Source organism: Lycium ferocissimum, chromosome 10, assembly GCF_029784015.1.
Source record: "Lycium ferocissimum isolate CSIRO_LF1 chromosome 10, AGI_CSIRO_Lferr_CH_V1, whole genome shotgun sequence".
Taxonomy (NCBI): Eukaryota; Viridiplantae; Streptophyta; class Magnoliopsida; order Solanales; family Solanaceae; genus Lycium; species Lycium ferocissimum.
This window is the reverse complement of record NC_081351.1, coordinates 54,715,734-54,787,822: the sequence shown is the minus strand read 5'-3', so window position 1 is coordinate 54,787,822 and position 72,089 is coordinate 54,715,734. Positions and strand designations below refer to the sequence as shown.

At 37.2% G+C, this 72,089-nt stretch overlaps 1 protein-coding gene across 1 annotated transcript; it reads right to left on the bottom strand.

Moving 5' to 3' along the window:
• Positions 1–50,660: 50,660 nt before the first annotated feature.
• On the bottom strand, positions 50,661–71,106 carry LOC132034331 (protein ALWAYS EARLY 3). Its single transcript, XM_059424646.1, has 21 exons — positions 70,949–71,106; positions 69,823–69,952; positions 68,502–68,600; positions 68,313–68,375; positions 65,373–65,450; positions 64,202–64,376; positions 63,450–63,709; positions 63,002–63,359; positions 61,360–61,443; positions 58,793–59,046; positions 58,654–58,710; positions 58,203–58,511; positions 57,945–58,123; positions 57,542–57,824; positions 56,270–56,497; positions 54,753–54,914; positions 53,783–53,926; positions 53,490–53,705; positions 52,766–52,870; positions 52,581–52,679; positions 50,661–51,139 (listed from the first exon to the last, which is right to left on the bottom strand). The coding sequence occupies exons 2-21, from the start codon at positions 69,931–69,933 to the stop codon at positions 50,975–50,977; spliced, it is 3,429 nt and encodes a 1,142-aa protein (XP_059280629.1). The 5' UTR covers positions 69,934–69,952; positions 70,949–71,106; the 3' UTR covers positions 50,661–50,974.
• Positions 71,107–72,089: the final 983 nt, after the last annotated feature.

Here is a 72,089-nt window from a genome sequence, read left to right as displayed (position 1 = left end):
CTGTACTTACCTGCAGGAAAAAGGATCAGAAATGATCTTTCCTAGACTCTGGCTCTATCGCACGATCTAAGATAGAAGGAAAGGTCAATGATTCCTAAATGCCCTGTGCCCCCTCCCGTTTATAAGTGTGGTCGGCTTCACACCCATAAACAAGACTCTACGGACACGGTCCGTAGACAATCCCTAGGACGAATCGCTCGATACCACTTTTGTCACGACCCAAACCGATGGGCCGTAACAAGTGCCCGACCACTACTGGCCAAGCACTCCTATGCTTGCATTTACTGCTCACTGACTATCCTGGGCCCATCAGTTTGGGTCGTGACACTTACGATCAATGTCAAAGACATGGAGGCATCTCAAGAAGGCATAAGTTACCTATGACACCAATTCTTGAAGTGGAATTATTTGATGTTTGGAGTATTGACTTCATGGGTCTGTTTTTGAGTTCCTACAACAACAATTACATCCGTGTTATGATTGAATATGTATTCAAGTTGGATGATGCACTATTGGCCTACCGTACAGCTTACACGACACCAATTGGCATGTCTCTTTACCGATCGGTGTTTGGTAAAGCTTGTCATCTCCTGGTGAAACTTGAGCACATGGCAATGTGGGCCTTGAAAAAGTTGAATCTAGATTGAAGTGATGCCTCGAACGTGAGGATGGAACAATTAAATAAGCAGGATGAATTTTGACTTAAAGCGTATGAGAACTCTTCACTCGACAAGGCCCGCATGAAGCACTTCCACGATAGGAAGATCTTGAAGAGAGAGTTTACCCCGGGGATTGGGTTTTGCTGTTCAATTCAAGACTCCGGTTGTTTCCCATAAAGCTAAAATCCAAGTGGTCCGAGCCATTTGAAGTCACACAAGTGTTCCCTCATGGAGCAACTCAAATCGTGTGCCAAAGTGGAAATCGAATTAAAGTGAATGGGCGAAGAGTTAAGCATTACTTGGGTTTGCCCAATTAATTGAAGATAATCGAGGTGATCTACCTCAATGAACCATGAAAAGGATAAAAACTGTTGTGCCGCAATGTTAAATCAAGCGCTTCTTGGGAGGCAACCCAATTTTTACCTTTATGTTGTGTGATTTTTATTTTCGTGTTGTTTTGATGTTTGTTTGTGTGCTAGGACTCAAAACGTTGAAAAACATGGAACAAGATGGAGTAAGGTGTAACACTATGTGAATCCAGGTTAGGTGTCAATGTATTAAATAAGAATTAATGTGACATTTTAGGCATATGAATCCTATCAAGATGAGCTTGGATGGAAATAGTTGATTTAAGATCAAGACCAAGTAGTCTAGTTGGTAAGAATTCTTAAAATCGTCTAAGTTTCTGTGGGTCTGACTTCTAGGCCAATCACGTGAAAATCCATTGCAAATTTGGGAAAACTTCTTTGAAAAAATTGTATATCCTTGAAATACCTTTGCAACGATATAAAGTGGAGCTCAAATGGAGTTGTGAGTAAAAAGTTATAACCGTTTTACTGAAAGGTCACAGAGCAATCCGCTAGGACGATATGCGACGCAGATCGCATTATACGGTCACATTTCCCACTATGCGATGCATTTCTTGGTCGCATTTCCACCCAAAATTGTCAAGTTTTCTGTCTTGAATGTGCGCTTGGAAGTGCATCCGCACTTGGCCATCTGCGACACATAACCAACCGCAGAATGACCCTGACTATATAAAAACCCCAGGACGTGATTTTTTATTAACTCTTTCATCCCACTTTGTTTTGGACGACTTTTTGAGAGGAAAAACCCTAAATCTTCCCCAAAACATCTAAGGTAAGTTCTGATAAATTCTCATCATTGATACATCAATCTAATATCAAAATCACTACTCTTTGACACTAATTCACCCTTCCAAACCCTAGATTCCTAAAAACTAAAGGAAAGAAGAAGGGAGGGGCGAGTAGGATTTTATCAAAAGGTAAGACTTCTAATTTTTAATGAGATTATTATTGAAGTTTGAATTAGTATAGAGTAAACTAAGAGGTTAGAATCCACTAATTATTCCCATAAGATTCAAAACAAGATTTAAGGCTTAGAAAAGCCCTAGTTTTGGAAATTTCAAAAAACTTGGGAATTATGTTTTAGCTGGATTTGAGGTGTGGTCTATGATTTGAAAATCTTCTTTGAAGCATGACAACTTTATTGAAACGTATTAAAGTATGTTCTTCTTGTTCTATGTGTGTAGATGAATACATGTGTCTGGAAATCCTTCTTTGGAATATAACATGACTGAAAACTATCGTTTTGGTGGATGCTTCTTTCGGATTTATTTTTAGAATGTAAGATGATTTTGAATAAGGTCATGCACGTGTAGAGTCAAGCCCGCATCGAACCTTAAACAAATTAAAATATCATAATGAACATGTTTTTCCCATTATGTTATGATAGAATTTATTTCTAAAAGACTGAAGTCTTAAATGTGTTGAGCCTTTAATGGATGTTGTTGAACCTGAAATTGAATAGATGATTTGAACATGATTTCTAGATGGAATGTGACATGAAATACCTCTATCGTGAGATGATGGTCTTAGAAGTGAATTCGGCTATAAGCCACGATTGATGATTCGGTTATATGCCATGATTATAATTGTTTGTGTTTAGGCCTGTATGGGCAAGCTGTACTAGTCCAGAGGACGATTAGCCATTATGGATCCTAACATATCAATACGAGTATTGTTGTGACATTCCAGAGGATGATTGACCTCAAAGGCATGCAGCACAGTGCATCTATTGTTGTGCTAGTCCACAGGACGATTAGCCTCCGTGGCTTCTTTGCCCGAGTAACGAGTGGTTGATATTTTTGTTGCATGTGAGTGGCTTGTGGTGATATTAAGTTCGTAAGTGAAATACTTGACACGGTAAACGGTGTTGAGTTAACTTGATGTGTTCTTCATTGTTGGATTCTCTGATTATTTCTTTAAGGTTACTGGCTTACCGTATCTCTGAGTTTGAACTATCTTTCATTGATACTGTTTTAAGAATTTTATTTATTGTGTTTTGTTTTTGTTAACTATTTCCCCTTAGACACTCACTGAGTACCTAATACTCAGGCATACCACTGTTGTTTTTGATGGTATGTCAGGTAACATTGAGGAGAAATTTCATGATACGCGTGCGGACTAGGAGAGCTTGCTACTTTCAGACTTATTACTGAGCCCACACCCTTGTTCGTGGGACATCTCTATCTTTAGTTACTTATTTCATTTTCCGGGCTGCGTCCCAAAGTTAGACTATTTAGTTATTGTTCTTAGAAGCTCCATCGATAGACGTTATTATTGTTGGTAGTGTTGAAGTCAGCGGTTGACTCATTGAGTATTGCTGCATTCTTATAACGTTACATCTATATTAGACTTCGGATGTGTTAATTCATAAGAGTGGTCACGACTTCATCTAGCTATTTATGACTTGTTTGGATTTAAATAATGAAATATTATTAAGTAGGAACTTATTGTTGTTAATTCATAAGGTGCTTCCGATGTTGGTCATAGCATTGGATGCCTGTTACGTCCAGGGTCGGGTTTGGGGCGTGAACGTGAAAAGAAACTCATGCTACAGTTGTCCATTTTATGGACCGTCGAAGTGACCGTAAAATATTATACGATCCGTAAAATGGAGCGTAAATGGGAGAGTGAAGTTTGATTCACTGGAAATTGCACTGACAGATTTACGGACCGTAAAAGTTTCTATGGTAACTTTTACGGGCCGTACTTTTTCCTCTCTGCCACACAGGTAAGTGACCATAAAATAGGTCGTAAAACCCATTTACAGAGCATAACTCTCACTGTAGAAATCGAAAAAAGTTTATATACCAATTTCGACTTCTACTCTTCCCACTTCTAAAAATTTAAAATTCTCTCATCTTTTCTCCTCACCATAATTGTCGCATATATCCCTCTCCCATAACCCCAATACATTAATTACTCACTCCCCAAATCAATCGATCACACAGTGATATTGCATAGCAGTTCGCATCTCTCCTCAGCTCTCACGCAATTAGTCAAAGTTCCTCAAGTTCTCATATAATATCAGGTATGTTAGTGTTTCATCTTTCTTCTCTATAGTGCTACGCTTGTTCTTCGTACGATTGAAGGTCAGTATGGTTGGAAATGTGTGTGCTTGTAAATGAAGAATCCCACCTAGGGTTTGAAACTTTCAAAGTTCAACCCCTGGTGGGTGTGGTGCTTTATTTGATATTTGACAAGGTGAGGGATGGGATTTGGCATTTGTTCTGATAGAAACCATAGGGATATATAATAATTTCACTGAATCGGAGGGTATTTCAAACTTTATCTTCAGAAATGGAGTGAAGTTAGTTACGCCCGCCAACTGTTCAATGAAATGATTCTACTAAAATTGGATATGGGTGAAGTCTGAGTATCCCTAATTCATGTAACTCTCCATTGTGTGAATGTGTGTGTGCATAAATTCAAGTGATTGTGTCATCATGTTGTGGGGTGCTCAAGTTCAAAGTGTTTATACGGAGTTTCTTGTGTGAAAAATGGACTTAGGCAAACACTGAGTGTTTAAACTTCCCCTCTCAATTGGATTTACGGACTATAACTCAACTGTTAAAGGAAGTTTGACACTCAGTGGATATACGGAGGATTTCACGGACTATAAAACATTTTACGAGACGTAAAATTCCATCGTAAATGAGTAGATGAAAATTTCATTTCTGTTTAATGAATACGGTGAGTTTGACGGACCGTAAAACTTCAACATAAATTGAAGTCTGAAAATTGCATTTTTGTTACAAGATGTACGGTGGGATTAAAGTTCTATAATACATTTTCACAGACTGTTAAATGTTTAACGGCCTGATAGCTCCACCTGAGTCTGAAGAACAAATCTTTGAGTTTTAGTTTTTCCTTTCTTTTCTTTTCTTTTCTTATTTTCACTTATAAGAAAATACCAAAAATAGTTTTCTTTAATTCTAACGATTGTTCTGAACAGGTATGGCTCTAAAGAATCCGATAAACAGGGGAGCATCATAACAAGTTGGTAGGGGCAGGGGAAAGGCCAACCAAAACAAAGAGCATTGCCACTTCCTGAACCCTCCCAGCCTGAAGAGGAGGAATCATCGTCATTGGTCACCAGTGCTAGTAGTGAAAGCACTGCACCAGAGTAGGGCTGGAAGCCGAAACTCCCTGCACAACCGATTTGTGGCTAATCAGCTAGCCCAAAAACTCTGAGATGCCAAGAGGTGAGAATGAAAGAACGATCTAAAATGCCATCCGGTTCTCTGTTAAGGGGTCGAAGGAGTTGTTTGAGCATGGTTTAGAACCGGTGAAAGCATAGGGAAGGCACAGAGAAGCATATGGAAAGAAAAGCGTATAAGCTTCCATGATTTAGAGGCATTTGCCAATGTTTGAGACATCTTGCAATTCTATAATTGGGAATTCCTTGATAACCCTCTTGGAGAGTATTACCAAGCATTGGTTCGTGAGTTTTATGCTTCGTATAGGGCAGCTATGACTCAGTTTCAAAATAAATCTCAATGGAGAAAGAAACCCAAATGGTTAAAGAAGGTTGAGGTTCGAGGGGTAGAAATTAACATCTCACTAGAGGCCATCAACTCCTTTTACTTTAGAGTAGATTATGTCGCACTTGCTAACACAAATGAGCTCGACTATAAACTTGTGACTGTTATGGCTGACAAGTTAACTCAGTTGTCGTGGGTAACCTCGGTTATAGCCCGAGCAGATCCACCATGGAGCACCGACCCAAAGGCTTAAATCTTCAAAGGGGACCTCACGCTTGAGGCCAAATTTTGGTGGAGTGTCATAACCAACAGCACCTATCCCACTCAGGAAGATAATGCGCTCACTCAATAAAGAGCAGTACTCGTGGCGGCCATCATGTCAAAGTACAAGATCAACTTGGGGCTCTTAATTGCTAAAGAAATTCAAATGCATGTAACACAGCCACAGACTTCATTGATCTTCCCATGCCTCATCACTCAGCTACTCCGCAAGGCAAGGTTGCCTCGATTCCTTTTAGAGATGACACCATCAAATTCGAGCATGTGTACGACATATTGAAGAGCAAATATGAGCAACTTAAGGGTGCACACCTAACTGATGATCCCGTAGCTGAAACTGTGTCAGATCAGCCTGAGTCTCAAAGCGAGGCATTGCTTGAAGCATGTCCACCGACAAGGATACCACAGAGGCACCGCCCACCGCTGAGGCACTATCTAGTTCTGAGGCCCCTGCCTCCTCAGCCATCCCGACACCACCTCCAGCTTAGTCCACACAGATAGCCCCTCCATCAAGTCTGTTCATCACACTAGGCATTCATACTTTCAGTGAGTATGTAGCCAAAACAGAACGGACTATCAAATAGGTGGATACAGTAGTGAATCAATTGGGGTCGTTTGTGAATTCAGAGATCAAGAAAGCATTGCAACCATTGAAGGAGTCCATTGAGCTTTCTCACTAAAAACCTCACTCGAGAATTGATGGGCTCAAGCTGAGATTGGCAGAGGCAGCAAAAGTAGTTCCCGCCTCAGATGTGAAGGCATTTCGCAGAAGAGTTGAACAAGTTGAAATCTAACATTTTGGCAATTTAGGTGAGAGATATGAGTGAAGTTGTTGGGAGTATTTCTTTACCAGAGGTGGAGCTTGATGTAGGACCCCTTATGAATTTAATAGAGGAGTCTCCTCAGTTGCAAAATGATAGGGGTAAGAGAAAGAGGACCGAAGAGGACCCAGATGATGACAATGTTGATGAGGGTGGCCAGTTAAGGAGAGCCATCCAACACTCTCGGATTGATGCACAGTACACTAGGGCTTCCACTACTGCAGTGCATGTCGAGGAGACCATAGCTGCTTACTTCAGTAAACTTGGGAGTGTCACTCCTACTCCAGAGGCAGATCTGTCTATCCCTAGTTATTCAGCCCCACCTTCCGGAGACATTGGTCCAGTTGTCGACTTAGCTACAGCCTACACTCCCGAGGTGGGCACACATCCGGATGATCACAGCGCCTAGTGCGCCCGAGGAAGCTACTACCCGCTATCTTTACTTTATTATGCATTGGGGACAATGCATGACTTTTGGTTGGGGGTAGGGTAGCTCATTTTTCTTGTATCTCATGTACATATGTGTTAGTGTACTCCCCTCGACTTTTCTTTGCCATGGTACTTTTCTCGAGGGCATTTAATTTTATTGAACCTGGAATGTTTAGATAGTGTGTTGTTTAGGCAAGTGTAGCAAAGTGTTATGACTTTGATGGTGTTGGTTTACTTAGTTTATGGCATGTTTTTGTGTTGCTTATGTTTTGGAAATGAAATTGTACCCTCCAAGAAAATTTAGTTTTGCATAAATACTTGAGCGGTGAATGAATAGCATGCATGACTCATTTGGTGACATTGTGCATATTAGAATCAAAGTTGTAATGAAGTGTTGCCTTGAGTACTCGGTGGGAAAGTAATGTTGAATTAGTGAAGTTATCCATGTGTCATGTGTTGTGAGGTTTTGTATTAAGTCTTGTGCAATAGTGTAGTCTAGAACTTGTCCAGAAAGTGTTTCAAAGCAAAATCCTAAGCTACACTTGGTTTGAAAAAGGATGTTAAGCTTTCTTTGTACCCTATTTTGTGCCCTAAGCTGCCTACCCTTTCATAGTATCCCTAGTCAACCCCATTTAAGCATAGAGCCTTTTCTTTGGCACCCATGTTGCAAGCCTTACCCCTTTTGTTCGTCATGTATCCATCTTTTGATACCCTAGATCCTTAGGTGTGTTTAAGGTACAATTTAGGCTAAGCCTAAGTTGGGGGTATTAGCAAAGTAGTGATGCGGGAGGAGCTGAAAGGGTGAAAACTAAAAAAAAATGGTTCTAGGGAAGGAAGAATGAATGAAATTGAAGATTAAACCTTCCTTGACATGTCCAAAAACAACAAAAAGAAAGAAAGTGAATGAAGGATGAATAAAAATTAGTGAATAAGGGGAAGAGGAAAAGAGTGGAATGAAAAAATGAGAAAAGGGTGAAAAATTGGAACATTCATGAAGGAAGGGTGTATGAATTTGTACTTGTAGCGCTTAAGAAGGTTTTGAGTCACTATTTCCAAAAATTTAACCTATCTTAGCCAAAAGTCCTTAACATTACGTCTCGCAAGTCCTAATTGATTTCAAACTAAGTGTGTTTATATTAGTGGAGAAATACTTGAAGGGCAAGCCTTTGGTACCGCATTAGTGCACTTTTACATCCTTGTGAGTGTGAGTTGTTCTCTTATTATTTGTCATTTGTCCTTTGTGTCATTGTAAATGTGTGTGAATTGGGACTTTCTTTTCTTTTTGTGAGGGCGCATGGATTGCAACACTTAGCTCAGGAAACACTTCTCGACCTAGTACTCTTGGCCGCTTCCTTCAAGCTAATAGCATTGTGTCACTAAGTGAAGCAGCATGGCTAATCTTTTACCCTAGAGTTGATGCACCAGATTTTTCAAAGGAAAGTGAGGTGAGTTTTGCCTCGAATACATGCCCACAACCAATTGCTATCACCATTGTGGTCATAGTAACCTTCTGAGGCTTGAATGTTTGTCGTGAAATCGTAAGTGTCGTTTTAAGTTGCTTGAGGACAAGCAAAGACTTTGAGTTGGGGTGTTGATCTGTCGTGAAATTACGGCACATTTGATTCCATATTACGTAAAGTTTTACTTGTTTTCAAGTAACTTTGTGTCGCTTCTGATGTTAAGTACTTTGTTGTAGGTATTCTGGTCATTTAATGGCAAGTACATGGAAAATGGCATAAAAAGGGCCCAAGGACATGAAGTTCAGAAAGTGCAGACAAAAGGGAGGATTCACGGTGCATTATACGGTCCGTGAAATATTCTACGGACTGTATTTCCTCCCTAAACTTCAACAAAAACATGATCAAGAAATGAGAAATTACGGTCAGGAAACCGTAAACTATTATACGGGCTATGAATTCCACCATATAACTGTAACAGAAAATTCTGCATGAAAAGTTGTTCTACGGTCAAGAATTACGGACGGTGTTTCTATTTTACGGTCCATAAAGGTGAGCAAGACCTAAATTTTGAAGAACTTCAATTTCACAGTGGATAGCTGCATTTTCACGGATCGTAATTCTATTTTATGGTCCGTATTTCTTGTCGCCGGGGCAATTTAGTCACGAATATTTTTTCGTGTTGGACCATTATAAATACACTTCTAGGGCTGTGTAATGAATATTCAGCCTTTACTTTTTGTCTCCTATCGTTCAATACTAAAAACCATTGGTTGTTGGAGCTTTTAATACAAGATTCTTCACTTTTTGGCTTTATCTTTTCATAACTTTGTAAGTTTCTATGAAGTTTGATATATTTATTGTATTTACCTAAATGAATATGAGTAGCTAATCCCATTATCCAAGGTTGTGGGACAAATGTGTTAGTTAGGTGATTGGATTTTGTATTCAAACTTTATTTGTATGTTAAAGATGTTTTCTATTAACTCATAAAGCTTTAATGACTTTTAATGGTGGCCAATATTATTTGTGCCTAGATACTTTTACTTCGCTTGGAAAAGAAAGAAAAAGTTAGGAAAAGAGTTAAATAGCAAGAATTTGGGGCTTTAAACCCCATGTAATAGCTTGAGCTAGGAATAGGAAAACTAACTAGAAAATAAAATGGGTGTTCACATTTCTACATTCTAAGGCTTGGAAAAGTTTAGTAATGATATTTATTAATTTGGTTGGGAAACTTTTGGAAAACTCAAGAAACCCATTGTTTATTACATCTAGACATATAAATGAGTTGAATTGATACCCAATTTCATTACTTTTCTTTGGAACCACAACCTTAGTCCTTTTATCAATTGATTAAGTTTACAACAACAATTCTCTAGCAATTAGTTAACAATCTTCAAACCAAACAATATTTATACCCCCTTCCCTAGAAATATAGACTAATAGTCGAGCGTTACACTTAGTAAGCACATTTATTTATTGTGTTCTCTGTGGGATTTGATCCTAATCTTGTTGGGTTCTATATTTGACTAACAACCATTTTATACCTATTTAAGAGGTGTAATTTGGGCGTATCAACTTGCACCGCTTTAAAATGTATCACTGGGGTGTAAGGCTTGCTTACTTATATACCTATTATCTTTCTTGTATTTTGCCAATGTAAGACTCTTCTCCTACGCTAAGGACCCTTCTTATAGACTCAACGTCCTTGTTGAGGTTTACCCACCGCATAGGATTTTTTTAGACTCAACACTGGGGTTTATCCCCCTTCTCAGAATTTGCCAAAACTTGATTGAACTTTGACCACCATCAAAAAGGCTGACACAGGATTGGCTCTGATACCACCTATAACAGCCCAGCCTACTAGTGATATTGTCTGCTCTGAGCTTAGACCCGCATAGATTTAAAATGCGACATAGGGTGTAAGGCATGCTTACTATGTACCTAGCATCTCTCTTATGTTTTACCGAGGTGGGACTCTTCTCTTAAGCTACGGGGTCACAGGGCAGTTTTCTGCTGTTGTTGAGGAAGCTTAGGAGGATCAACCTTCTTCTAATCAGGATAAGAGTGGCCAATCTTTTGACATTCTCACAAAATGGTTGCTTCCAATCATAGTCAGACACTTGTTTAAATGTTCTTCAATTTGGATCCATAATCACAATTTCCTGAGATAAAGGTCTATGACATTTGCTTCGTCCAGCATTCTAGAAAATGAGACTCACATTTACTTAGTTGTACACTCGTCCGCATAGATAGGGATCACTTGCTATTTTGCTAAAGGATTTGCATCCCCATTAGTTCATCGGAAGTTTTGGGAATTTAACCCAAAGAGGAACCTCTACTAGAAACTCCTCAGCAAACACAAGATCTGGAGTCCATTTCTTAGAATAATTGGCATATAATTTTAAGGTATAAGGCCTTAAATATAGAATTTTATACATGTCCTCAAGCGTGTGGAACCTAAGAATGTAATACCCTTCTTAAAGGAATTGCCCAGGGCATTTGACACCAGACCAAGTCTGTTCCACAGACCTTCGCATGATGTTGATGATGTTGTATCTCCGAACCTCCCTAACCAAAGCTTTTTTCCATTTCCCTGTTTCTACGTCAACCTCTTCTTTGTCTAATTGAACCATTAAGTTACCACTAATAAGTTGAGGAGAGTCATACGAGAGATTCATGCCATTTTTAGCAGCTCGTTTTGTTGCAAATAGATTCACCCAAGGTTTTCTACCTACTTCACCTCTGTGGCCACCATTTTGCCCTTTTTTCGCTGACTTATAGTTTCTTTGATTATTTCAGGCACACTTGGTTACTGTTTCATCTAGTGTTGGCACGAAGATACTTGTTCCCTATTCCATTTCCCGGAATTAGTACTAATACATTGGTTGTTGGAACTGTTTAATTGGTTGTTTGCTTCTCAAATATACTCAAGCTCGCACTTCCAACTACCACATCCTTCAATGCATGTTGAGCTGTAGTTCATATGGTCACTAGGGTGTTTGCCTCACTCCCTATGGAGCTCGACAAAGACTTCACTGCTCTAGGGTTCATAAATGTCTGAGTCTTTCCATCAGGTCACACCTCCTTTGTTGAACTATGGTGTTGCAATCTCGAGCCTACGGAGCTCCCAAAGGTCCAAATCAGAATCTTACTTGGCCTCCCTCTTCCTCTCTTTGCCATAACCTCAGTGGGGCAGGTTAACTAACTTGCACCGAGAGCATCGAGAGAGAGGATTCTACAATTTATGATTTTAATTATGCTGATCTTTGTGACAATAGACTATGTAGCTAATTCCTTAAATATACTTTTACTCGATTTACACTCTACAATTTTAAAATTCTTATCACAGAAAAATATGTAGTATGGAATACTTTGTTTTTTATTTATCCAGTATTGCTTTTAGCCTGACTATATGACTTCAGGGTAGTCAGCGATACTTACTAAGCACCCTTTACTGGTATTTAGCCAAGGAGGGCATATTTCCTTTTTGTATGCAAACATATGTGATACAGAGCTATGTACCAGTAGTCAAACTAGTATGTAGTTCCAAAAATCTTCTGCTAGTCATTAATTCAGTGGGCGACTTATTCCTCATTAATTTATTTTTAGTTGTTTTATTATTCTGGAATATGCCCCATGACTCTATGTGTTTAGACAGTTCATTTTTTAGAGGCACATGACTTAGTTCGGCGGGTTTACAATTTACAGTTTAGCTACGTTATGATTACGTAATTCAGTTATCACATTGTTAATTTGATTCAGTTTCGAATATATCACACTTAGTATTATTGTGATATTACATTCAATGTTAAAAGTAACTCCAACATAAGATTCAGGATTAACTCGAGGGGTAGTTTGTGTGGGATGCCAACCACATCCTGCCCCGTTTTGGGGGCGTGACACGCATCAAAATCAATAAGATGTAATACTAAATCCAATTGTACAAAATTTGGTTAAAAATAGTAAATTCTATGAATCATCATGCAAATTGATAGGAGTAACCAAAAAAAAAAGTAATAGTTACAACTTGACTGCTGGTTGAATTCATGTTGCTAGTATTATTGGTAATAAATAAAACGGTAATCACATTAATTTCAGATAGAGTACTTAGTTTACCCTTAAAACAGTAACAATTAAATTTGTAAGTGGTTTATAGGATACGCGGCTAGATTAATAAGTTATGGATATTGATAATATGCAAATGATAAACGTGTATCGATGAATAAGAGAAAGTAAAGCTTAAGAAACCAAATTGTAGGCTCTGAGAATTGGTCCAGTTTGGGAAATTGCTTCTCTAACCCGAGCCAAACAATAAGAAAACTCCATTGCTTCTTTTTCAGATCACAAGTGTGATGAAATAGTAAAAGCTAGCTCTAAAATGAAAGGGACACACCCCTATTTATAGCTAAAAATAGATGGGCCTTAACACACACTAAAAAGGCCTTTTAAGAAAACCCTAAAATGGACAAGGCGGCGCCCGTACGGATGTTCTGACATTCGTGCAAATGTCAGCGCAAATGGCAGAATAGTCAGGTGACGTGTAGCCTGGCCCATAATGGATACTCCGAGCCTATGTTGAGCGTCCTCACCTCAGGCTCGGATTTTCTATGCTTATCAACATACCCTCGGTTTTTTACACTTAGTTGGAAAACTCACAACTCTTCGACCCTCGTTCCCTTCGATCTTACCAGAGACTAACAGACTCATTCTTCTCCGACCTGGCATCGGACACCTCTAATATTTACTCTGATTTTCACCGCATGCAAATTGCATCTGGTTTTTACCGTATACAGATAGTCCCCATACTTCTCGGATCGAAATTTCACCAAAGTGACGGGAAGTGGAATGATTACCCCTGCGACTTCCTTAGTAAGCTTCCCTTTGAAATCACGCAGGAAATGAAACATCCTTTCATGTCCCGTCTCCCTGACTCCGAACACGTGTCCTCTCCTGGTTGGATGACCCTTCGGTAACTGCCTCAAAGCCCAATGCTCCCTTCTACAAAAGGTCAATTGTTTTCACTTTTCACTTTTCATCTCTCGATCATTTTTCTTACCTTGCTCTGCTCCTCCTTCTTCGTAAATCTTATTTTGAAATTCAGATCTTCAAAATTTTCTGAGAAAATTCATCCGAGGTCCCATAATCTTCTCTATTTTCTGGAAAGTTTTCTTCAAGTCTTCATAACTTCATCCTTTTCATCTTCAAATCTACATATCTTTATATTTTCTCCTTCAAATCTTAAAATCTTCATATTGTCTTCTTCAAATCTTCATATATTCATATTTCCCTCTTTGCATCTTCAAAATGGCAACGAATACCGACTCTACTTCCCAAAATGTCCCTTTGGTTTCTTCCCCGAATATTGAGGTTGTAACTAACCTCGGAGGCAAAGCACAAGACAGCCCTTTCAAACCTCAAGCCAAGGACATAATCCCCTCGAGGTACAATTTTGATCACGAGTTCGCCATCAAGACAGCCATAAAAAAGTCTGATCGGGGTTATGACGTCAGGCATTACCCCTCGTCGATCAAAGAGGTGCACTTTTCCCGAGTTCGACCTGAGTGCAGTTGGGATAACCTCCCTATAAAGATCATTGTTCCCGGTGATGATGAAGCAATCACCAACTTTAAGGAGGGGTTTTTTGTATATCTACACATACCCTTTTTCTCTCAAGCTCAACCCCCCAATAGATCCTAAGTATCCTTGAGATATGTTAGACATATAAAGTGTGCCTTACTCAAATTATTCCGAACGTTTGGAGAATCGTGGCCTACCTCCGCTTTCTGGCCGACAATGCTAATGTCGACTTCACCTTGCACCATCTAATTCAGCTATACTGCCCGAGGGTCTTTCGTGGTGGAGTTATAAAGCTCTCCAAATAAGAGAGGAACTCCATTCTTTCCTGTGTCGATGAGAATAGAGATCGTAGCTGGTACGAACGTTTTGTTCAATTTAGAACCGCGGACATTATACCAGCGAAGTACATGCCCTTTCCTGAAAGGTGGAACGACAAACGTAAGTTTATAGGGCTTATCCTCTTTTTATGTGCCTTTGAAGATTTCTATTAAATATTTCTGATGATTCAGCTGCTGGGTGGCTTTCGGAGGCGATCCCCCGATTTACTAGTTGGATCGAAGCATTATTAGCCAACATCTGCATCAACAGCGGACATGTAAAGATCTATCCAGCGATAGGTGGGCAGCAAAAAAACCACGGCATTTTTCATTTCCCATCGTTTCTTATTATTTTCTTTTGTTCAACCCCCTGTTATTGATTTAACCTTTCGATATTCAAGTTTGGAAAAGGATTCTTCGACCCCTCAGCCCGCACGAGCCTAGGAACCCTCAACACTGAGTTCAGATTTTGACATCTTAGGGTTAGCAAGGCTCACCGCCTAGGCAGAAAAGAAGAAAAAGAAGCCCAAATTTTCTAAGGGCCATAAAAGAAAGAAAAGATTGAGGGACGCAGCGGGCTCATCTGAAGCTCGAGGTTTGAGGGATGATCCTGATAACGACATCTGGGTTGTGAGTATTAGCTCATATCTCCTTATTGCTGCTACCGAAACTGGGACGACTCCGATGTAGGTACCGAAGAAGAGCACCGCAGTTAATCTTCTCGGATCTGCCATAGGCGGGGAAGTTGAGACCTCTTTACCCCCCGATAACTGAATATCTCCAAGCCCAATTCCTTTAAGGGTCATCGAGATGATCAACGTTACGGGCAACACTTCCCCCGAGGCAGAGCCCTCAGCAAAAAGAGCCAGACAGGCTGAAAAAACTTCAACTCCTCTTCCTGCTCCATCCTCAGAACAGGAGAATTTTGATGACATGTTTGCTGATAATCTGTCAAGACCCAACCTGGGGGCCGTGACGGGCACCCGGAGCTAACCTACTGAGCACCTCTCATCATACTTTCAAAATCATATCTAGGTGAACCACATAGATAACTCATAATCACCATGCATCAATAATACAAATTCCATCAGACTAAGGCACCTTTACCTAAACATTATTAACATTAACTATGCCCATATATCCACAAACCGACAAGGCTAACAAAATGATATACAAAATATGAGCCGACAAGGCTAAAAGATATCTAACTATACACATCTGTCTACGAGCCTCTACGAAGAGTATGCACTGTCACAAACATAGGACAGGACCCCGCCATGCCCATATATGTACACAAAAGAATAATACCAACTATTGCAACTCCGGATCAAATGGAACTCTTCTAGGCAATCTCTAAGGAAGCAGCTTAAGGGTCGAGTCTATCTCCCTGCCTACCTGCGGGCATGAACGCAACGTCCACAAACAAAAGGACGTCAGTACGAACAATGTACTGAGTATGTAAGGCATGAATACTAACATAATAAAAACATGAGGAATAGCATAACATAAATGAATCATTTATACCTCATAATATCTCTTAAGACGTTCATCATACTTATTCAACCTTTCTCTAAAGAAAACATTCCATACCTGCACATATAATGATACCATACCCGACCATGTAGGTTTGGTGTCATCTATACCTAGCCATAACAAGGCTCAGGGGTTTTCGTACCCAACTGCAATGGTGTACGTGCAATAGATATCATACCCGGCCATATAAGGTCGGTTTCACAACATAGCTACATCCATTTATGACATACATAAGTATCCGAGAGAAATATTACAACACTATTGGGGTGACATAAAGTCGGTAAACTCCCGATTTCTATTATTGAATCACCATCATCAGCATCATCATTATCATCATCACCATTATCATCATCATCATTATCATCATCACTATTATCATCATCATTATCATCGTCACTATGAAGAGCTTTTACCAAAAGTATCTTGAGAATATTGAAAGTCATGAACTTCTAGCATTTCTAGGAATAGGACAATGGGAATATCTTAGATGGCATCTCTAGAATTGAACTCATCATCATAATCGTTGTCATTATCATCACAAAGAACATTGTCAACAATATCATGAGAATCTCGAGAATTATGAGCTAATAGCATTTATAAGAGTAGGAGTATTGTGGATATCACATTTAGGTCCATGATAAGGAAATCATGCCTTTAGAAAGAAGGGTTAGCCCTACATACCTTTACGTCTTCTTAACTACTTAACGTTCTCCTCCAAAGCGCAAAAAATCTACATTGAAGAGGATTCATACCAAGGTTAAGTCTTGAAAACACTTCTAAGTTCAAACTAATGCAATTAACGAAATAACGAAATTTGGGCAGCACTTCCCCTATTTTGTCAACTTTCACCATATCACAAAACAACACCCAAAAGACAATAATAACATTCATAATACCATATTCAAGAAGTTACATTCAATTCAATCTCAAATTTATCTAAAGTCCCTTTTTCAAGTTTATCTCATGGTCGTCTTCTTCACTTCAACATTTAAGACTTCTCCACTTTAATTCTTTTACTTCCCAAGAGTTACTAAACCTTTACATCAACTCAATCATGTAAATAATAGGAATAACATACCTTATAATAGAGGATCTTCACCTTACTCAAATCCTTCCAAGATCAAGCTCACCACCACCTTGAAGAGAAACAAGAACAACCACCTTCTATGGATTATCTTGAGGTTTTGATGTTAATCTTATCTCTTGATGATATGGAAAGGTTTGGAAGGTTATTGAACCTTCAATAACTCTCTAGAAGTGTGGAAAAATAATTTTGGGAGGTTGGTATGAAAATGGAATCTTTTGGGATTTAAAAAGGTGTCAAATTCGCTCCCCCGCATCACTTTGCGGTGGAGATGCGGCTTAGCATATTAGATATGCGGCCGCATCTCCTCTCCTTAGGGAGGAGATTGGGAAGTGAGGCCATAAATTTGGGTGAGTTTTTGGCCGATATGCTGCCCAGCAAACTCAATTTGCGGCCGCATATTGGTCTACAAACTCCGATTTTCGTGAAAACACGTTCTTTTCGATTCGTTTGACCTCCAATCCTTACGGAACCTCCTTGGCACTTTTATAAAACTTCATTAACCATATAAGGGTCCCTATATATCTCTATCTCTCTCTCTCTCTCAAGGTAATGCTAAGCAATGTATAACTCAAATGATACGAAATCTTCCCACAACATCACTCAAATCCCAATTTCGTCAACGAAATTACTTCCACCGATTTATATAACTCCAAAACCTTAAGGTACATACTTAAGAGTTACCAAATTCCCTCTATAGCCTTGTAAAGGCCTCATTTCCACTTTAGGCTTGCGTTAGTTTACTCATAATGCAAGCGACACGAAATTTTCAAAGTGTAACATTTTCCCCCCCTTAGAAACATTCGTCCTCAAATGTTAAGAGTATACTAGTATTATCTCGGGCACTTGCAGTCATTCCTACTAAGTGTAGATTTGGTGAATAGCTCTCAGTTGTCCGAGCTAATCTTCAGGTCTTAGATCAACTTTCAAGCCTGAATATGCTTATCATGGGTGTCTGAATCTTCGTTTTGTCATAATTTTTCTTGTATTTAGTCTTAATCCTTCCATGGTTCTCTATCGTTATGTTGATTATCCCTGCTTTTACTCTTGTTAACTTATTCCCTTGTTTCTTTCCTCTTCTACCATTATGCGGGATCCTTTGTACTATATTTCCTGGTAGACTTAATTGTTCTATGAAGACGCGAACCATCTCTGGATCTCGTTGTCATTTTGCTTAGGAGCTCATCAATTAGAACGACATAAGTATACTGGTTATGACAAACTTATAATGAATCAACTCGAGCGAGAACTCGTCTATCAAGTTATATCTTTCTTCGCTTAACCTAATACCATCTCTATTTGATAGCAGTTGATATGAAATCTCCCAAGAAGGTGGTCACAACTTAGCTACTTTCGTAATTAACTGTAACTTACTATATCCAACTTCGCTTAAGTCGAGCTTTGGAGTTACCTTTCCAGTAACACTATATAATAGGAGTTGTCTTCCCTTGGGTAGGTTTACCATTTGCATACTGGTTTCTTCTGTTCCCTTTTCTAATCCTTATAGGTCTACTTCCATTCTTTATTTAGATCGCCTAGTCTTTAGCATATATCTAAGTCACTATTTTTATCCTCTGACATGCACTACCTATAACATTCCCTTTGAATAGTTGAAAACGAGTTCCTTTCTTACTAATGACCCTCTGTTGCTATCTTCGCTCTATTATCTTGCTTATATCTTTTCCTGTCTTGAGTACTTCCCATTTTCCCTTGGCCTAGTTCCATTTTCACAATCCCTGATGCTTCTGAGTTACTCATTCATTGTTCACTCCATTTCCTTTTTGTTACCTGTGCAGTTATATCTCTTTACACCCTCATAGAGCTAGTTCAGTGAAGCGTTTCTTGTGAGTTGTTATTCGAAATGCATCGTCGTTCTGAATTGTTGAAGTTTACCATACATTAACTATTTTTGTCAATCACTCCCTTGGTATTCTTCCAAGAAATACAAGAGAGTCACTCTCCTGGTATGATTCTTCTTGGTACCTAAACTTATCAGTCGCTTTCCACGCTTGATTATTCTCGATACCTTTTATCCTTACCATTTACTTCTTCCCATAATATTATTCTTATAATCATCGCCTCTATACCCGTATTACTAAATCAACCATCTGAATCTTTTGTTACATATCGATATCGTTTCATCTCGTAGACTCTCGGGGGTACATAATAGTTAGGAAACTTCTTCTTATCCTCAGAATCCTCTTCGAGTGCCTATTCTCACTTATCTTATGCCTGAACAAAAGTTATAATACTCACATAATGTATCATCTTAAGGGATTTGAGATCCAATGTTAATCATGTCTCGCGGTGAACCTCTTAAGAGTACCCCTTTATGGTCAGATTGAATCAACACTTGTATAGGTAACCTTCTCTATACCACATCTATCATTATATTGAGGTTAATACCTCCCTTCTATCATATGCCCCTCCTTTAACTCTGCTCCATAATCTACCTTATTTTACAAACTACTATCTTGAACCTTTCGCCTCTCTTTTGTCCTTCGGTTCATTTGTTTTATCATTTTATCCTTACGCCTCTGCTTGTTACACTGCCCTGTAACGTCGAAGGTTGATTCTTTTATTGTCGTCAGATTTTCTGCAACCATTTAACCATAGGGTAGATGCCCTTATCATAATATTCCTTACCATTATTTCATTGGGACACATAAATCGTCTTACACATTAGTCACTTTCGTCCACATAGCTTATAACTAAGCCATGTTTCCTTTACCGCATCGTCCATAACTTGCCATCTCGTAACCTGCTTTTTCTTAATGATCTTTTCTTAGGACACTGTCGCATATCTCACCTGGGATTGATTCCATTTGTTACCGTCTTAATACGTACATAAGATTAGTCCACTGGTCCTTCAAGATCATACCTTATTCTTTTCCTTGTCTTGCTTCTCATTCTTTTGCTCGAGTGATTCCGTTAGAAGTGTAATAACCATAGGTGTAATCAAAATGCCCTTGACTTTCCTTTGATAAAACTGTGACCTAAAACTCAACGTTAAGCATTCCCTAATCTTCTCCGATCAGCTCGCACTATCATAGGTGTATTCTTTTCTGCTATTCCAATGCATTAGAAACGGGGTAATATGTAGCCTTTTTGAAATCCCTTGGGGAGATATTGCATAGTATAGACATAGTCACCTTCTTCTTGGTGCACAAAGTAGTTTACTCATCACATATCGCATATCTCTTCATCATAATCAAATTAATCACATGTTACTTATGGTACGATCCCCCCTCAATCATCCCATAACACCCAGTAAATTCTTGCTTAGTATCGGGATACCCACAAATTGTGATTCTCTCTCGTACTCTGCTCATCGGGTTACTATTACTAGTGGACGTTCTTTTTATTCGCTTCACTCCTACCTTTTTCTTCCTCTGTCTTTGACATATTCCTCTTATTCTGATCATACACATCACATATATTGGACTTCCTCTGTCCACTAGTAATAGTAACCCGATGTCACTTATGTCACTTATTCTGATCATACACATCACACATATTGGACTTTTGTCACTTACCGTTTTTTTTGTTTTCTTGATCAATCTTATCTCTTTCTTATTACCATAGTCTTGTTTTCCTCCTTGCCATACGTCGCACTTTCCTTCGTGTCAATAATAACAAACTCTTATTGTGTAACCATTCTTGGTAAATAACCTAAGCTATAACGCAGAACGTAATTGTAGTCATAAGTTCAACAAGCTGCCAAGTAAGGAGCTTTAGTATACATAATACTTTCCATCTGTTGTTTCGAGGCATCGTTAAGGGCGGTGGGGCTGGCCCATGATAACTTAAAAGCTTCCCCCCTCTTAATCATCGGGTGAAATGTAACTTGTCAATCTATATCAGTATTACATGCATATACATATATGTATACATATCAAGTTCATCCCAAAGCTCAGCCTTTCAAAGACATTCAAAGGTTAGTCAATCTTTTCCGATTTACAAACTTCTTCTAGGGTACTCATCCCTTTAATTCTCTTCATTACATAAAATTTCCTTCAACTCCAAACACATCATTTCTGTTTCACGCTCTTATATCCTATCCTCTCTCATCTACCATAGTATCTTATTAATCCCCTTTTTGATCTACTGCTTATCTATTAAACTCGTTCCATAACTAACTGTCAATTCCACCTCTAATTACTTCACACTATACCATCTCCTCTCTTTTTTTAAATTGCACCTTAAGGTTTCCACAATTCCCCCTTAAGTCCTCGAGAAATTTCGTCAGAGTTTCCTCCATAATTGTTACAATCCAGACCTGCACACAGCCCAGAAAATACATCTCATGCCTTACAAGGCCATATATATAGAAACATATAAGATATACAACTCAACCACACAGGTCTGATTACTGCAAAAGAATGCAAAATAATAAAGCTCGCCTCATAAATCACATATGAACACCCTCTCTTAAAATTGCATCCTTCCCTTCTAAATCTCTTCATCAATCGACCCCCTTCAAAGAGGTTTACGTACTCTCAAATCATATATTTCCCTTGTTTTTCTTTTCTTTGACACCTTATAAATAAATCTATATTTACTACTGTAATTAATACTTACATCACATTATTTAGAGATAAACTTTACTTCCTTATATAGTCACTCACATTCTAAGGTTCCACAACAGAAATTCTTTCCTTGACCCTACTCTTGAACTCTGATTCGGTACAAATTGGTCCAACGGTAGTTGAGGAAGTTCTCCTTTTGGTTGCTCTTCCATAGGCTGCTCCATGGCGCCCACACCTTCTACAAATGTACCAATTATACTGACTCTCCCTGATTTACCACTATTCTCATTTGACCCTCGTTCCGAGGTTACTGTCGATCTGGGTTTACACAAATGGTCATCTCCTAATACTTGCCTATGTTTTACCTGTTCGGTTAGTTCCCCTTGAATCTCAGACGAGTCTGTCTCTATAGAGGACATAACTTCCTATGGATCTGTCTCAATAGCATTCTCCGATGGATCTGTCTCAATAGCATGCTCCGATGGATCTGTATCATAAGAAGGACTTACTCTGGAATCCCCTGGACCATCTGCCTTCTTTCCCATAGAAGCCATCTCACAACTACAAAAACGATCAGAGTTAGGACTAGAAATCTCATACCTTGCAACCTGACTCTATCGCACGATCTAGAATAGAAAGAAAGATCGATCATTCCTAAATGCCCCGCAGTCTCCTGTTTATAAGTGTGGCTCGCTTCACACCCATAAACAAGACTCTACTGGACACGGCTCATAGACACACCCTAGGATGAATTGCTCTGATACCACTTTTGTGACGACCCAACCTGGGGGCCGTGACGGGCACCCGGAGCGAACCTACCGAGCACCTCTCATCATGCTTTCATAATCTTATCTGGGTGAGCCACATAGATAACTCATAATCACCATGCATCAATAATACAAATTCCATCGGACTAAGGCACCTTTACCTAAACATCATTAACATTAACTATGCCCATATATCCACAAACCGACAAGGCTATCAAAATGATATACAAAATATGAGCCAACAAGGCTAAAAGATATCTAACTATACACATCTGTCTACGAGCCTCTACGAAGAGTATGCAAACACGGGATAAGACCCCGCCATGCCTATATATGTACACAAAAGAATAATACCAACTATTGCAACTTCGGATCAAATAGAGCTCTTCTAGGCAATCTCTGAGGAAGCAGCATAAGGGTCGAGTCTGTCTCCCTGTCTACCTGCGGGCATGAATGCATCGTCCATAAATAAAAGGACGTCAGTGCGAATAATGTACTGAGTATGTAATGCATGAATACTAACATAATAAAAACATGAGGAATAGCATAACATAAATGAATAATTTATACCTCATAATACCTCTTAAGACGTTCATCATACTTACTCAACTTTTCTCTAAAGAAAACATTCCATATATGTACATATAATGATACCATGCCTAACTATATAGGTTCGGTGCCATCCATACCTGGCCATAACAAGGCTCGATGGTTTCCGTACCCAACTGCAGTGGTGTGCGAGCAATAGATATCATACACGGACATATAAGCTCGGTGTCACAACATAGCTACATACATAAGTATCCGAGAGAAACATTACAACACTATTGGGGTGACATAAAGTCGGTAAACCCCCAATTTCTATTATTGAATCACCATCATCATCATCATCATTATCATCATCACTATTATCATCATCATCATTATCATCGTTACTATAAAGAGCTTTTACCAAAAGTATCTTAAGAATATTGAAAGTCATGAACTTTTAGCATTTCTAGGAATAGGACATTGGGAATATCTTAGATGGCATCTCTCGAATTGAACTCATCATCATAATCGTTATCATTATCATCACAAAGAACATCTTCAACAATATCATGAAAATCTCAAGAATTATGAGCATATAGCATTTATAGGAGTATGAGTATTGTGGATATCACATACAGGTTCACGATAAGGAAATCATGCCTTTAGAAAGAAGGGTTAGACATGCATACCTTTACGTCTTCTTAATTACTTAACTTTCTCCTCCAAAGTCCAAAAAATCTACATTGAAGAGGATTCATACCAAAGTTAAGTCTTGAAAACACTTCTAAGTTCAAACTAATGCAATTAACGAACTAACGAAATTTGGGCAGCACTTCCCCTATTTTGTGAACTTTCATCATATCACAAAACAACTCCCAAAAGACAATAATAACATTCATAATACCATATTCAAGAAGTTACATTCAATTCAATCTCAAATTTATCTAAAGTCCCCTTTTCAAGTTCATCTCATGGTCATCTTCTTCACTTCAACATTTATGACTTCTCCACTTTAATTCTTTTCCTTCCCAAGAGTTACTAAACCTTTACATCAACTCAATCATGTAAATAATATGAATAACATACCTTATAATAGATGATCTTCACCTTACTCAACTCCTTCCAAGATCAAGCTCACCACCACCTTGAAGAGAAACAAGAACAATCACCTTCCATGGATTATCTTGAGGTTTTGATGTTAATCTTCTCTCTTGATGATATGAAAATATTTTGAAGGTTATGGAACCTTCAAGAACACTCTAAAAGTGTGGGGAAATAAGTGTGGGAGGTTGGTATGAAAATGGGATCTTTTGGGATTTAAAAAGGTATCAAAATCACTCCCCCGCATCACTTTGCGGTGGAGCTGCCGCTCAGTATATTGGATATGCGTCTGCATCTCCCCTCCTCTCCTTATATAGGAGGTTGGTCAGTGATTCCAGCAATTTGGGTGAGTTTACGGCCAATCTGCTCCACAGCAAACTCAGTTTGCGGCCGCATATTGGTCCACAAACTCTGTTTTTCGCGAAAACGCGTTCTTTTCGATTCGTTTGACCTCCAATCCTTATGGAACCTCCTTGGCACTTGTATAAAACTTCATTAACCATATAAGGTTCCCTATATCTCCCTATAAAGGTAATGCTAAGCAATGTATAACTCAAATGATATGAAATCTTCCCACAACATGACTCAAATCCCAATTTCATCAACGAACTTACTTTCGCCGCTTTATATAACTCCAAAACCTTAGGGTTAATACTTAGAGTTACCAAATGCCCTCCTTAACCTTGTAAGTGCCTCATGTCCACTTTATGCTTGCGTTAGTTTACTCATAATTCAACCGACACAAAATTTCCAAAGTGTAACATAATCCTCCTGCAACGGCGGAAGCCTCGGGGTTCGGACACCTCCCTATTCCACAAGAATCAAAGAGGCCTACTCGGTGTACTGACTCTAGTTCAAGGTCTCTACATTAGTTCAAAAGGGTTGCTGAGAAAGAAACCTTGAAGGTTGCCCAAGAGAAGGCCGAGAGTCGAGTCCAGACCAATGAGAAACTCAAGAGTGAGCTCGAGGCTACTATTCAAGACAATGATGGACATCAGGCCGAGCTGGCAGCTTCTAGCGAGGTTTGAATTACTCTGAGCAATATGAGGTCCGAGTTGGAGGAAAATTTAAAAAAGGCTCAGGCCGTCCTGAAGGAAGCCCATGAAGAAGTAGGCTACCGAGGCTCGATCCACCCTTCTAGTAGAATATGAGAAGTCGAAGTCTAGAAGGTACACGCTCGAGGCGACTCAATGAGGCATTGCGGATATCCCTGCTCGGATTACCGAGGCAAAGGCAATCGAGGATAAAGCCAAGAAAGCACTTGAAGATGGCTCCGAGGAAGACCCTGAAGGGCCGGCTCTGACGACTCGGGTTCTTTCACGACAGATTAAATAGGCTTAAAAGGACCTTTGTATTTTGTTTCCATGTTTTGTAAATCTTTACAGGACAGGTTTTGGCCTTTTATGATATAAAATTTTCATGGGCTCTCCTTTGCCAGTATTTATTTTGATTATTTCTGATACTTAGTCATATGAAACTTAAGTTAAGTGAATCGATCCTTGAGTCAGATAGAATTTTTAAATTGTTTAGTTTGGAAAAGGCTTAGGTTCGACCTTGGGCCCTTAACAACTTATGAGTTTTGGGCTCTACTTATACCGGTTCCTTTTCATTCGATATCTTAATGGGAGCTTGTCCGCGGAAGCCTTTTTATGCTTTGTGAATTCGGACATCTCCGAACCACTTCGGGCATATAAGTCGAGGTCTTTAATTACTCGACCCTTTTCGACTGTTTGAAGTCTTCATAAGTTGGGCTCGGTTCATTTTTACCTTAGTGCCTTTGTCTATTTTGTGACGGCACTCCCCAGTCGAGGGTAGCCCATGGGCTTTAATAAATAGTTACCCTCGGGTACTTTCCTAAGAGAGCATATTTGAATAGTATTTTTACCAAAATATTTTTCTTCATATTTAAAGTAATTGTCTCAAACAAGAAACTAAGGATTTCATCCGATCCCTTCTGCCTTTTGCCATAGCAAAACTATGTGGGTACGATTCATTCTATTGTTTGGCCCTTATAACGAATCCTAATGCAGAAGGTTTGGTCAAATACAAAAACAAAAACTGTTTCGACTTTGTCTTCACTTCTTATTTCGCTTCTTTCAGCTTTTCTTTGACCATGTCATTCCTAGCGAGGGTATCATAGCCCCTAGTGTTTGTTCGTGAAGCATGAACAGAGAAACACTATAGAAAACGATGCTGTTGAAATATCCAGTCCGCAGATACTTAGCTGGTCTTCGAGCTCACGGCACTTAGCCCGATTTTTGAATTCTAAAGTAACACATTGCACATAGTTGCCTCATTAAAAACCTTGCGGAAAACCCACCTTGGGATAAAACCAGGCTAAGAAAAAAACAAAGAGCAACACGTGGTTTCAGACCTAATTCTACTTTCTTCGAAATTTGCTCCGGTTCGAACCTGCAAGGAGATGGTGAGAATTATTGAAATTCACAAAGGGTTAGTAGCTCGTACCTTAGCAATAATATTTTTTCAAGTGTACCATGTTTCAGTTGTTGTGCAGCTGTTGGCCGTCTCTAGTTTCTAGTTGATACGACCCTTTGCCGGTTATTCCGATTATCTTATACGGCCCTTCCCAGTTTGGGCCTAATTTTCTATCATCGGGATTCTTAGTGTGCAGGATTACTTTCCGAAGCACTAATTCCCCAACTTGGAAATATCGAAGGCTCGTTCTCCGATTGTAATATCTCCCCATTCGTTGTTTTTGAGCTACTAAACGGACTAGCGCATTCTCGCGAAGTTCGTCCTCTAAGTCAAGCTTCACGGCCATAGCCTCTTCATTTGACTCATTCGTTGCATAATGGAATCTTAGGCTCGGTTCTCTCAATTCCACAGGAATCAAGGCTTCTGCACCGTATACCAGAGAGATCGGACTTTCTCCAATACTTGACTTTGATGTCGTTCTGTAGGCCCACAGTACCTCAGGCAAAACTTCCTTCCGCTTACGCTTCGACGACTCTAGTCGCTTTCTTATATTTTGAATTATGGTTTTATTCATCGACTCCGTCTATCCGTTTGCACTTGGGTGATACAGATACGGAGTTGAAAAACCTTCTTGATCTTCAAACCTTCGAGGAAGTCAATGACCTTACTACCTATGAACTGTAGACCGTTGTCGCAAGTTATCGCAGCTGGAATGCCGAACCGCCAAATTATGTGGTCCCAAATAAATTTAATGACTTCCTTCTCTATGACTTTCTCGAAGGCTTTCGCCTCAACCTATTTAGAAAAATATTCAGTCATAAACAAAATGAAACGAGCCTTACCTGGAGCCCAAAGCAAAGGACTGACAATGTCTAATCCCCATTTCATGAAACGCCAAGGTGATAGGACCGGATGTAGCAACTCCCTCGGTTGGTGTATCATTGGCGGTGCCTTTGGCATCCGTCGCATTTTCAGACAAAATTCTTCGCATCCTCTTCCATCCGGTTCCAGTAGTATCCCCCTCTGATTATTTTTCAAACCAAAGCTTCGGCTCCCGAATGGTTGCCGCAAGTCCCTTTATGCACCTCCCGCATCACATAATCCGTTTCTCTGGGCCCCAAGCATTTAGCCAAAGGTCCGTATAAGGATCGGCGATACAACGGATCATCGACCAAGCAGAATCTGGCAGCTTTGGTTCGAAGGGACCTCGACTCTTTAGAGTCTTCCGAGAGCTTCCCATCTCGCAAGTAGTCTATGTATTTATTGCGCCAATCCCAAATTAAGCTCATTGCGTTGATCTCGGTGTGGTCACTTTCCACTGCCGAGTTCATCAACTAAATGACAGCACCAGAATTGAATTCCTCTGCTCCGACTGACAAACCTAAATTAGCCAATGCATTTGCTTTATTGTTCTATTCCCTCGGTACGTGTTGCATAGTCCATTCTTTGAACCGATGTAGGATTACTTGAAATTTTTCCAGGTATCTCTGTATTCGTTCGTCTTTAACTTTGAAAACACCGTTGACTTGATTCAGTACTAGAAGGGAGTCACATTTTGCTTCGATGACTTCAGCCCCCAAACCTTGAGCCAATTCCAAACCTGCAACCATAGCCTCATACTCGGCTTCATTGTTAGTTAATTTTAAAGTTCTAATTGACTGTCGTATAATATCATCTGCGGGGGCCTTAAGAACAATTCTCAATCCGGACCCTTTTACGTTCGATGCTCCGTCCGTGGCTGTGGTCCAGATCCTTGTGATTTTCCCCGAGGTTAGCAAAAGCTCCTTTTCTACCTCGGGAACCATTACAGGTGTAAAGTCAACTATAAAGTCGGCTAAAATTTAGGATTTAATAGCCGTTCTAGGTTTATACTTGATGTCATAACCGCTTATTTCCACGGCCATTTAGTTAACCTTCCTGATAGCTCCATTTCATGCATGATATTCTTTAATGGGTAGGTGGTTACTACACATATGGGGTGGCATTGAAAATAAGGTTTCAGCTTCCTAGATGCACTTATCAAGCCTAATGCTAATTTTTTTAGGTAAGGATAACGAGTCACTGCATCCCCTAATGTTCTACTAACATAATAGATGGGGAATTACGTACCTTCTTCTTCTCGGACCAAAACTCCATTTATCGCAACCTCGGATACTGCCAGATATAAGAACAGTGGTTCATTGGCCTTCGGTGTGTGCAGCAAAGGTGGACTCGACAGGTACCATTTCAAATCTCCCAAAGCTCTTTGACATTCCGGTGTCCACATTAATTCATTCTTCTTCCTTAGTAATAAAAAGAAACGGTGACTTTTATCCGAAGACCTTAAAATGAACCGGCTCAGAGCCGTTATTCTTCCAGTTAACCTTTGCACTGCCTTCACGTTGTTAACCACTTCGATGTCTTCAATGGCCTTAATTTTGTCCGAGTTGATTTCAATTCCTCGATTTGACACCATGAAGCCCAAGAACTTACCCGATCTAACTCCGAAGGCGCACTTCTCCGGGTTCAGCTTCATGTTGTATTTGCGAATTATGTCGAAGGTTTCCTTAAAATGCTTTAAATGGTCCTCTATTTCCAAGGACTTAACTAGCATGTCATCAATATAAACCTCCATTGTTTTACCTATTTGTTCTTTGAACATTCAGTTAACTAGGCGGTGGTAAGTTGCTCTGACATTTTTTAATCCGAATGGCATTACATTATAGCAATAAGTCCCATATCAGCTTATAAAAGAAGTTTTCTCTTGATCCTCTAGGTTCATCCGTATCTGGTTGTACCCGGAGTAGGCATCGAGAAAACTTAACATCTCATGCCCGGTCATCGCATCGATCATTCGATCGATGTGAGGCATAGGGAATGAATCCTTCGGGCATGCTTTGTTCGAATCCTTATAATCAATGCACATTCTGAATTTATTACCTTTCTTTGGTACGATAACGACGTTAGCTAACCAGTTCGGGTATTTAACCTCCCGGATGGAACCTATTTTTAAAAGCTTTGTTACCTCTTCTTTGACGAAGGCATGCTTTACTTCGGCCATCGGTCTCCTTTTCTAGTTTCACCGGGAAAAAATTTTTATCTAGGCTTAACTTATGCTTCGTTACTTCTGGTGGTACACCTATCATGTCTAAATGGGATCATGCAAAACAATCGGTATTAGCTTGAAGAAATTTAATTAATTTACGTCTGAGCTCCGAGGTTAATCCCGTGCCCAGGTATACCATTCTGCCCGGTAAGTGCACAAACAAGATAATCTATTCCAGCGCTTCTATGGTAGACTTGGTTTCGTTTGAATCATCCGGTAGTACGAACGATCTTGGCACACCGAAATCGTCTTCTTTGAAGTTCAGGCTCATCTTTTTCTTTTCTTCACTCGAGCTGACCGCGCCCCCATTCTTTAATTGCTATTTAGTATCTTTGCTTTTGGTTGATTCAGCAGCTTTTTGGACCGGTTCTTTCTGAGTGAGGGGTGTTTCTTCGACCGCGAACATCCCTTTTTCCACGTGTTGTTCACCACGGACCGTTTTTATCCCTTCCAAGGTCAGAAATTTTAATATTTGATACAATTTCAAGGGTGCTTATCTTATGGTTATGAGGGTTGAAGCTCATGTAATAGGTCATGGAAGGATTGGAGAACAAGTGAATCCAGGAGATTAAGTTTTTGGAACTTTGGAGAAAAGTTGGGCAAGATTTCATACGATAATTTTGGTCTAACTTGCGGAAAGAATATCTTTTAGTATATTATGAGTTTTTAAGTGAAACAAAAGCCTAAAACGAAGTTCGGGAAGTCTAGTTTCCAACGCAACAAACCGCGCGGCGATCCGACATCAGAATCAAGCATTATAAGCGTTTTAAGACAGACTGCTAGGGCAGAAATTAACTCTGCGCGAACGCGCCTGCAGGTGGCTCAAACGTGCCTGCGGGTGGTGCGAACGCGCAGAGGACCAAGGGTCAACTCATCACGAATGTGCCCCAAGGTGGCGCGAACGCGCTGAGAAAATTCCAGGTCGGTGCAGGCAGACTCCAGAACATTATATAAGGGGGTTCACCCCCTCATTTTTTACCCAAACACCCCAAAACTCCTCCAAATATTCTGGAAATTTCCCCCAACTTCCAATCATCAAATTTTAGCGCAAATCAAGTATAATCTTCGGATTTAAGTTTGGACATCATATAATTGCAATTATAGAATCGTATTGCGGCGAATCTTGGCTTGGATTCAAGGTCAATATTGAAGATATTGTGGTTCTAGCGTAAGTAAGGTATGAATTTCTCCTTATTGCTATTAATTTAGGTTTAATTATGGAGATAGAGCGATTAAATGATCATATGACAAATTTGTTGGTTGAGAAATTGGATAAACATCGTGTGGGATGTTTTATGGAATATTTTGGTATTGATGATGATGTTGCTGGTGTTGTTGTTGTTGTGTTGGTTGTTGGAATTGTGATTTCGGGCTAGGGATATAAACAGGGGAGATGTTGCCCGAGTTTTGACAGATTCTAAAGGAGTTTAATTTGAAGACTTAAGATAAGCATATGAAGATAAGTCTAACAGTAGTATGAATCCTCTTGAATGTAGATCTACGAGCTCGAGAGGACAAGCATTAAGTAGTTGAAGTTAAGGCGACCGAAAAGGTATGTAAGGCTAAACCCTTTCTTTCTAAAGGCATGACTCTTTTCTTATGAACCGATACATGTTTTCCATGATATCCTTAGTCCCAAAAATCTAAAAGTCTATGATTTTCAAAGTTCTTATGATGCTAAGATAGATGTTTTCCTTAATGAAATTGGTGATGATGATGATCCTATTTCTAGAAGTTTCAAAGTTTATGTTTTAATGCTATCATAAGATTATTGAGTATATTTCATGATGTCTTTGAGCTTACTCAATGTTGTTGATCTCATCTCATAATACTTGTTCCTTCGAGGCGAGATATAGCAATGGTGATAATTCCATTTCCAATGCGATCCAAGTTCATTGTTCTTGATACCCTCATGACACTGTTGATCTCATCCTACGACTCTAAGGAAAGATATAGTGATAATGATAATGATGATGATGATGTGCTTTTATTTATGTACTCTTATATATGTATATATATAGTCATGTGTGACACCGAGCCTTACTATAGCCTGGTACGGATATGACCGAGTCCCAAAAGGGCCGGGCACGGATGTTACCGAGCCTATATGGCCGGGTACGGTATTGTAATGTATTGTATAGGTATGTAGATATATGAAATGTTCCGTCTAGAAAAAGGTTAAGTGAGCATGATGAATGACTTAAAAGGTTTCATGAGGTATAAACGGTTCTTTATCTTATGATATCCTTCGTGCTCTTATCATGTTACTCATCATGCCTTACATACTCAGTACATTATTCGTACTGACGTCCTTTTCTGTGGACGCTGCGTTCATGCCCGCAGGTAGACAGGTTGTTACACCTTGGAAAATTTCCTGTTAACGTACAGTGAATAGTCTAACGAAAGGCACGAGGTATACGATGTTTTGATAAGTAAGAAATAACATTCAATGATTCTAAATGAGATTTCAAAAACATTTGAAGTAGGAGACGAAAGTTGTTAAGGAAAATAAGGTATATGTTGTGTGTTGGGCAAGAGTTACGAGTATAGAATTAATGACGACTTAATGATATTTTGGAGAAGAGTCATAACGTCCCTTAGATTGCTAACGAAGTGTTAAACAAGTGTCAAGAAGGTTCCATAAGGATTGAGATCAAACGAACGACGGAGATCATTTCGGGGAAAAGGGATTATACGACCAACTTATATGGTCTGTATAACATTATACGGTCCGTATAAGGGTCCGTATAACACCCAGCAGAGATGATGATTGCTTAGTGGTGAACCACGACCCTTATACGGGCCGTGCAATGTTCCACGGACCGTATAAGCGTCCGTGGAAGTCCCGACGGCCGAGTAAGTTCAATTATATAAATGTGATCCCACTTCACTAATTTCATTTCCCACACTTCTTCATCTCTCTCAAGACCTCTAGAAGGTTCCACATACTTCATCTACAAGAAAACAAAGGAAAACAAAGATCAATATCAAGAATTCAAGTGAACCAAGTGTATGAAACACCTCAAAGTTCATCCAAGCCAAGAAATTTCAAGGGAAGTGAACTAGGGTTTTGGTGCAAGAAGAGTATTTTCACTCAAGGCTTATTCTTCCATTATCTAAGGTGAGTTTTATAGTTTTTCCATGTTGTTTGAGGTATTGAAAAGTTGAAACACTTGGATTGAAGAAGGAAATAGGGAATGGGTCATGAATGTAAGAATAGTGTTATTTTTGAGAAGTAGTTTGGGTTGAGCCATGATTATTGATATGTTGTGATTGTAAGTATGTTATGAATGAAATTTAGAAGATGAGATAAGTATTATATGTGAGAAAACGCAATAGTGAACTATGACCATGATTATGGAGGAATTGAAGTGAAATTGTGAAATGTGGATAATGTAGATAAATGACGATTGTTGTTTACAATATTATGAATGATGTTATGGATGTTTGGGAGTTGATATGGAATATGAGGAAAGTTGTATAAACAAAGGAAATGCTGCCCAATTTTCTCTAGCTTTAGTAAGCACGTTCTTATAATCGTTTAGCTAATGTTAATACGAATTCTCTCAAGGTAGAAACGTGGGCATCAAGGGGACGAGCAAGCGATAGAATAGTTAAACGAAAAAGGTATGTGAGGCTAGTCCTTTCTTTCTAAGGCGTGATTTTCCTCTTTCTTCAAGAATTTCCTATATTCAGGAAAACTAAGAGTCTATGTTCATGAATAGCCATATGAGATAAGAAATACATTATGAGCACGATAATGATGATGATAATCTTAAGTCTAAAGATTCTAGAGTCCATGATATGATGTTCCTGTAAAGTTAATGATGCTATCTATAATCCATTGACGTTATTTATTATATACACTCACCTTATATGCTAATTCCGTCAAGGTGAGGCAGAATGCTTATGAATGCTCCATAATGGAATCGGGGGTTCACGACCTTATGTCACCCCGGTAAAGTACAGTTGTCTTTGAGTTTCTATGCATGCATTATGACGAGTATATGATGATGATATTACACCGCGCCTATATGGCCGGGCGTACACCGCTAAGGCGGGCGGCGTATACACCATGTCTAGATGGCATAGGCGACACCACTACCGGGCGGCATGAGATGGTACCCCGGACGCGGGAGGCCCGGACGCAAAGCTAACGATTATCACACTGTACCTATATGGTTGGGCAGCTTATACATATATGCATACATGATATGATGATGATTATGAAGTAAGACAGCATGCATTATTTCTTTTATAATTGACAGTCAGTTATAGATTGCTCCTTATTTGATGCTTCCTGTTTCATTGACGTATTATTACTGTTTATACCTTACATACTCAGTACAATGTTCGTACTGACGTCCGTTTACTTTGGACGCTGTGTTCACGCCCACAGGTAGACAAGGAGGTGATCCAGACTCGTAGGAGCTATTAGCTGACTGAGAGCACCCCATTATTCCGGAGGTGCCATTGATTTATTCTTTTGGTATATAGATGTTTTGGGCATGACGGGGTCCTGTCCCGTCCCTATGTCTAGCACTCTAGTAGAGGCTCATAGATACGTATGTGTGGGTAGTATGGTCTCACAGTTTCTCCTCGTATGTATATATGTTATTTTGATTTTGATAGCCGAAGGGCTTATATATATATATATATATATATATATAAAGTAAATATGTTTCATGTGATAAATGTTTTTCCTATGATTTGAGCATAAGAAATATGAATGAACGCAGAATGAGTAATAGAATGAGTGGTGCTCGGTGGTTAGCCTCGGGTGCCCGTCATAGCCCTAGTTGGGTCGTGACACAAGTAGAATCTCAGTGGCACTCCAGTTGTTTCGGAGCCGCAGTTATTGGTACTACTCTTTTGTACACATATACTTGGGTATGGCAGAGTCCTTTCCCGTCCTTATGGATTCATGTATTCTATTTAGAGGCTCGTAGACAATTATATGTAGTTAGATGTTCTTTAACCTTAACAGTTCTTATTGTTGTATAATATTTTGGTGGCCTTGTCGGCTTATGCTCATGGGCATCGTTGTTGATGACTGTACTAAGTATGATATTCACGAGTTATCTATGTGGCCCACCTAGAAATGCTTATGGAATGTTAGACCAGAGGTGCTCGGTGGGCTAGTACCGGGTACCCGTCATGGCCCTCTAGTTGGGTCGTGACATCATCGGACCTCATGGTGTTTCCGTTCCTTCGATTATCATATTGATCACGTGTTGAGGCTCCATGGGCTCGACCTGTTTGTGATTTTCCATGCCTTTGTATTGTCCTTTAGCTCGATCACTCAGGAATTCGCGAAGGTAACCGTTTTTAACAACCAAGCCACCTCTTCTCTCAATTAGCAACAGTCCTCGGTCCTATGACCATGAGTTCCATGATACTTACACATCACGCTTGGATCTCTTTGAGCTAGATCGGATCTTAATGGTCTCGGCCACTTGGCATCCTTGATATGACCAATGGCCGATACAAGATCTGTGGTGTTAATATTGAAGTTGTACTCTGATAACCTCGGCCTGTCCCCATTGTTGGCTGACCCACAGGTATCACCTCTAAACAGCAAACCTCGACTGCTTGGTCCGCGATCAGCTCGTCGGTCACCCCTACTCGAATAATGACTGGCATCGTTCCTTCCCCGATCTGACCTAAAGCTGGATTTTTTCGGTTGAGCATATGGTCAGTATCTTTCCTTCGGTGGCCTTATCTCTGGTTCAAAAGTCCTTCTCGGCCTTTCAGAATTCTTACTTCCGTTTATCGAACCAGGTGGAAGTTCAAGTTGGTCATCCTCTACCCGAATCTTGGATTCGTACCTGTTATGAACATCGGCCCAAGTTACAGCCTCGTATTCTAACAAGTTTTCTTTTAATTTGTACGAGGCAGTGGAGCTTCGGGGGTTGAGACCCTTATTGAAGGCTTGAGCGGCCCATCCTTCTGGGACCAGAGGAAGTTCCATTCGTTTCTTTTGGAACCTATTCACAAACTCTCGGAGTAGCTTGTGATCCCTTTGGGTGATTATGAAAATGTCTACCTTTCTTGCTTGTACCCTCTTGGCTCCGGCATGGGCTTTGATAAACGCATCTGTGAGTATCTCAAAAGAAGGTGATGGAATGCGCGGGCAGATGGTCGTACCAGGTCAGTGCCCCTTTGGATAACGTTTCACTGAACTTTTTTAGTAACACTGATTTGATTTCATCTTGTTCAACATCGTTGCCTTATATGGCACAAGTATACGAGGTCACATGCTCCTGTGGGTCCGTCGTCCCGTCATATTTCTGGATATTAGGCATTTTAAACTTTTTTGGGATCAACTTTGAGGCCGCACTCGGAGGGAATGGCCTTTGAATATATCTCTTTGAGTCTGGTCCTTTCAGGATCAGAGGTGCTCCCGGGATCTGGTCAACTCGAGAGTTGTATGTTTCCACCCTTTTCTCAATAGATTAGACCCGTTTAGCCAATGTTTTGAGCATTTTCAGGACCTCAGCAGACGCATCGGACCTCGATCCGTTATCACTATCAATGACCCAGCCTTCCTCTCACCTTGCCTTCAGAGCCCGACTTGCCCCGCCGACATCGTTCGCAGAGCTGAGCTATAGCCACCTGTTGTTCCTGCAACATTTCAAATATCAAACGTAAGTTAATTTCATCCACGACATCCGGCGTCTTTCGGGCTTACGCCCGAGGTAAAGTCGTTAAATTGTTGCTATTTAAACGATCTGTGGTCGGTAAGGCGGCATTGTTCTAGTTGACGGTATTCTAGTTAAGTCCCTCGGTCGAGTTGACCGCATTCGGATTGGCTGGATCAGCAAGGGGTGCATTCGAGTTCGGTAACCCGCTGTTGTTGTCGTTTTCACCAACTATCTCATTGTTGTTCACGTGCCCAGATTGACCACTGTTTGCCATCTCGAATTTTTCTGAAACACAGACTTTCAAAGAACAAGTGAAAGATGAAGTTGTAAATTGATCACCACTATTATCCTATGCCCCACGATGGGCGCCAAACTATTTACCCTTAAAATAGTAACAATTAAATTTGTAAGTGATTTATAGGATACGTGGCTAGATTAATAAGTTATGGATGTTAATAATATGCAAATGGTAAACGTGTATTGATGAATAAGAGAAAGTAAAGCTTAAGAAACCAAATTGTACGCTCTGAGAATTGGTCTGGTTTGGGAAATTACTTCTCTAACCTGAGCCAAACAATAAGAAAACTCCACTGCTTCTTTTTCAGATCACAAGTGTGATGAAATAGTAAATGCTAGCTCTAAAATAAAGGGGGTACACCCCTATTTATAGCTTCAAATAGATGGGCCTTAGTACACACTAAAAAAGACCTTTTAAGAAAATCCTAAAATAGATAAGGCGGCGCAACATCCGTACGAATGTAAGCGCAAATGGCAGAACGGTCAGGTGACGTGTAGCCTAGCCCATAACGGATACTCCGAGTCTATGTTGAGCGTCCCGCCTCGTGCTCGGATTTTCTGTGCTTATCAAAATACCCTCGGTTTTTGACACTTAGTTGAAAAAACTCACAACTCTTCGACCCTCGTTCCCTTCGATCTTACCCGAGACTAATGGACTCGTTCTTCTCCGACCTCGCACCGGACACCTGCAATATTTACTCCGGTTTTCACCGCATACAAACTGCTTCGGTTCTTACCGTATACATACTTCTTACAAACAATGAAAAATAAATAAAAATACATTGGTAGTGTTTAGAAAGAAAGAAGAAAAAATTAGTTTTCTAAAGCCCACTTAATGAATTAGACAATTTTAGATGGTCAATGGTCAAATAGACTACAATCTGAATCGTATTGTATTGAGTTATTTTACATAAAAAGTATAAACAAATAAAATAACTGTAACTCCATTCTTGCATTTAACATCAACAAAATTAGTCTTAATTGCATATTACGATAGATTCTCCTATCTACAGACAATAAGATAAGTTAATTTTCCTGTTTGGCGTTATTTGTTTTACGTCTGTCATTGACAAATCGAGTTTATGCTATGAACTTCTTTTTTTTTGGGATGTTGTGGATTCAATAATATCTAAATTGCATTAGACGTTTGTAACTTGATATTTTCGTATTCTTATAAGTTAATTATACTTTATTTTTCAAATGTCAAAATATTATTGTCGACAAAAAATTTAGAATTGCTTTATGATATTTTAAGGTACAACTTTTTGTAACCTTGTACAACGTTCATAATCTTCAACTTTTCGGATGTCATGTTTTGACCTAGAGCTAGTACAAAAAGAAAAACAGAGATAACTCTTTTTCCCAAAAAAAAAAAAAAAAAAAAAAAAAAAAAGAGCCTTATATTGTGGTAAGAATAAAACCCAAAAGATAAATGTTCAAAAAAGCATAGATACTATAAACTCTGAGAGAGCTAAAATATACTTCCCAAGTCAAATTGATATTTTACCAATAATTTTTTATCATTTTATAAAATACAAAATATTTTGACAAACTTTAATTTTTTTATTTTTCTAAAAACAACTACTCCCTTTGTCTCAAATTTTGGGACACTTCCTTTTTAGTCTATCCCAAAAAGAATGTCGTTTTTTTATATTTAGAATCAATTTAACTTTATAAGATGATTTACAACCACATAAATATCTAAGATTTGTTTTGGACCACAAATTTTAAAAGTCTTTATTTTCTTAAACGTCATGCCAAGTTAAATGAGGCCACATAAATTGGGACAGAGGGAGTATTTACCTATTTATTCCATAAACAAGGAATTTAATATATGACGTACACTGTATACATCTATCTAGAAAATAACGAACAACTCAACTCAACAACAATAATTAAATACCTAATGTAATCCCACAAGTGGAGTCTAGGGGATACAGGATGTACGCAGACATTACAGGGCCCTACCTTTGTGGGGTAAAGAGATTGTTTTCGGTAGACCCTCGGCCAACAACAAAATATATCCGACGCACGATGTAAAAAAAGTAAGACATCAAAATAACAAGATATAACACAAATGCAACAACAGATAGTAATACACATTAAATAATAAAAAACTACATGCTAACTTAATACTACTAAAAATGAGGAGAGGAGGAGGCTAGCCCTCTACCACTCCCAAGATTTATTTATTTTCATATCGAGTCCAAATAAGGTTTTATTTGAGCAATGGAAAATGATTATATGTTACACCATATAAACTTTCTAAAATCTCAAGCATGCAAGAAAAAAGGGAGTCAAAGGTCCATAAGTTTCGAATTTGAATTTCAACTTTAACCTTAATTAGGTAGATAATAAAAACGGAAAATGATCTAGTAATACTATTTAAGATTAAATATTACAAAATATAAGGATACTTTTTCTTATTTACAAAACATAATAATTTAATTACAAAACATATCAGATCTAGAAAAATTAGAAATCCACCCTCCCCCCTTTTTCCTATTCTCTGTTTTGTACTGTACAGATCCGCCACCGTTCCCTTTCCCTTCCCCTTCTACTTGTTCTATATTTTCTCTGAAACTCCACAGCCCCACCGTTCCCTTTCCCTTCCCCGTCTCCCTGTTCTATATTTTCTCTGAAACTCCACAGCCCCACCCTTCCCTTTCCCTTCCCCTTCTCCCTGTTCTATATTTCCTCTGAAACTCCACAGCCCCACCCTTCCCTTTCCCTTCCCCTTCTCCCTGTTCTATATTTCCTCCCAAACTCCACAGCCCCACCCTTTCCTTCTCCCTGTTCTATATTTCCTCCCAAACTCCACAGGCCACCTTTCATTCCCTTTTTTCCGTTCTTTGTTTCTGTTTACAATGAAAGATCATCAACCAAATCAAAAGTCTTTAATAAAAATGACGAGATAGATGTTTTTTTTTCAAATCTGTGTTTTTTCAAAAATATGTGTTCTTCAGAGATGCCGCCGGAGCATGGCTTGAACTGTCTAATGTATTAATCTCTAGTTCTCCAATTGGTGCGAAGTGGCGAAACAAGGGAAATTTGTGCGGAATTTTAAGCCCTACGCGAAATTTGAAGCGTGGTTTTTTTTTTGTCCAATTTTGAAGCGAGATTCAAATTTGTATTAAAGTTGTATGATAATTGTATGCCAAGTTTGTATCAAAATTGTATATTAAGTTTTCTATGTTGGTGTTGTTATTGTTGTTGTATCAAATTTGGATGAATATTGTATGAAAACTATATTACAATGTTACTGCAGTTATTTTCAATTTTCAAAAAGCTAACATGAACTTTATACAAATTTACATAGTTATATACAAATTTCAAACCCTTTTTATACAGTTTTCATATACGAAAAATGTGAGAATTCTGAGCCTTGAACAAGATATACATATTTGATACAATTTTCATACACAAAATTTTGAGGCGAAATTTTGAAGCCTTGAGCGAGATATACACATTTCATATAGTTTTCATACACAATTTTAAGCGAAAATATTCGTATATGTATTGTAAAAAATCTATCGTTATGTTTTGTAAATTGAAAAGTATTATTATATTTCATAAATATACCCTATTCTTCTGTATATATACGTCATTCTCCCTAATAAAAAAGCCAAACTTTAGCTGCTTACCTAAACTATACTAACCTATTTGTGAGGCTCTTAACTCATTTAGTAAAAGTGGAGTTCAAGTGCATGTAGCCCAACCCCCCCCCCCACCTCCTCCCCCCTCCCCCCCTCCCCCCCCCCACCCCCACCATTTTTGGTCAGTAATGTGTTTAGGGAAGATATGAGAGGGGCTACTTATGAAAGACTTGTTAATTTTGTTAATGGTCAAATATTGGCGTACGCGCCGTGGCATGTAATGTGCATAAGCTTAGACACCGGTTAACTCTCTCTCTCTCTCTCTCTCTCTCTCTCTCTCTCTCTATATATATATATATATATATATATATATATATATATATATATATATATATACATACATACACGCACTAGCAAACTATGCCCGTAGGTCCAATATGATTAATTTGGTTACTCAATTTAGTTAGTCTTTATGGTTTGTATATTTTGAAAAGGATACCGCGATTCTCCTTAGAGAGTCTCCATATTTTTTTTTATTTTCGTCTTATTTTTCCCCTTAATTTCTCAATTGTTGTTAAAATTTGTCTTATTTTGATTATGTCCGACTCTCTTTATATTTAGCAAGTTGACAATTCAAATATCTTACATGTCAAGTTTATAATCACAAGATTCAAAGGATATTTTATTATATTATACACATTTTTAATTTAGAACAACAAGATAGTCTATCTTTATTTCTTAAACTCCGTGTCTAGTCAAACGTCGACACTTAAATTGAGACAGAGGGAGTATATGTCAAATGAAGGAAATGAAAAGACAATTGAGACACTGCGGACACGTGAGGACTTAAAAAGTAAACACACAAGAGGTAGTATTAATGTAAACTTCTAAAATGTACACATGTTAGTCCTGGCTTAGAGTACAATTTCAGTTGCTTTTTGTACAACTTATTGTTGCCGTGTTCGTCCGCTTAGGCGTTTGTTGTTAAAAAATAAAAATAAAAATTGTCTTATTTTGGTTATGTCCGCCTCTTTTTATATTTAGTAAGTTGACAATTCAAATATCCTACATGTCAAGTTTATAATCACAAGATTCAAAGGATATTTTATTATATTATACACATTTTTAATTTAGAACCACAAGATAGTCTATCTTTATTTCTTAAACTCCGTGTCTAGTCAAACGTAGACACTTAAATTGAGACAGAGGGAGTATATGCCAAATGAAGGAAATGAAAGGACAATTGAGACACTGCGGACACGTGAGGACTTAAAAAGTAAACACACAAGAGGTAGTATTAATGTTAAACTTCTGAAATGTACACATGTTAGTCCCGGCTTAGAGTACAATTTCAGTTGCTTTTTGTACAACTTATTGTTGCTGTGTTCGTCTACTTGGGCGTTTGTTGTTAAAAAATAAAAAATAAAAATTGTCTTATTTTGGTTATATCTACCTCTTTTTATATTTAGTAAGTTGACAATTCAAATATCCTACATGTCAAGTTTATAATCACAAGATTCAAAGGATATTTTATTATATTATACACATTTTTAATTTAGAACCACAAGATTTGAAAGTCTATCTTTATTTCTTAAACTCCATGTCTAGTCAAACGTAGACACTTAAATTGAGACAGAGGGAGTATATGCCAAATGAAGGAAATGAAAGGACAATTAAGACACTGCGGACCTGTGGGGACTTAAAAAGTAAACACACAAGAGGTAGAATTAATGTTCAACTTCTGAAATGTACACATGTTAGTCTCTGCTTAGAGTACAATTTCAGTTGCTTTTTGTACAACTTATTGTTGTTTTTTTCGTCCACCTTGAGCGTTTATATATAAGAAAAAGAAAATATAGAATAGAAAAATAGACATATATTTTTAGTAATGTGGCCAAGTAATATGGGACGAAGGGAATACTTCATTTATTAATTCTTAAAGAACGTGAAAAGTCAAGTATAGTAATGTGGCCAAGTAATATGGGACGAAGGGAGTACTTTATTTATTAATTCTTAAAGAACGTGAAAAATCAAGTAATGTGGCCAAATAATATGGGACGGAGGGAGTATTTGATTTATCAATCGAAAAAGGGTCAAATATACCCCTGAACTATTAGAAAAGGGTTAAATATACCCTTCGTTATACTTTGAGTCCATATATACCCTTACCGTTATACTTTGAGTTCAAATATACCCCTCTATTATACTTTGGATTCAAATATACCCCTCCTCCGTTAAAATTGTCCATGAAGGACATAAAATATGACATGGCATTGACAACTCGGTGAGGTGGACACCACATGGCATGCCACCTCACCATCCCAACCCATTTACCCCTCTCTTCCCCTTCTTCCACCACTATCATCTCCTCTCCTCCACAACCTTTCCACCATTAGCATCATCACACCACCATCTCTACCTTCATCATATGATGCCCTACTGATAAATGACCTAAATATTCTTCCAACAAATATACTACCAGCATTGCAGATGAAAGAGGAAAGTTACATTACTGTTCACCAAATAGCAAATTTGTATTTATTAATAAAATTGAATGTATTTTTCAAAATATTTCAAATCAGCTTCAAGGATCCTAAGTTAAAATAGGCTAAATGTCCAACAACGATATGTTAGTATCAACAGAAGATGAATCTCCTATTTTATTTCGGTTTGAAAAGAAAATATGTTACGTAATACTGATTTTGATATAGAATTTAAAGTACAATATTTGGATGTTGAGTTCGACAGTTCTTCTCAGAATCAGAAGAGTTTTGATGAAGGTGGAGATGGTGGTGTGGTGGTGCTAATGGTGGAAAGGTTGTGGAGGGGAGGAGATGATAGTGGTGGAAGAAGGGAAAGAGAGAGGTAAATGGGTTGGGGTGGTGAGGTGGTATGTCATGTGGTGTCCACCTCACCGAGTTGTCAATGCCATGTCATTTTTTATGTCCTCCAAGGACAATTTTAACAGAGGAGGGGTATATTTAGACCCAAAGTATAACAGCGGGGTATATTTGAACCCAAAGTATAACGGTAAGGGTATATATGGACCCAAAGTATAACGATGGGTATATTTAACCCTTTTCTAATAGTTCAGGGGTATATTTGACCCTTTTCCGTTTATCAATTCTTAAATAATGTGAAAAGTCAAAAGTGAACGAGTAAAAGTGCACAGAGGAAATAAATATGTGTCGGAGAATTAAAATTGAAGTGCATACATGTATACATGAGAAGAGAATAAATATTCAGCAAAAACGTGAAAAGTCAAAAGTGAACAAGTAAAAGGGCACGGAGGAAATAAATATGTGTCGGAGAATTAAAATTGAAGTGCATACGTGTATACACAAGAAGATTATAAATATTCAATACTATGACATACATCCACATGAGATTTATTAATTCTTAAAGAACGTGAAAATTCAAAAGCGAACAAGTAAAAGTGTACGGACGAAATAAATTTGTGTAGGAGAATTAAAATTGAACTGCATACGTCTATATATGAGAAGAGAATAAATATTCAGCAAGAACGTGAAAAGTCAAAAGTGAACAAGTAAAAGTGCACGGAGGAAATAAATGTGTCGGAGAATTAAAATTGAAGTGCATACGTCTATACATGAGAAGGGAATAAATATTAAGTAGTATGACATATGTCCACGTGGGATAAAAAAATAGTTGGATAAAGTGTACAAGTTATATAGCTTATGGTACAAGCATTCATTGCGTGTACAATTTGTAAAATTTTTTATACAAGTATTTGATGTTGTGTTGGTCCTCCTCAGAGCTTTTATATATATACTAGCAATATATGCCCGTGCGATGCATGGGCCGAACATGTCTATTCACTTTAATTAGCCAGTCTTTAAGGTTTGTATTTTGAAAATAACTTGTAAAAACATTCTAATTGTTGTTATATATACAAAATGTATTTTAGGTACCATCACTTTAGTTGTAATTAAAAGTCTTTGAGATAGAAAGAGTCGGACTTTTTTATCATTATCATGACAATGAAAGTTGTTCATTGATGTAAAAGAAAATTAGTAAGAATATGAGGGAAAATTAATATCTTGATTCTAAATTTTTTCTTTTAAATTCTTTAATATTTTATATGTATACCGACGGGTTAATATCCATTTCAATTAAGTAACTGTTCAGATCCAAACATAAGAACCATTTTGTTGTATATATTGGATTAAAATATTTTTATTAAATCAATTAAAAAATATATTATAATTTTTTATATTAATTGTTTCAAAGAAATTAAAATTAGAAAGATATATGTTATATGATTAATCAAGAAATTTTAATTCTGAAATGAAAATATAAAGTAATACATTTTATAAATGTAAAGAAACAATAATCAGAGACTGCAACGGAGAGTAAATAAGTAAAGTATTGACAATAAAGGAAAACGGGGATAAATGTCACTCCCTCCCTTTACTTTTACTTGTCGACGTTAACATATTAAGGAAAAAAATTCTTCTTTTTATTTTACCCTTCACATTAATTATTCATTTTCAAATCATTTTCTGAGGCTATTGAGACTATATACTAATAAGTATGGATATTATGATATAATATATACTTTATTTATTAATTTTCAAAGAACATGAAAAGTCAAAAGTGAACAAGTTATGTGTAGGAGCATTAAAATAACTTTTGATACAAATTTGCATTGTTATTGTTCGTCCTCTCTTCACGTTTAAAGTATTGACAAAGAAGGAAAACGGGGATAATAGAAATAGAAAAGAAGATAAATATAGAATAGAAAAATAGACATATATTTTTAGTAATGTGGCCACATAATATGGACGAAGGAGTACTTCATTTTTATTAATTCTTAAAGAACGTGAAAAGTCAAGTATAGTAATGTGGCCAAGTAATATAGGACGGAAGGAGTACTTCATTTATTAATTCTTAAATAACGTGAAAAGTCAAAATGAACAAGTAAAAGTGCACGGAGGAAATTAAATATGTGTCGGAGAATTAAAATAGAAGTGCACACGTGTATACATAAGAAGAGAATAAATACGGTACTATGGCATATATCCACGTGAGATTTATTAATTCTCAAAGAATATGAAAAGTCAAAAGTGAACAAATTAAAGTGTATGGAGGAAATAAATTTGTGTAGGAGAATTAAAATTGAACTGCATAGGTCTATACATGAGAAAAAAAAATATTCAGCTAGAACACGAAAAGTCAAAAGTGAACAAGTAAAAGTGCACGGAGGAAATAAATGTGTCGGAGATTAAATTTTAAAGTGCATACGTCTATATATGAGAAGGGAATAAATATTAAGTACTATGACACATGTCTACATGGGATATAAAAATAGTTGGATAAAATGTACAAATTTTATAGCTCATGGTACAAGAATTTAATGCGGGTAAAATTTTTAAAGCCCATGGTACAACCATGGGCAGCTGTGTTCGTCACCATATACATGAGAAGAGAATAAATATTCAGTACTATGGCATATATCGACGTGGGACTTATATTCTCAAAGAATATGAAAAATCAAAAGTGAACAAATTAAAGTGTATGGAGGAAATAAATTTGTGTAGGAGAATTAAAATTGAACTGCATATGTCTATACATGAGAAAAGAATAAATATTCAGTTAGAACACGAAAAGTCAAAAGTGAACAAGTAAAAGTGCATGGAGGAAATAAATGTGTCGGAGAATTAAATTTAAAGTGCATACGTCTATACATGAGAAGAGAATAAATATTAAGTACTATGAGACATGTCTACATGGGATATAAAAATAATTGGATAAAATGTACAAATTTTATAGCTCATGGTACAAGAATTTAATGCGGGTACAATTTTTAAAGCCCATGGTACAACCATGGGCAGCTGTGTTCGTCCCTTTGCGGGGCTTATATATAATAGAAATATGTGGCACTAGTATCTCGATTAACCAAAAAATAAAAGTGGGACAAAAAAAAAAGTCAAAATAACTTGTTTTTGTTCACTTTGCAAACCTCGAATGGAGATTGTTTACAATCGCTACGTGCGAGTAGGGAAGCTGAAAAAGGCCGGTTAAAGAGGAAAAATATATGACGGATCGGGGGAAAAGTACTTGTTTTGGTACGTAGCAAAATTTAATGTATCACTTTAACTGTACGTATGCATACGTTAGATTAAGTTCCCTTTACTGTCTAGAAAATATTAGTAAAACAGTAATCTATACGTAATTAAAATTCTCAAGTTGTACATGGAAGAACCAATACCACATATGTTATACTCTAACTGTCTCAAATTATCTATCGCTTTTTCGTATTACACGTTCCTTTAAAAAATACTAATTAGAGGGTGTTTGACCTACTTTACCCTTAAATTATGTTTTGGTTATAATCTCCATCCATTAAATGTTTACTCTATTTATGTGTCATTTTCATTAATAACAAAATTCTACTAAGATTAAAATGGAGAAAAAATAATTAAAATGTCTTGAACTTCTAAAACGACTAATAATTTGAGACAATTATTATTAGTAACCACGACAGGTAATTTGAAACGAAGGGAGTAATTTATTATTCCACTTAACATATGTCGCTTTAGTAAGGCGTCTAGACAATATTTGTTTGAAATTGGAGGGAAAAAAAAGTATTTGAATTTGAAGTTTAAAAAGTATTTGAAATTGTTTTAAGATAGAAGTTTCACCTAGAAAAATAGTTGAATTTAAGTAAAAACCATCATTTCACTTGAAAATACTTCTCAAATTCATTTTTTAGTTTTAAATTTTTTATTTCAAACTGAAGTTAAAATAATGGATCAAACTATAAAACAAATATTGATTTAAAAAATAATAATTTATATTTTACTCCTTTTTCTTGTTCAATTTCGGTTTCTCAAATTTCTTCTCTCTCTCTTTTCATGATTAGGTTTTCAAAAAAAAAATCCTTAAACGAAAAAATACAGTACTAATGATTATGTGAATACAAATTTTGAAATGTCCTCTGCCTTTTCTTTTCTTGTTTTCTGTTGAAAAAAATTTAGGTTCTTTCGACACTTGCATTCGTTTTTTTAATTATTTGTTTTTGTTTTTTTCTGCTTGATTTTCAAAGGTTGTTTTATTCGTATACTGTTTGAACTCGTTTACTCATAACATACATCATACGACTTTAATTGATAGTAGCACACACAAATAAGGTACTCCCTCCCTCTCAAATTATTTGTCGTTTTTTATTTTACAAGCTCCTTAAGAAAAATTAGTTATGAGGGATATTTGACCTACTTTACCCTTATTTATGTCTACGTTATAATCTCTTTCCATTAAATATTTACTCTATTTTTGTGTGTCATCTCCATTAATGACAAAATTCTAATGGAGAAAAAAATAACTAATTATGTCTTAAACTTCTAAAACGATAAATAATTTGAGACAACTATTTTTAGTAACCACGATAAATAATTTGAAACGGAGGGAGTATTAGAAAACCACTTATGGTAACTTTGTTTAGTAACTTGGTGATTTTCACATAATTACAAACTTTCTAGTATCAGTTAATGTATGTGGTTAGTGGTTACCAATTTAATTGTACTTGTCAATATTTTCAGATGTTTTTTCCGCAACAACTTACTTCGACACTGCTTATGACATTTGAAGGACCTTCTCCTTGTACAATTTATTGGGGTCGTTGGTTGAAGTATTGGTTGGTATAATAATCTCAGTGTAAAATTCACATAAAATAATATAGTGTCGTCGCATAAGAAAAAATAATCATTCCATAACTGTCATGCAACCTTTGGTCTTGCGGTATTAAGTAATACCCTGCATTATATTATGCGTGAATCTATATTTCATTTTATGCGGAATTAAATGTGGAGTAAGAATGAGTGTATTAGCAATGTGGAAATTAAGTTATTTAAAGACAAAAATATTCTTTTAAAATAATTATCCATGTATAACAATCTCTTTATTATTAAACGCCACGTAACAATCCCTTCCTAATTAATCAAATCGTAAATAATATTTGCATTATAATCTCCATATAGCTAGTATGTGAACGACCCTCACCATATCATGATTCCCATTATTAGGAGGTACAACTATATTATTAAACTCCATAGATGTGAACTTTAGTACTTTTTTAAAACAAAAAAATCATGTTTCACATTGTTAAAAGGTTATAATATATTGTATATTCCATGGATGGCACTAAACTTCAACTTTATAAAAAGGGAACAATTTGACTTTTCATTTCAATAACCAGGAAACTTAAAACTTTCTCGCGATTGATCCCCTAAAATCCTTATTCTCTATTGGGGTCGGTAGAAATAAAAAAGATTAAAGTAACGTACGAGAATAAAAGCATGAAAAAGATGATAAGTGAGAGGGAAAACCATCTATTCATTTTTTTCGTTTCCCACATTTTCCCGGCATTTCTCTTGATATGTATTTGTTTGCATTTGGGGAATGATTTTCATGCCATAATATTTTATGGGCAAGTTACATATTTGGCCGGTCATCGGCCAAAAATAATTATATTCTCTAGTCATATATACAAAAAGTATATAGTATTATTTTGTATAAAAAATGTATATTTTGTGTAGAGATAATGGATTAGAACCCTTCTACACTATCACGTTTATATTAGTTTCATACTTAAATTATGTCTACCTTCCCTCCAAACTATAGCTTTCAGGTGCTAGATCCCCCTAAACTATCACGTTTTTATTAGCTTCATACTTAAACTATACCGAGTTTATGTTACCTTATGAACTATAACTTTCAAGTACTAAAACCCTAAAATAACAACAGAAAAAAAAAAAAAAAAACTGTGTTAAAAGTCAAATCAGGTTAAAGGACTAAAATTTCATACTTTATTTTATTAAAGATTAAATATGCTTAGCCTATTAACATAAGAATCAAAATCAGAATTAGATAATAGCGTAGGAACTAAACTGTTATTTTCCCTTAACAGTTATTAAAACCTCGTTAGCATCGAAGGTGCTTCAGTTACTTTAACTTGTGTTTAAATTTAACTCATTCTCTGGCTCCTATTACTTCAAAGGAGAGTGACTAGGACAACAAAATTACGTCTCAATTTTAAAAATAAACTGCATTGATTATATAAATTTTACGATATATGTTGCACTATTTATCGTTTCAATTAAAAATTAACTGAAGGTTTGACTTGGAAAAAAGCTCACAAGTAGTACCACAGCAAGTTCGGTGGGGGTGAGTCGGGTGACTTTTAAGATCTGTTGCATTCATAAAGTAATTGGCCCGCTTGTACTGTCTCGGGGTTTTCCGCACAATACCTCTATTTTGGGGCTGTCTTTAATTTTTACCCTTAAATTTGTGGTTTTAATTTTTTTCCTTTAGTATATAGTTTCGACATATATATCATAACACCCCACACCATACAAGGCAAAACTTCCAACATGAACATAATCTAAAAAAAGATATAAATTTAAATTTCACTCGGCATAGTTATATTTAGCTTTAGCTTTGCATCATCACATTCACACAAATTATGGTAGAAAATGCTAACACAACTTATACTGCATAACTTAATTCGTACATAATTTGTGCTGAAATGAACAGATTCGATTTCCCAAGATAAAAGTATTATAAGACTTACGTCAAGCAAAATATATCTGGATATTTTCATTAAATAAGCAACGGCAAAAATTAAAGACTAGTGCGTTCGAAGAACAATCCGTGCAAAAATATGATTGTGTCGGCGTCGGGTTGGTAACCAGTGTTTGGTGATTTTTGTGAGATCCAAAAGGGACCCACATTCATTCAGAAATGCTTTCATTCAAGACTGACAGCTACCACCAGGCCCAACCTGACCTCATAGGCCCATCTGGCCCAACAACCTTCTGTTCAATTCGGACAACAACAACGTCTAATATAGGGTCTTATTTAGTTATAGTGGGTGAATTTTCCTAGATTTAAATAGGGATATTTTAAAAATATACAACTTTTGAAAATGTTTATGTCACTTAGCCTAATATACAATATTATACATTATTATACAGCATTATACTAGGGGGCAAAGCATTATACATAATGCATCAATCTTGTATAAAGTGTATACATGGTATTTATACACAAATATTGGCTAAATCAAGTGTTTATACACAAAGTATGGGTGACATGGCTAAATATTTTCAAAAATAGACGCATAAACCCAACAACAGGGTAGGCCATTTGGGAGAGCTGATGTTTGGCAATGAGATTTTTATAGCTTTTGAGAAGAATCCAACAACAATGGTGTGTGGGCATATATGGATTTGACGGAAATTCTGTCTGAAAATGCATTTGTTTCAGAATCTGTTGATAAATTTCTTGCATTTTCATGGAGTCTTTAAAGCAGTAAGAGAATGTGGTTGGGATTTTATTTGGCAAACGTGTTTCAAGTGGAAGGGACAATATTTTCAATAAATTCCAATCATTGTTTTAAATGCATAATTGATTTCTACAAAGGACAAAAATTATTAAAATAAAAAATAAATATACGGTAGATTTTGTCCTCTTGCAAGAAATGTCAACTCAAAATGCAGATACTTCATGAATGAAATTAGTACCTTATTGGAATTCTGCTGAAGGGATTAATCAGTTTTATGTCAATTATTTTTTGAAACCCCTATAGAATCAAACCAGATTAACCCTAAATGAAGGATGTAAAACAGATTTTGATACAAAAAAATAAGTTTAAATTTAAGATTAATCTAAAATTTCATCATTTCATGACCCTACTACTAATTCAATTAGTAGTTGTAGCTACTGGTTCAGCCAGACCACTATAGGACTAGTTATTATAGTGGAAACAGATCATGTGAAGACTAACCTCTCCATTATGAGGGGGGGGGGGGGGGGGGGAATACAGAAATCACAACTGAAACAGTGGGAAGAGAGGCTGAAAATTGAGTTTGCATTGATCTGAGAGCTGAACCATGAATAAGGCAAGTTATCTACATAATAAAATTTACAAGAGCAAATTAAGTATTGATAATACATGGCCTACGTTGGTATCAATGCCAGAATTTGGTTTCTGATGATTCCCATGCACTTCTGTATTTCAGCATAGACTGGAAAGTTCTGTGAGCAACAGGGTTGTAAGCTTGATACAGCAGAATCCAGTACTTTTGCCACATCAGCTGGTGGAAACTGTCGTTCCGTACACTTCTGCAATCATGTACAATAGATAATCAACTTGTGTCAAGCATAAAGATGGAAAATAATCACAATTGTATGTGACCAGAGATATGAACTGAACAAGAAAAAGTGAGATATTGCTTTTGGAGATATCATGTGCTGCCATAAAACACTAGGTAAGTTTTTCCTTTTTGGAGTTGAGTAGCAAGAAATATATAGGGTGTGTTTGGTAGAAAATGTTTTCTTGGAAAACAAGTGGGTTTCTTATTTTCTAGTGTTTGCTTAGTAAGCAACAAAAATAAATATATTACTCCAAGAGCAACAACAACAACAACAACATACCCAGTGAATCCCACAACGTGGGGTCTGGGGAGGATAGAGTGTACGCAGACCTTACCCCTACCTTAGGTAGGGAGGCTGTTTCAGGAAGACCCTCAGCTCAAGAAAAGGCATATGAAAGGTTAGATACGGGCAAACAAATCAAAGCAATTATGAAAATGAAAACAATGAAAGTAAATAAGCCATTATAAACCAACAGATACTCGCAGAAATCAAGAGACAAGAAACTATAGAGCAATATAACTACTCGTAAGAAAAGATAAACGCGACTACATAATCTAGCAACACATTATGGGGTGGGATGGGGTGGGTACTGAGGGTTCGGAGATGGGAAGGGGGGGATGGTCGGGCATTGGGTGGGTGATGAGGAGACAATGAACTTGGAATTTCACTTACGGAACTTGTTTTTCCTACTTCCATTAGGGAAGTCATTTTCCTCATTTGACCAACCAAACATGGGAAAATTGGAAAACATTTTTAAAAAATTATATTCCTCCATACCAAACACCCTTTAAATACATCTCCAAGGTATCCGTGTGCGGACTTATGAAGATGGAGGACATAACGATGTTTCCTATACTGGATATCATGATAATGTAACACAGAGCCGGAGACTATAGATCATCTTTTTTCTCCCTTTTAATTTTCAGTTGCACTAAAATTAATATAAATAAAAAAGGACATATCCTCCTGCAAGGCTATCTGGCAATCCTTGATGGGATAAAACTTGCTTAGGGAAGAGGAATTGCTCCATCAGTCAAATCTGTTTGAGGCCTCGCCTTCTCCCTTTATTTATCAGTTATCCAGAATCACAATACATTTTGTCTTAGCTTGATAAAGATAATTCTGTAATCCAGACAGTAAGACGCACGAGAAGCATCTTCTGCAGGTTATGGAACATTTTATGTCATGCAAAAAAGAGGCAGCACAATATGGAATCCAATATCGCGAGGGACATGGTACATTACCAAAGCAAAGGTAATTCCTGTTCCAAACATTCTAAAGCAATAAAGTTATCACAAAAAGCTAGTCCAAAGAAGCAGAAAAATCTTGGAAAATGTGCTGGAATTACGGAAAAAAGAACTTGCCAACAGAATACAGGAAAAGTACTGAGGTAACTAATCGTATTTACCTGAATCATAAGCAAAGTAGCAACGGATTTAGTGATAAGTTCTGAAGGAATTTCTGCTTCATTTCTGTCTGACATACTCTTTGACTTAAGATCAGCTGGCTGCAACAGATCCATGCACTAGAAATCAATTGATATAGAGAAGCAAAATAGCCACTAAGCATACATGAGGTGGTAAGAAATCTCACATTTGGCATGCAAGAATCATCTAGCGGAATCCGATCATTCACATAATCAATAGCCTCCTCAATCTTCTCGGTGGTGTTGTCTCTACCAGTAAATGAAAGCATCGCCTACACAGGAAAGTTAATCAGTTCTAAAAGAATCCACAGCAACATGAAGATACTGATGAGATCACAAACATGACTGAGTTAACATAAATAAAAATTAGGACACAATGCATAAACATAATCTTTGTAGTGACCCAAATTTCTGGAGGCATTAAATTGATAATCAAGTCCAAACAGATTTCATGATGTCTGATATTATTGAACTTAGTTAAAAATAGCAAAAGGCTTTAAATGAACTAAATTTCAAATGTTTTCAAGAGTAACTGGAAGTCCAAATATTCTTCTCTAAACTTTGATCCTGATGTATTTTTCAAAATAGTTTGATCCGGTTAAATACCAAAGTGAAATAGTAACCACCTTTATGCAAAAATCGCATACTATTTTTTCATCTTTTCAAGAAATGCATTTCAGTATTCCCAGTCTGCTGAGATAAATTACGGAATAAATCAACCTGGAAACCATGCAAATGAGGTTTCTGAAGAAGCTAATAAATATTAACATGCTATGCTTCATCACAACCCGCTTTAGATTCTTTTCAAACATTATCTTTAAAAACCGAATTGGGTCACACCGCTAATGCTTTTAAAAAGAATCCGAACAGAAATAACAGTTGAATGTGTACCTGCAGGGCTGCATCTACCATAGTCCGGGCTTTGATTTTTGAACTTTCTATTATCTCGTTGACAAGGAATCCCGATTCCTGCGGTTGACTAGTACAACGATCAAAAGTGCTCAACATACTAGGATCAGCAAAATTCGGAACTGGCCTTGGCCAAGGAAGTGGATTGCTTCCATGATAGGTATTCCGCTGTCTCAAGCGATATAGAGCAGAAGAAACCTGCCAAAGCAAATGAATATTATAGCAAACTTTGTGCACCTTAGAAAATTTAAATTCTAATATGAGGATAAGCATACCTGCTCATTGACTTCATTCAACAGTATTAGCACGGCAGCATATTGCTTCTTGAAAGGCTCTGAGTCCTTGAGAGAACAGTCATCGCTCTTTTGGTTTTCCAAAACATCATCATTCATGCGCCTCAACTCGGAAACCACTGCATCCTAAATGTTCAAACTAATGACATGAGCTCACTGCACATCTAATATTCATGCCTTTTGTATATCAAACAACAACTAGAGAAATGCATCTATTGACACAAATCCCGGAATACATAAACCGAAATAAATACAAGAACAGCCAAAACTTAAAGATGAAATACATGAAAAGTACAACTCTAAAATAGAAGAAACTAGTCATCAATTTGGTAGCAGCATCTGCTCAGACTAGCTCAATTCTATCTTAAATATTCCCCGCTCCAAACAAACAGTAAGCGCAGCTTTTCTTAACAACAAATACATGCTCAATGAATACCTCCACAGTTTTAGAAACAATTTATAAATGAGCATATAGCTATACTTAGATTTCGTCTTCAAAAAGTAAATAGAGCTTTTAACCTGCTAGTTCATGAAAGCTTATCCCTTCATCAATTTCTTCTTTTTACGCAAATAAACCCTTCAATTTCAGGGGGGAGTGAAGAATATATTTCTCCCTCATTAGCTTATCGGTAATTTGGACATGAACGCTTTGGTTGAATAAAAAGAAAGCTTACTGTTGATGTGACCATCTCATCTAACTAGCTTTAACTTTAAATGGTTAGAAAGGCAACTCGAATTTAGGATGTGTGTCACCATGACACCATGTTAAATTGTGTGATCACCTCATTTATAAGCTTAAGTTAGAGAGCTAGCATGTTTATTTAGGTCCGCAATAATTGCATAAGCAAACAAAGATACCAGCATATGTAGAGAGAGAAAGAGAGCTCGCTTTCATTTGTATAATCTTCATTCATGGATCATATGAAGTAAAAACTAAGATTAGTTTGGTAACCTTTTTGTCTAGTGCACGAGTCAACTCAGCAAGAGCTTGAACATCAGCTTCCTTTGCTTGAATCTGAGCGACAGCAGGAGGCTTTGAATATGCTGTCTGCTGATATGTGGCGGTCTCCATGACTCCAGATTTAGATTGCATATCAGCTTCTGCTGAAGCCACCTGGACATCAAGTGACTCATAAATTATGTGGAAGGATAACATTGATAAGCCTACAAAACTTTCCATTCTTCTTAATTATGTGGAAGAAAATGTCATAAACAAAATGAGAAGGGAGTTATGATCAAAACTCTAAAGGGGCTTCTCAAGGTATATATCAATATAGACCATATAATAACAGAGATTTTTGAGATTCGGGGTAAAATAGGAAATCATGAAATCTACTAACTCCCAAGTTGAATGCCGGTTTTTCCAGTTCTGAGGTAAACACTTGAGGTTCAGCTTTCTAAATCAAAATTCTATTAATATACCTAAACCTTTATGTGTGCTGAAGATATAATTAAGTAACTAAAAGTGTGCTCTCTATCAGAGCAGGTAGAGGTCCTGAGTTCGAGTTTCAACGCCACCCATTATCAAAAAGAATTTCCACGTTTTGGTCCATAGAAAAGAATCAGACCCACACGTGAGGGGACGTTGCTTGTTGAAGATATAATTAAGTAACTAAAAGTATGCTCTGTCTTATAGTTTAAGCTTTTAGATGAGATGGTAAAACATTTTAACAATGTGGCCTACTTTGGTGTGGTATTTCACCTCAATTACCAAAATTTCGATAAAAAAGGGCAGGTACATTAAATTAAACTAGAAGTCTAGAACAATAACAACAAAAAACCCAGTGTAATCCCACAGGTGGAACCTTACCCTTACCTTGAGAAGGTAGAGAGGTTGTTTCCAATAGACCCTCGGCTCAAAGAACGGTAAAAAGAGGCAGTAGCAATAAGCAGAAACAATAACAAGAAAATAAGACAACCGAGCCTAAAGAAACAACAGGTTATAAATTAAACTAGAAATACTATCAAATACTCTTCTAAGTCCTAACGTTAATTTGTTTGACCCTAGGTCACTTCAGCCAGTTCTAAAATTTCAGGCTTGGTAGGTGGAAGATCTACTAGGCCTCCACCCACCACTTAATGGTACAAGCCAAAACACAAAATACTATACATAGATTACCACACTCCAAAAGCTAGTAGAACTAAAAGGCCAATATTTCTGAGATACTTCCTGCTCACTGCACCTATGAATTACTTTCATAGTTTTTACAGTGAATTTGTTAGATCTTGTAGCGAAAGATTTAATCTCTCACTTATGTTTTTGTTCTCTCTGATAAGTAAATTCTTCACTTATGTTTTCCCAAGTTACAACAAAAGGTGGAAAAGACTCAGGGAGGTCATAATTGTTTTTATTAGGAACTGGATAGACAAATTGCAATATCAACTAAACCTGGGTGCTTGAGAATCAGTGAATCTGAAATATTGAATTACAAAAGGTATCTAAGGAAGAGTAGGAGAAGAACTGCTGACCTTTGTCTGCTTTAGGAGATTACTGATGGGATGACTTGAGGGGGAGAAATGAGAGAAAACATCTCCATTCTCCATGTTGTCACCAGCCGGAAATTTAATAAACTCATTTGCTCTTGCATTCACCTTGAGCTCATTGAAGCTCTCGAAAAACTTATCAACAGCATCTGCATGCCTTGTAAGTAATGTGGGCATGTTTTCAAATGGATTTAGAGGCATGCAATCAATGTCCTGCCAGATCATTAAACGTTCTAAATCAGCCATCAGGTCCAGAAAGCAACCACTGGATAACCAAAACACAAAGTACTGAAATACCGATTCTTTTTATAAGTACAGTACTGAAATACTGATTCATACACACAGAACCTGTTATGAATCAAGTAGAAAAGCTAGTTACAAGGACAGATAACTTAGTCTTCCAACAGATAAAAGAGATTAGACGCAAGAGTTCAATAATTCAGTGTGTATGAGACTTGAGTAATCCATTTAATTTAGTTATGCCTTTCTTTTTCTCTTACTCACCTTCAGAAGCGTCCTCAGAAGAAAGATTAGACTTACCATCTCTGGAGGATGGCACCACAGTGTGAGTACAGACATTTGGAGTCACTATAATATAACCTAATTCCTAACTTTATTTCTCTCACATTATGATATAGCTTGGAAAGGGACATAAACAATCGATAAACTACTCCTAAATCCCAAACTACTTGTAGTTGGCTATATTTATCTTCTGTATCTGCTCTATTCAAGGGCCCTTCAATAAGATACTATCTAATGTCTTAAAAAAGGCAAATAAGGGGTTTTCTAAAACTAACAATTCTTTAAATCTCACACTTATCCATATATGGACATATACGTCTCTAACCAGAGTAGACCTCTTGTCAAACTCTGAACCTAACGCAAGTGTAGCAAAAACTAAAGCTTAATCCCAACTAGTCGGCATCCGTTGATTCCATTGTGTCCTATTCTTTAGCTAAGTCGACATTGATTTCGAGAGATTATAGGTCCTTTGGTACAACTTCCCCCATGTGATTTTAGATTTATCGTATCCTTTTCCATCGTCTTCAATCATCATAGTGCCGCACTTAAGGACAGGTGCATATGGAGGTCTATGTAGGGCATGGTCAAACCATTTGAAGCAACCTTCTGTTGCTGTATCCATATATGTGCTACTTGGACCTTCGTAATCTTGTCCAATCTTTGTGAACCTAAGAGAAACTATAGACTAACATAGCAGAATATTATATGAGCACATACTAAGCAAGAATGAATTACCATGACAAATTCAACCCCAAGCTCTGGTCGATCAAACTGAACACGACATCTAGAGTGATCAACTGTCAGCACACTTCCATCATGAATCTCTCTTGTTTTTGGATGGATCGCAATGACACGTTGCCCAACTGACAAAGGCCTTGCAAGATCTGTGGGTAGCCCTTCCCTGGTACCTTCACGAAGTTCAGTATAATGTGATCTGACGGATTCCCGGTATTGATTAAGTTTCTCCTTTTCTTCGTTCAAGAACTGCTCAGAGAATCGCCGTGGTTTGCCAAGAGAACTACAACAAGGCGAGGATTCAATGGACCATCATTAACATAAAAATAACAAACTCCTAATGTTTAGGACTTGCCCAGGGAATAGAGTGACAACCAAATTGCAGGAAAGTTGAGAGGTATACCTTCTTATGACGCCCCATTCAACACGAGTTAACCTTGGAACATGCCCTAATCCAACATGATACAGGTACTCCACAAATTCCCTTTTGGCAAACCAAGGGTAGTCAATTGCGCTGTAGAACCACTCATACGTACACCATCTTCGTACCTGATGGTTGGAAAGGCAACTGGAAATCTTTTTCTGCATGCAATGTATGCAAGTTAACTAGTGCTCATATCACGAGAATGCACTACAAGATGGACAAAGGTGCATAACCAACCTTAAGACTGAATGCTTTGTCACGAAGTGCAGCGAAGGATGCACTAGTATCATCCAAACTTCTATCAGATATCTTCAAGTCTTTTTGTCTTTGAGGTTTTTTCAGGTCCATCTTACGCCTGCTTCTGACTTTAGTAGGTAAGTTCACATGGTTTTCCACGGGGATCTGTGCAGTTGATTGAGCTGAATCACTTCGTTCTGTTCTTGGGTCTGCACATGATGAATGCTCCTGATCTTTAATTAATTTCGGCGACACACATTGATAGGATCTTTTACCCTTATTGGTTGACTTCTTTGATGCTTCTTTTGCCTATAGGAGAAAAAATATCATGTCAAATTAGAAACAGTGCAGCTGATTAAGGTATCCAATCTGGAAAAATGCTTAACGTTGTGCTCAAACATGTCTAAATCTCAAAACAATCACTTAAAATGGACAAAAATAAGAAAATCACCGCAGCTTCCTGAGATTCAGTAACATCATAGTTAACATGACCTTCAGCTTTTCGAGCCTGCATGATTATCCTCAGAAGTGTTATATATCATTTAACACATCAGAATATTGAGCAGGGATGCAATGCTGTCTCCTAATACCTTAGACGACATTGCTTTCTGTGCCCTCCTCGCCTGCTTTGTTTCAGGAACAGCATTAGCATCAGTAGATGTAACTTTACCATGCTTTGATGTCGTACTGGAAGCAACTTCAAACTTCGATAAAGGTTGACTCCATCTCGATTTAACCCCCACCGATCCACGTTTGTCTCTTCGTCTGTGTGCTGGCACAGCTTCCAAGGAGCCAGATTCATCAACATGATCATTAATTTCATCCTTGACCTGGATCATTGACTCTGAGAAAGAAAAAGAGAGAATCTATTATAATCGCAGTTAAGACAGAATAACTATTGGAAATCAAATGGAAACACATGAAGTGTGATCAAGATACAGGATAGTCAGCATATCCAACACTTACAATCGAAAACAAAAGGATATAGCTAATAAACTCCAGAGTGAAAAGGAAGTTCAAAGCACAAGCAGGAAGAAATAGCAATGTCACAACTGAGACAAGACGGAAGAATTAAAGGCTAGTCATTTACTAAAAAGGTATGAAAAATTATAAGATCGTGAGCCCTCCACAAGCTATTTGGACAATATAGAGAGCATAGACAAGGAAAAATGGAAAATACTCCTCTTCTACAACACAGAAGAAAAACACGAAGGAGCAGGCCAGCAGGTTATCTCATGACAAGGAATAGTAAACAAAAATCTTGTTTTGTTGTCCTTGAATCCACAATTAGGTCTACGAGTTCCAGGTTCTTCCATACTTTCTAATATATTCAGAATCCCATATACTTTTGTGATAAACTACCATCAAAATCCTAAATCGGTAACCTCTTACACAAACTTAAAAAATAGAGTTAAGAAAAAGCAACAGATTGCTACTATATGCCCCCAATATTACCAGCTATTTTAGGAACTAGCGCAAGCATGTCTTAGATTTATTTCTCTCCTTCCTAAGGAATATATCACCTGGTAACCCATGAATAAATGTTTCCTTCAAAAAGTTAAGCTTATACAACAATATACTGTCTGCTGCATAGAATTTGACATCAGGACATTGTAAACAAATCCTTGCACATTGTTATTTAGTTACTTATACAGAAATTTTGAAAAGATAAAAATTTCAGAACAGATAAGAAGTACCTATACATGTGCAAGACTTTTTTCCAGCCAAATGAAGGTGAGAGCATTAGGTAGAATATCACAATCTAAGTAAGTTCTTCCTTTTGGTTCATTCTAAATAAGGAACATCCATTTTACTGCAAAAAGGGAATGTTTATGGAATAAAGTAATTACCTATTTATATGTCATAAACTGCAGACAGATTTGAGATATTTGATGTATGTTCTTAAATATATATGGTATTTGGTCAGTCATGCCAAGAGGGTTGAATAAAGCTATCATTAGTTGGCAGAATCAGAAGGTGCGAAAAAGCTGAGATGTCCAGAGAACCATCGACATGGATAGAAACTTTTGAAAGCGAAAAGCGCAAAAAAGAGACAAGGTCCACTGGGCTTGAAGTGAAAAGCGAGAAGTGAAGCGGATGGTTCTTTGAAGTGAAGTGCACAATTTACAGAAGATTAGAAAATACCAAACATGTATGAATTTAGTACTATAATGATTAAATTTCAATTAAAATAACTAATTCAACATCCAATTTACAATAAACTTAATATTAATCCAACTACTCAAAGTTGAGTTTCAAAGAACTGACTGCTTCTCATTGGGGTCACTTTGTGCCTCATTATTTGCAGCGCACAATTCGCTAAAGTGCATGGCTTCGGCTCATGGAGAGACAGCCCTAGCCTTCCCTCACATTACTTTAAGCAACAAAGTGAAAACCTTTTAATAACGCTGACCAGATAGGAATCATTTAACAAATACATAATAAAGTTAATGTTAAGTTCAAAGGTCTACAGAATTTGAATTTTGGTGTAGTTGAACATAGTAAATAGTATAGAGGATACGTGTTACCAGATCACTTGCAGCTACAGTAGGAATATGCTCAGTATCTTTTGTATCTTTCCAAAGCACTTTTTTTTTATAAGTCTTTCCAAAGCACTTTCTTGTTGCTGGTATATTAATAAAATTACTTAAATTATCAAAAAAGGAAACATTACCCGTTTGTGTGTGTTTGGACCAAAGAATTAGAATTTCCATCAAAACTAGTGTCATAGTTTTGATTCCCCTAGACCTATTGGAGTAATTTAGTCATTTGAAACGCAATACACAGGTCATAAAGTGAACTAATACAGGGAGAGGCAAGCAGTTGTGAAGGGTATTTAAGAAAGAGATAGAAGCATAGCGCAAAGATAAGCTAAATAGAAATCACTGTTCTTATACAATTTTTAGCTGAAGTTAACTTTTCAGTAAGTACTACACAGGAAAAATCTGATATATAAATACAGAGTAAATTCAAAGATCTAAAGTTTCAAATAACAAGAGAGAATACCAGAAATGCATAGAGGTCAAAGTGGCTAGAATATTAGGCTAAGACAAGGAGAATGTGAAAGGGGGATAGAGATACTATGAACACCCAGCATATCTCAAACAGCCATACAAGCAAGCTTTCATGCAAAGATCTGTAGAAACAGAATTCGTACCCTTTCCATCTTCATTTTCTGCTGTTGGCATCATTAGAGACAAATCAGCCAAAGTTTGTAGAGCATCAAAAGCGGAGCTTTCATCTACATGAAGGAAAAAGTGAATTAGCATATATATCCTCTACTTTCGCTCATTCTACCAAGATATAACAGTTTCTATCACAAAACAACAGGTTTAAAGTAATATTTTAAAGTGTTAAAATAACACCACTCAGAAATAACTCTTGCTTTACAACTTGAAAAAGAAAGTCAAACTAATGAGAAAGGGATCAGTATCTCAAAATATAACAGCGCTCCTGTGATGTCCTAAGCCCTAAGTTGCCCAAAACTTGTAATTCTGAGTCCTTCGATTCTCTAACTTTTTCCTGGCTGTCAAAGACTTCTACAGATAAAGTACCTCCCTAAAGATTAATGTCATGAACTAATGTTCTCATCTAATGCCTTCCATAGTAAAGCCTTGTAAGGCGAAAAACTGGAGAAAAGGAAGAAATCCTCGAGAATGGCAATTATAAAGCTTAGCTTACTATCATTATTATGGCACAGAAGTAATAGACACTTCGAGTCTTGAAGGTAGGCTTGGGAAACTTTGTTTGATGATTAAGCACTTGGGAAACCTATTTATGTTTTCTTTTGTTTCTTATTTTGTTTGGGTTTATTCGTGAAAATCTTCTCTGGCTTTCAACTCTTATTCTGACGCTGTTCACATTCTGAAGTTCCCGGCCACTTTGAACTTGTGAAACATTGCCGGAGGGATGTTTAGTATTTCTACTGTGGAGCAATCCTTGAGTTGCTGCTACTGTAAATAACTTTTTCCATCAATTTTATGGCATGTCAAGTGATAAGAAATGGACCTCGGCCAAACTCAAACCCCAAAGGCTAGCTCATGATGTGAGGATTGCTCAAGATAATCACTTAAAAGAAACCGCCCCCCCCCCCTCCCCCCAACCCCAACCCCCTTGTGCTCCGGGCTGGATATCTAGAGCATGGACAATATAACATGGCGGCCCAACATTGGGTAACCAAGAATGAGGATGAGTCTGGCTCCGATACCATAATAAGAAAATGGACCTTGAGCCTAACTCAAGCCAAAAGCTAGCTCATGAAGTGAGGATTGCTCAAGACCATACAAGAAGACAACGACTCATTTCCTCTACAATGTGAGACACTTAACATCAAGAATACCAGAAGGGCGGTGGAGGAAAGCTTTCTACCAGATAGGAAAAGAAAAGGGGAAGGGGCATCAAGGAGATAAAATTTGAGGTTTACGTAGCCTTCTGCTAAAACACAGCTTATACGGTCTAATATACACTCTTGTTTTCGAGATTGTAAGAATTAATGGTCACCATGATGAAACAGAAACTATGTCATTTTCTCCTTCGAAGAGAATTAGCCCTAATTTAGGTTAGTGCAATAGTCTCATACTTACTGCTCAGCGCTCTCGTCAAATTTGGATGCATGTTCAAATCTTATTAGGGACTCGACTTAACTTATGTTCCAAAGATGCATCCCCCTTCCTCCTCTTAACTAGTGGCAAAAAGATAAAATAGAAAAATCAAAGCGGACCAAAGGAACATTTAAAATGTTGTAAAATTATAAAAATGGGAAGTTCTAAAGAACAGTAATTTACAAAACTTTGTAATACCTCTCGTGAAAAGAACCTTTTTGCTCCTCTTTCTAGGCCCTTGTAACGAGGCCCTTGAATTCTTTTCATCTGCGGCCTCCATTTCAAGTTTACCCCTCGCCGCACCCAACCTTTGACCTTCTTCTGTACCACTACATGCCTCTTTGATATCATCAAAATGATTGTCGTCACTATCATCAACTTCCAACTTTTTACCATAAGGTCTTCTTCGCTTCTGTGTTGTTCGACCAATGGTTCCAGTTTCCCCCAAATCATTCTTATAACGCATCAGCTCACCGGTGTCTGCTTCCATGCTTCCCTCTTCTTCATCCACTTCATTACTGAGAAGCTTGGCATTGCCCATATCCACTTTAACATGCTAGTTGAAAAAAAAATCAATTGGTTGATCTGCTGAGGACATATAGTCTGTGAAGATAAGTCACACTGTGAAACAAAAGTTAAGTAATACCTTTCTTTCAGCAGTCCCAACAGGTGAGGGCATAGCACCATCCGTCCTACGGTTAGGTGTCCGAGAGACCTGAGGAGAACCACCTCTTTGTGAAGCTTCTGTTAAAACTAATGCTACCTTCACATCATCATCAGTGTCATCTTCCTGCAGTCTCAAACTCTGCCTACTTGGAGAAAAATACTTCTCACCCTTAGGATTTTCGTAAGAAAAAGAAACAGGAAAGCGTGGGGTTCGTTTTCCAACAGCTCGAGGCCGGCTTCCTGAAAGGCAACTCCATAGAAAATTCATCAATATTATCACATGACAAGTGCTCAATATATTAAATGAAAAGAAAGATTTAGATTGTTAACGTTCAAAGTGGTCAAGCCTCAGTTCAATCAGTAAATAGGTCATGTGGAAGGCAGCTAAACAAAATGACACCCCAGGAAAAGCTACTACTGCATGAAAGTACAATGCACTGGTGACAATAAACTCTATGCAAGAATACAACAACAACAACATACCCAGTATAATCCCACCAGGTGGGGTCAGGGGAGGATAGAGTGTACGCAGACCTTACCCTACCTTGTGGAGGTAGGGAGGCTGTTCCGAAACTCTATGCAAGAATAACAAGCAATAAAGATTATAATATAGGTCCAGCTGGAATACTTTTTACAGATATTATATTCTTTTTTGTAAGAATAATACTAAATATAATTTAATTTATACGTTTTTGTTGCGGGCTGGATGGAAGGGATTAAGGGACAACGCACCTCCTGAACGCTTCTTCTTCAACAAAGTCAAACAACCATGACTAGCCGCTAATGCTGGGGATGCCATCTCAGATGTTTTAGAAATATTAGGGTGAACTTTACCCCGTGGACGTTTCTGAGGTTTTCGAGGCGTTCCAGCATCTTCATTACTTTCTTGCTCACTGTCGCTTGCTGCCTGACATCCCACAGTTAAGTTACTTCATCAGCAAATACCCAAAACTAAGACTCAGCTACAATATTTAAACCCTAGAACTCAAAAACCATGAACAAATATAAGCGATAGCATTGAGCATATATTCACTTCTCTTTTGAAAAAGGTTTTCTTGTCGACAAGAATAATGCTTTTGCTACGACCTAATGCATAGAATCATATTTCCTGCTGTTTATTTAATATAAGGGGCTCGTTTGGTATGAGGTATTAAGAAAATAATTCAAGTACAGAATTTAGTATTACTCTATCTCATGTTTGGTAGGCTTTTTTCAACTCCGTATTAGTTAATACATGTAAGGACTTGTACCATAATATTGGTATAACTTTATACCTAGTTCAAGGTGGAATAACAATACCATGATTAGTTATACTTATACATGGATAAAATATTTAAAAAGACACTATTACCCATTATCTTCTTCTCTATCCCTTCAAAATATAATCCACAGCCTAAAAAGACAATTGTTATTGGTTTATGAATTGGTGTACTAATTTTTAATATAACAAACCAAACATCTATTAAGAAATAATCCCCGCATTACAGTGTCTACATTATAATCCCTGCATTACTAATCTTTGCATTATTGATCCCTACATTATTAATCCCTGAATAACTCGTCTCTGACCCAAACGACCCCTAACAGCTTGCAAAGTAATCCCTACATTACAATCTCTACATTATAATCCCTGCATTACTAATCTTTGCATTATTGATCCCTACATTATTAATCCCTGAATAACTCGTCTCTGACTCAAAGACCCCTAACAGCTTGCAAAAACGTTTCTGTTCAAGACGAGCTGCATTTTTCAATTGACGTATTTAGGAAGTCCATCCATTAGATGCCAAGAAGCTCAAATTCAAGCATCTCATGTGCAATACTACTCCTTAAGCTTGAAACAAATAGGAAAGAAAAATATAACTCTGGTGGATGGGGAATCTCAATATATCTTCAGTCTTACCAAGTTGCAGTAGTGATCAGTCATCATGGCAATCAACCCAACCACAGATGCAGTCCCCTCCGGAAGAGATAAATAAGCCTGAAAATACAGTAGAATGAAGTAGATAACGAATTGCATCATCATTTTATATGACTTAATAAATATATTCATGCTGATTAATTACTCAGTGTCATTTGTTCTAAATTTAAAAATCTTAAAATAATACCACCACAGAAACAATCTTCAAAGTGTAGCTGACCTGTTACTGGCTAAAATCACAAGACCGTGATTTATGATGATTATTTTTAGGGAAAATGGCTAAAATGCACCCCAAGCTTTGCCTGGATTTGCTACAACACACCTAACCTTTACGGGAGTCTTATTAGGTTTGCTACAACACACCTAACCTTCGTTTACCCATCCCAGTTATTTCTTTCTAAAATCAATGATGAAAAATATTTTGGGGTGTGATATCAATGGAATTCCTCCTCTTGAAATGTAAAATCTTTTGAGTCTTTCTTGATTTGGGTTTCGAATTAGTTTGTAGCGGAATGAAAAAATCTCTCTGGCAGATTTTAATTTTCTGGGTTACTAATTGGGTCTCTTGATATTTCATTTTCTCATCTAGTTTTTCCTAAAAATTGATTTGTGATTACTGACAATTAGCTTGGAAGCAGTGAAAAATCGAAGGGGAAAGAAAGACCCAAAAAAAAAAAAAAATAATAATAATAATTACCGGAAAAATCGCTGGAAACTGCATATCATCCGGTGAGGAAGTGTTAGTAACAAAGAAGAAGAAACGAATACAAGAGAAAGAAGAAAAGGAAAATAATAAGAAAAGAGAAAAAGTAAAATGACAAGTAGAAATGTTGAAAAATATTATTTTAATATTTTTATTGCTTCTCACTCTCTCAAAGAGAGTGAACTACACTCTCTGTAACACCTCACCATCTAGGGAGGTATATATTTCAGTTTAAACTAGGCTAGGGGGTAATAGGACCCCCCGTAAAGGTTAGGTGTGTTATAGCAAATCCGGACAAAGCCTGGGGTGCATTTTAACCATTTTCCCTTTTATTTTTTATAAACACAATGCTGTAAGATTAATATGGCATTCCATATTTTCTATGTATATAGCCATCTAAGGGATAGAGTTGATCACAAGTGAAGTGATTACTGTCTTTTAGACCAAATGTTGGTCTAGAAGATGACCGGTATCCTCTCCACAAAGAGATTACTCTTTCTAAGTGAATGTGCTTCACCAGGAAATGACAATTCTCTTTTACAAGTGTAATGGAGTATGGAGCGTTGTTTCACGGTATTAATGCAACATAATAGCATCAAAAGGAAAATAAACAAATCATATCACCAACTGGTAATGCAGATTTATGAATGTGAGGATCAGCTTTGATGCAATTCTTTCAACTATTATCAATTACCCACAATATTACATTGTTCCATATCAGGATGCAGACAAGGAAAATAAAGTAGCACCAAAAGTCTAACTAAGCTGGTTAAGATGACACAGAGATGCCACACGCACAAAAAAGCAGAGCAATGGAATCTGGAAACTGCAACAGAGGAAAAGAGAGGACGAGGATGATATTATAATAAGACACTGTAAGGAAACTCAATCAATGATAGATATGTTAAATTGCTAGTTGCAACAGAATAGAAATGTCATATTTATTAAAAGAAAACAAAGAAAAACTAAAAGTTTCATGTTATTGCTAATGGATATACGACATCCTAGATCCTACTGCAAACGCTGGGAACAATGTTATTTCCTTTTAACACATTCCTTGTCCTTTCCTACTATTCTTAAGTGGAGACGTCATTACAAGGTACAAAACAGAAACTTATGTGTATGAAGTGTTTGATATGTGACAATCTCAAAGTACTCATGGAACCCTACTTTGGACGCCCGAAATCTATGCAACTGGTGAGTACAAAACAACAAATCACACGTACACAATAGACTATCAGATTATGTACAAAGCACTCATGGAGATAGGAGAATGCAGCTCATGTTAATAATAACAAGAGGCGTATATGATACAAGTAACGAAGCACATACCACTAGGGGTGTCAAATGGCCGGGTTGGGCTGAATTTGGGCGGCTCAAATGGGCTGAGTTAATAAATGGGCGGTTCAAGTTACTTGGGCTGAAATTGGCTAAAAGCGGGTCATAACCCAACCCGCCCAATTCTTGCTAAGTTTTAATTTCTTTATTTGTTCTTTTATAAATTTTTTAGTACCTAATAAAATTATTTTCTTTCTTTATTATGGCTATATATAACATATCAAATAAAGAAAATGTCTTTTTGAAAATATTTTGACAAGATTTTACGTGATTCAATTTGGTTTGCATATCAGCCCAACTTTTTATGGGCTGAAATGGGCTGAGCTAATAGTTGGGTGGGTCAATGATCAGCCCAAACTTGGGCAGGTTGGGCGGGTCATGCTTTCATGGGCTGATTTTGCCACACCTATATACAACCTTATCAGCAATCATGACCATGTAAGAGAAAAAGGTTAAATCATTTCGAGAACGAAGAAAGACTCAAAGGCTCTGTGACAGAGGGCATGCAATGTTAGTTGATTGCCTACTAGTACAAGTTCAACTGAACAGATGAAAACAGCCCCTCAAAAATTGACAACCCTAACTAGATTTCTTTGTGAAAAACATCTGACAGATTAGTGTTCTGCTTCTCAAAGAACTTATATTGAATAATTCACAAGCCAACAACATGATGCGTTAGAACAAGATTCCAACAAAATGGACTGTCTCACCATGCTATCAGTACAGATGACATTTAAGACCAGGTATACATCAGCAGGAATATGGATAAGAACATGAAGAGAGGTATTTTCTATCAAGAAACATCGTTAGATGATATCATAAGCTAAGAGGATTCAATTATAACGACATGTGTTACTTCGTTGTCAGCATTCAGAGCATACCCTATTCATCGTGTAAAGAGCTTCCACCATTTCTGCAGTTCGGTGTTTCACTGCAGATGCAACCTGCAATAAGTACAAAGCAGCTCTTAGAGGCAAGCCATCAGAGATCAATCAACAGCAAACATATGCAAGTTAGAGGGTATATTCGAGAAACCGCAATTAATGAATATACTTTGAATTGGAACGGACCTTTTTCCAATCTTTACCATACTTGCGGTATGCTTGATAGAAGCGTGTCAGGTCTTCCTCACTCCACTCTGGACCAAGCATATCAGACAACTTCCTCTTCTGCAATTTTGAACAAAGAACCGTGTCAAAATGCAAACAGTATGCCCTCCCCCAGTCTTCATAGAATACGTTACATCGAACCTAAGAAAATGTATGAAATATTTCTCCTTTCCAACTCAACATATTACCACTTTCTTAAAGAAATCATTTGGTATGAAGAAATGAACCTTGGCCTAACTCAAGTCCAAAACCTTGTTCATGATAGGAGGAGAGGACTGCCCAAGACCATATAAGGAAACCACAATCCATTCCCTATGTCGGACTTGACACTTCCCCACGCTCAAGACTGGACAATTGGAGCGTGGATAAAAACCACAGGGGGGCCCAACATTGAGAAATAAAACAACCACCACCAATGGACCTAGCTCTGATACCATGTGAAGAAATGAACTTTGGGCCTACCTCAACAACAAGCTAGCTAATGAGAGTGGGACTTCCCAAGGCCATATAAGGAAACCACAACTTGTTCCCTCGACCAGCGTAGGACTTGATAGTTGACAAGAATAACAAAGGGAAGTGCTGTAAATTTAACTTTCCCGTATATTATCCACCTTTAGTAAGAAGAAAGTTGTGGGAAAACAATTTGAAAACTTCCCACATAAATAACTTCCACAAAAAACGTGTGATAAAAGAATTCCCAACATCTTTTTAAGGAAAGTTGAAAATCAAAAACCAGACATTGTCTATTCATTCAAAATTTTCCTCTTTCATTCAAAGAAAAATATGCAAAAAAATGTCTTCACTTCACTAACACATTTCTAGCAACTTCCTAACATCCTTGACAAAACCATTCATCTCTCTCCTTGCAATATCTATCTCTTTTCAAGTTTATACTATGGAAAAGGTAACATGCACAGTGGCAGATGTAGCATTCTAGGTGGGGGTTCAATTGAACCCCTAACTTTGAAGCGGAGCATACATTTTTGTGTAAAATTATTAAAATTGCAATAAATAGTAGACATGAGCCCATGACTTATAAAATACAATGTATTCAAGCTAAGAATATTAAAAAGATGAACCCATAGAGTTTAAATCCTGCATCCACCTCTGAACATGCACCATCTTATGTTGTCGGCAGGCCCCACTTCTCAAACAAACAAAGAGCATGTTATCATTTCCAATAAGACACTAATTTTTCCTAGATTCCAAAAGAAAACAAAACTCACTTACATGCCTCTTCATGGAATATTACAAGAGCAAACAAAAGTATAGTAAAACTCACCCGTTGCAAGCTTTTCTTTGAGTTGTCCCCATTGCCATCTTTACTGGGAGAGATTTCAGTTGTAGGAGATAATCTTTTGTTTACACTTCTAGATTTTTTTGCTGGAGCCATGCCTAAAATCTTCGGAAACCTATACCAAAAAGCAGAATCAGGCAAGCACAACGTAAGATTCTGTTTGATGACAATTAAATGTCTTGGGAAGTGATAAACCACATTGGTAATAAATGTGATTTAAAATGTACGCACCAAATTATAGTTTCCACAAAATAGATCTCCGCGGCATACTTTGTTGATCAATATATAAGTAAATGGTAAATATTATATAAACGAAACAAGAGGCTTATTGTATAGAGGGGAGCTAGGATTTGAAATTTATGGGTTCTTATTCTAGGATAGCGACATCAGGTGTTACTAACTGGTTCTAAATTTAATATTTTGCACATATTTAGTGAATTTCTTAATACAAATACAACGTTTTAATTAAATCTACTGGGTTCGGCCAAACCCGTACTTCGGCTTCTAGCTCGGCACCAACTTATTAACAACTAGTAACTTTTTTTGAAACCTTTGAAACTCCCATTGTCCTTTCAAATGGTTATCAAAGATAAAACAGCAACAACATACCCAGAGTAATCCCACAAGTGGGTCCGGAGAGTGTAGGATGTACGCAGACCTTACGTACTTTTACTGTGCTTCAAATAGGTTTAAACAGTATCTTCTATATAAAATTCTTCTAAACAAAAAAACAAAAAAGAAATTCCTTACATGCTTTTACCCAGCAAATATATGGAATTATGCCTACCAATAATTCCTATTGATAAGATCGATAAGTTTTCTTGCATGATGAACAAGGGTTATTAAAATCTCTATAATTTTGTGCTAATTCTATATTTTTTTTATGCTCAAAAAGCAGCAACCTTCAACCATGACCAAAGATAAAATTAGTAACTCTGAGCACTCAACAGAATTTACAAGAAACACTTAACAGATATAAAAAGAAGCGATCTTGTAGAAAGACCCAAAAAGAAAAGATTGAAACTTTCAAAATCACAGTTAAAACCCAATTTGTTTGTTAAAAAAAAAAAAAAGAATCATAGAGCAAAAAAGAAAAGGTGAGAATGTTTACCTATGAATCAAATTAGAGAAGCATGAGCTGTGATATAAATGAGAGATTTGGATAGGTTGAATTTTGGAGAAATTTGGGGAAGAAGATGAATTTGGGGTAATAGCCGCGAAACTCTGTATTTGTATTTTATGCCAGAGAAAATATGTTTTATATATTACTACTATATAGTATACTTTTCCTTTTCGAATTCAATTTAAAATAAGTAACTATTTGTCTTTTTCTGATTCGAGGTTTGGGAATGTTTAAATAGGATACTGAAACTTTTGAAAATAACAACTACGGCAACGAGTTTTAGAATTGAGCTTAGGAATTAACAAAGGGGCAATTCGCACAATTGCCCTTCTTTTGGAATTGGTCTTTAAATTTTGCCCCTCATATTTGCGGTCTTTAAATTTTGCCCTCATGTTGTAGTTTTTAAGCTTTTGCCAATTTTGATACCTCGAGGTTTTGGGTTCGAACCACATTTCCGACAAGATAAAATAAATAATAATTTATAAAATGAGGGAGTGTACGCCCCTCCTCGCATAACTTAAGGAAAACTAAAGTTATGCGGAGGGGGCATAACTTTTCCTCAAGACATAGTTTAGTTATGTTTTATGGAAAAGCAAAACTTTCGTAAGGGCTATGCCATGGCATGGAATATTTTTAATTAAGGCATAACTAAAAGTATGCCTTAACTAAAAGTGTGCCTTGAAAAGTTTAAAAAAAAAAAATGTCTCAAAGCGCAAAGTCTATGCCCCGCAAGATAACTTCCTAAGAAAAACTAAAGTTATGCGGAGGGGCATAACTTTTCCTCAGGCATAATTTAGTTTTTTGCGTATAGGCAAAACTTTTCCTTAAGGAATTATGCCTTATGGGGCAGACTTTTAATTTAGGTATAACCAAAAGTATGCCTTAACTAAAAGTGTGCCTTGAAAAGTTTAAAAAAAAAAAAAAAATATGTCTCGAGGCAAATCTGTACCTAAAGATAACTTCGGCTAAAACTAAAGTTATGCTTGAGGAGCATAACTTTTTTCCTCAAGGCATAATTTAGTTTTGCCTTATGGGGCAAAAAACTTTTCGTGGCTTAATTATGCGCTTGTAAAATGTACACTGAGTAAGGTATAACCAAAAGTATGCCTTAACTAAAAGTGTGCCTTGA

Coding starts and splice junctions, on each gene's coding strand:
- LOC132034331 (XM_059424646.1), bottom strand. CDS start 69,933: ATGGCTCCAGCAAAAAAATCTAGAAGTGTAAACAAAAGATTATCTCCT. Junction 68,376..68,501: donor ATGGTAAAGATTGGAAAAAG/GTCCGTTCCAAT, acceptor TACTTATTGCAG/GTTGCATCTGCAGTGAAACA. Junction 57,825..57,944: donor GAATGGGGCGTCATAAGAAG/GTATACCTCTCA, acceptor GCCTTGTTGTAG/TTCTCTTGGCAAACCACGGC.